Source organism: Rana temporaria, chromosome 2, assembly GCF_905171775.1.
Source record: "Rana temporaria chromosome 2, aRanTem1.1, whole genome shotgun sequence".
Lineage (NCBI taxonomy): Eukaryota > Metazoa > Chordata > Amphibia > Anura > Ranidae > Rana > Rana temporaria.
Window position 1 is genome coordinate 33,061,575 of NC_053490.1, and position 72,089 is coordinate 33,133,663.

General features: G+C 45.5%; 1 protein-coding gene across 1 annotated transcript; it reads right to left on the minus strand.

The window, feature by feature from the left end:
- Window positions 1–12,369: 12,369 nt before the first annotated feature.
- KLHL35 (kelch like family member 35) lies at window positions 12,370–55,120 on the minus strand. Its single transcript, XM_040340038.1, has 7 exons — window positions 54,908–55,120; window positions 29,799–30,689; window positions 23,255–23,439; window positions 22,949–23,067; window positions 19,960–20,148; window positions 17,186–17,374; window positions 12,370–12,948 (listed from the first exon to the last, which is right to left on the minus strand). Exons 1-7 carry the CDS (start codon window positions 54,943–54,945, stop codon window positions 12,760–12,762), a joined length of 1,800 nt encoding a protein of 599 aa, XP_040195972.1. The 5' UTR covers window positions 54,946–55,120; the 3' UTR covers window positions 12,370–12,759.
- Between the last annotated feature and the right edge of the window lie 16,969 nt (window positions 55,121–72,089).

Genomic DNA, 72,089 nt, shown 5'->3' on the forward strand with positions numbered 1-72,089 from the left:
CGGCCCCTCCCTGTAAGCGATCACTGGGACATGTGACAGGTCCCAGGCGGTCGCCTGTCCACTCAGGCAATGCTGCGCCATTCGCGCGTGCGCAGTGAGTGCCCGGCCGTGAAGCTGAAAGCCGGGTGCCCACAGTTGCAATGGAGGCGCCGGCGGTGAAGGGGGGACCGGAACAAAGCTCCCGGCGGCACGTCGCTGGACCGTGGAACAGGTAAGTGTATGTTTATTAAAAGCCAGCAGCTACACTTTTTGTAGCTGCTGACTTTTAATAAACATAAAAATAAGGCTGGAACTCCCCTTTAAGAATACTTAAAATATTGATTACTTGTGGCTCCTCGTTTAACAACCAATTTGTTTTTTAACGACCTGGTCGTTGGAATGGAACCTGGTCATTAAGTGAGGAGTACCTGTAGTAATATCTCCATTCTCCAAAATCAGATATTATTTTGGTTCCTGAACTTTTTGAAATGGACATATATTGATACTTGTAGCATAAGATTGCTTGTTATAGCTTCTTGTTTGTAATTTTATTATATTTTATTTTCTGTTTGCTTATATTACTTTGTAATTTCTTGGAAAATAAGAAAAATGACAATATATAAAAAAAAAAAATGTGAGCAAGTGTACCTAGGAAAATTGAAGAATGTATGCTGTTTTGAAGGCAAAGAGTGGTCACACCAAATAATGACTTGATTTGAATTTATTTTCTGCTCATTTACTTTCCATTTTGTTAATTCAATATTTTTTTTACTTTTAACACTTCTATTTCTGAGAGCATTCTTAATTTACAGCCTAAAACTATTATACAGAATTGTATATACTTTAGAAACCTAAATAAACCAAGATTCGGTGGGACCCTAAAGCCCTGTACACACGGGCCAGAATCTCGTCAGGAAAAAATCTCTTGCCGCCCGAGTGTACAGACACTCCTTTCAAAAGAACCGCGGTTCTTTTGGAAGGCAAGAACGCAGTGACGTCATCGCGTACGACGAGCATGCGCTTGTTACATTCGATGCCGTCGCCGCAGTCTTGCTGCACCCTACCTATGCCTAGGAAGCTACCACGCATGCGTCAAAGTCATTTCGAGCATGTGCGGGTTTCCACGGCGACAGGTAAGTATACACACGCTCGGGTTTCTCGTCGGGAAAACACTGCCGAGAATCACGACAAGAAAATAGAGAACATGTTCACTATTTTTCTCTTCGAGATTTTAGGCAGTTTTCTTGATGAGAAACCTCAAAGCCTCGTACACACGCTCCGTTTACTCTGCAAGAAAGCTCTGCCAGCAGTTTTCTTGCTGGTTCTTGCCGAGAAAACCGAGCGTGTGTACGAGGCTTCAGGTTCCTCCAGAAGTTGCTAGGGATTCCTTGAGCTGTGGCTGATTGACCTTCAATCTGATGATGCCTGGAGGGTTCCAGGTCCAAAGCCACTTGGTAGAACCAGCAGCATCATGACAATGAGATTTTTAGCTGTCTGTAAGGATCAAGAAAGGAAGGGTGTCCCCTAGAAAGTCGCACATCTATGGTGTGTATATGTATATATATATATATATATATATATATATATATATATATATATATATATATATATATATATATATATATATATATAAAACAGTGAAAATATTAAAAGAAAAATAGCACAAAATGTGAAGACCATTTTAAAACATTGTCAGGCAAATATTGCATTGACTATTTAACCACTTGCCGACATGCCGCCGTCGTTTTACGGCGGCAGATCGGCTCCCCTGCGCGAGAGCACGTAATATAACGTCGGCTCTCATGCAGGCCACTAGGGGCCGGGCACACGCGATCGCTCGTTACAGAGCGGGGACCGGGAGCTGTGTGTGTAAACACACAGCTCCCGGTCCTGTCAGGGAGAGAAATGCTGATCTTCTGTTCATACAATGTATGAACAGAAGATCAGTCATTTTCCCTAGTGAGGCCACCCCCCCTACAGTTAGAACACACCCAGGGAACATACTTAACCCCTTCCCCGCCCCCTAGTGTTAACCCCTTCACTGCCAGTGGCATTTTTATAGTAATCCAATGCATTTTTATAGCACCGATCGCTATAAAAATGCCAATGGTCCCAAAAATGTGTCAAAAGTGTCCGAAGTGTCCACCATAATGTCGCAGTACCAAAAAAAAAATCGCTGATCGCCGCCATTACTAGTAAAAAAAATATATTAATAAAAATGCCATAAAAATACCCCCTATTTTGTAAACGCTATAACTTTTGCGCAAACCAATCAATAAACGCTTATTGCGATTTTTTTTTACGAAAAATATGTAGAATACGTATCAGCCTAAACTGAGGGAAAAAAATGTTTTTTTATATATTTTTGGGGGATATTTATTATAGCTAAACTAAAAACCGCAGAGGTGATCAAATACCACCAACAGAAAGCTCTATTTGTGGGGAAAAAAGGACGCCAATTTTGTTTGGGAGCCACGTCGCACGACCGCGCGATTGTCAGTTAAAGCGACGCCGTGCCGAATCGCAAAAAGTGCTCTGGTCTTTGACCAGCAATATGGTCCGGGGGTTAAGTGGTTAAAATGAAAATCTTTCTGAAAATATGCAATAAATGCCCCTTTAATAAAGAAGTCATTTTTCAACTGTAATACATCACTGGCAGGTGGACTGTAATTTAATCATAAGTACGCTGGCTTCCATAGATAATAGACAGAATCTAATCGCATTATACATTAAGCTGGTTTCTGATCTTAAGTTCATTTATGTGATGAGTCATTGGAACCTGACAGTTTCCTGCTCCATTCTGGATAATGTCCGCCTTATGAATCTGATCTATCTATCTATCTATCTATCTATCTATCTATCTATCTATCTATCTATCTATCTATCTATCTATCTCTTTAAACCTAAGACAGGTTTAGAAGCACTCACGGGTCTTGCAGAGGAGGAAGATCAAAAACAGCAGTGTTTTTGTAGTCAAAGTTTTGATGAAGCTCGGTCCATCTTTCTCTTGCTATCTCTCTCTTTATGTAGCACCCTCCTAGTTAGTTGGTAGGCTGTCAGAAAAAAATGTAGTCTTTCTTTGAGCTCCTCTGTAATTAGTGGAGCAGTTGCTGATTGCTTTGGACTGATCAGGGCTGCACAGGCTGTGGGCTTGATTGCTTCTCCCTGCTTTCTGGAAAGTTCCAGAACACAGGAGTGGAGCAGGCCAACATGCAACCTGATTATTTATGGGATTCTTAGCCAATCCCTGGGGACACATGCTCAGTAGGTGGTTGCAGAGCACATAAATAGTCTGGGGCTGGAGCAATTTTTGTACAGTGGGAGAAGTACCGAGTCTGGAGGGCTGCCACCCTCTCAAGTTTAGCAGCACAACAAGAGCGCAGCAGGATCCCAACTAAGCTAAGGCTGGGGGCCTTATGCCGCATACACACGGTCGTTTTTTTGTGATAAAAAAAAAACTAATTTTTTCTCATGAAAAAAAACAACGTTTTTCAAACTTCATTTTAAAAAACGACGTTGCCTACACACCATAGTTTTTTCAAAATGCTCTAGCAAAGTGCGGTTACGTTCAGCATGTACGTCGGCACTCTGTTCCATTCAAGCTCGCTTCATAACTTGCTTCTGAGCATGCGTGGGTTTAAAAACGTTGTTTTAAACGTCGTTTTAGCTACACACAGTGATTTTTTGTGACACAAAAAACGACGTTTTCACTTGGGCTCTGTTCACACCTAGGCGTATATACGCCTGTAGTGCGACGCTGCAGCCGCCCCTGAGACGCTGGAGGGATGATTTCACATTGCCCTCTATGGAGATGGTTCACATCTCCACGCCGAACACCATACGCCTGCTGCCTGAAAACAAGTCCCGGACCTTTTTTTCAGGCGGCTTTCGGTGTTCGGCATAGGAGATGTGAACCATCTCCATAGAGGGGGTACAGCTGCATTCACAATCGCGGCGTTTTGTCGCCACAAATCGCGGTACAAAACGTTGCAATTTGTCGCCGCAATTCGCGGGACAAAGCGCCGCGATTTTGTACGCCAAGGTGTGAATGCAGCCTTAGGGTTCAGTCTGGAGAGTCCACTAAGTAACTGCCAGACTCTGCGGGAGGCATCCAAGTACCCAAGGACCTGTGAGTACAGACTTGAGGGTAGGATTGTTGCACAAAGGATGAGGCTTGCCTAGCCTGAATCATTACTGATGGTGTCCCAGTGCTAACCATTCCCAGAGCTATTGCTAAGGGACTTTTTGAGGAGTAGCTGTAGAAGAAAAGGCATCCTCTTATTGCTGTTCAACATTCCCACAGCTATTTGTGCCCCATTCAATATCTCTAGCAATAGTTTAATTACGGGAGATACCTTGGTGGGGGTCTAATATGACAAGGGAAATTTCCTCTAACACAATGTTTCTCAACTCCAGTCCTCAAGTACCCCCAACAGGTCATGTTTTTAGGATTTCCTTAGATGAAGTGGCTGTGGTAATTACTAAGGCAGTGAAACTGTCCAAATCACCTGTGCAAAATAATGGAAAGCCTAAAAACATGACCTTTTGGGGGTACTTGAGGACTGGAGTTGAGAAACATTGCTCTAACAAAAGAAAGTGGATTTACAAACTTGATTGCATGCAACCTATGGGGTCAAATGTAAAATTTAGCTCATTTTTAATTATGTTATTTATCATGTTAAAAAGGCCTGTTACTTTTATGTAGGGACTTCTAAGTTTATAGATTTTATTGCATAACATATATATTGTATATAGCGATACACAGAGCAGGACTTTAAAGGTGGCAACATTTTATTATAAAAATTATTATTTTATTTAATATCAGAATTTTAAAATTGACAATAAAATTACTCAAGGTATCATGTAATTCATACAACAGTGCAGCCACTTCTGCACTGTATTGTCCTGGAATGAAGGTGCCCGGGACAGACTTGCAAAATGCGGGACTGTCCCGGGCAATCCTGGATTCGTGGTCACCCTACTCGTCCCATGCAGAGGAAGTCTTGTATGATATGAATGGTAAAAATACAAGACTTCTCCTGAATGGCAGAGAAGTTCTCAGCCCATCGTAATCTAATTCCAGTAGAAGACGGCAAGTCATTTACACTCCTACCAGTAAGGGGTAGGGGACGGGGCACACTAGAAAGCTCAGTAGACTTGGAAGAAAATGCAGTATGGTAATGGAGGACTTCACAGTGAGGCCTTGTCCACATTTGCAATTTTTAGATGTGCTAGAAATGTGTTGCATCTTTGATACGGACTCCAGCCAAACACACATACGCAGAGTTCAATGGTAAAACACACACCACACCTACGGCATCCAGATGTGAACGAGGCCTAAAGATTACCAGCACTCCACATGTGAAAAAACTCTGCTAATGGACAAGCACTAGATATGCTCTTACATTGCCATCTAGTGGCTACTTTTAGGTAACAAAATCGCAAATATGCTTTAGATACCCTTTGTAGGCAACAATGCAAAATTTTGTTACAACAGAAGGTGTTTACACAGTGGCAGCATTTTATTTGAGGGGGGGCAAACCCCTCCAGGTCCTTACCTGCAAACAGAGCCTCCAGTGTGGGCTGTCACGTCTCCCCTGATACCCGGCAGCTTCCGTGCTTCCAAATCTTCAGCCTCCTGATTGGCCGCTGGAAACTGGAAGTGATGCAATGTTGAATTTTGAAGGCAAAAGTGGCAGGGTTTGGGGCGCAGTGCTCTGTGCCCCGAGGACAATGTCAAAGGAGCCAATTAGAGCCTCAGGTTCCACTCATGTGCTTATTACAAATGGACAGAGATAATAGACAGCTATTAGTCCGGCGAACCACACAGTGGAACTATTTATTTTTAATTAAATTATAATATGACTAACATTTTATAACTTCAAGATGTTAAAAATGTTTAGTCAAATTATCATTTAAATTCAAAATAAATCGTTCTATGATTTTTTGGGGGGCTTTTCTGAACTTTGGGGGAGCGGAGCCACTGCGCTCCTTATGGACCGCCCGCCACTGTGTTTACATGTCTCATTCCATAGCATATCCATAAAATAGAAGGGTTATTCACAATGTTTTGATAAGTGGGCAAAGCTTCTATACAGAGCAGATTTACTGTATGAATGTGGTTATATTACTAGTGCATATATTAGTACCCAATGCAAAATGGCATTGATGGCTGAGGTCCTATGAGAGCACCATTTAACCACTTCCAGTTCAGTCAATTCTGACATTTCTCCCATACATGTAAAATTCAGTTTGTTTGTTTTTTGCTAGGAAAATTACTTAGAACCCCCAAATATTATATATTTTTAAATGTTTTTGTAAATAAAGTTTTTATTGAATGCCTTAGTGAAATCTAGGTACATGACATCCACAGGCCTTCCTCTGTCCAATGAACAGCTAACCTCCTCATAGAATGTTTAAAGGTTGATCTGGCAAGAACGGGTCTTCATAAATCCATGTTGATTTCTACTACTGATACTATTTTCATCAGCAAATTCTTGGATGTGGTCCCTTATCATTCCTTCCAATATTTTACATACTAAAGATGTTAGGCTGACTGGTCTGTAGTTTCCAGATAAATATCTTGGCCCTTTTTTTCAAGATTGGTACCACATTTGCGTTTCATCAATCTGCTGGTACCCTTCCAGTCAGAAAGCTTTCCTTTAACCATTTCAGCCCCGGAAGGATTTGCCCTTTTAAAGACAAGGCCATTTTTTGTCATACGGCACTACGTTGCTTTAACTGAAAATTGTGCAGTCGTGAGACACTGTACCCAAACAAAATTGACATATTTTTTCACAAAATAGAGCTTTCTTTTGGTGGTATTTGACCACCTCTGCGGTTTTAATTTTTTGTGCTATCAACAAAAAAAGACAGACAATTTTGAAAAAAATTATGTTTTTGTACTGCTATAATACATATCCCCCCCCCCCCAAAAAAAATATATATAAAAAATAATAATGTATTCATCAGTTTAGGCTGATATATATTCTTCTACATATATTTGGCAAAAACAAATTGCAATAGACATATATTGAAAGGTTTGCGCAAAAGTTATCGCATCTACAAACTTTGGGATAGATTTACGGACCGTTTTTTGTTATTGTTTTTACTGGTAATGTCGGCGATCTGAAATTTTTTGTGGGACTGCGACATTGCAGCGGACAAATATGACCCCAAGTTACATTTTTTGGGGACCGCGGACACACCCCGGTGGCACGCGCGCTCGCTGTCTCCTGTGCAAAGACCGATGTGCAAAGACCGATTTTTAGGGCTTACACGGTATAGCAGCAGATCACGTTTTTTATTTTTATTTGCGCCGGTGACACTTGCAACAATTTTTAAAGACCGATGTACACCTATGGTGGTTTGCGCAGGAGAGCCAACCTGCCAAGTATAATGACTGGGGCTGGTCAGCAAGAGGTTAAAATTAGGAAAATGGTCTGTTTAAAGCATGGCTAAGTTCTTTCAGAACTCTCAGGTGTAAGTCATACGGCACTGGTGATTTATTCACATTACGTTTTTCTAGTCTTTTTTTTAACGCTGGTCTCTGTTAGGCAAGAGGGTACATTCAATATAACGTTATTAACTTTTTTTGTCTATCATACCCCTCCTTTTCCATAGAAAAAACTGTGGAGATGAATATATTTAATATAGTTGCCTTTTCCCTGTCACTTGTGACCAACTTCCCCTGATCATCTTTTATGGGGCCAATGCGTTCTGACCTCACCTTTTTACTATTAATCTTTTTTGTTTTTGTTTTACCCTTACTGGCTCCTAATTGCTATTCTGAGACAAAATGTTGTTGGTGGCAGCTTGGTCTCCATGCTGGGGGCACATGATCAATTGGTGAAGCTGCCTATTTGTGTTACAGCATCAAACAATGGCACCCTTGATAAACCCAGATGACACCCCACTTGTGAAAGGCTTGCGTATGGTTGTGTTTCGTATCATTTAGGATTATAAATTCCACAAATGTAGAATGACCAACTCTGCACCCACAAATTCAGGCAAATCAAAAATATGCAACTTTTTTGAAGAAAGATCTGATATTTACCAATCCCTGTCTACATGGATTAATCAATGAGAAAGAACACTTATTTCTATTTTTTATTTCCAATTTTGAGGTTACAATTGGCACAACAAAGTCCTCTGCACACCAGTTCTGTGGCTGCGCAAAGAAAAATGTGACATACAAATAGACAACACAAAGGTTTACACTCCATAGTCCAGCCATGGTAGTGTCGAAAAAGTAGAAAATATGGCACAATGATCCAAAAAGCACACAGTTAAGAAGTGTTCTACAAAAACATTAAAAAATAACACACATTATAATATAACATACAATTTAACAAAAGTTAAATTACAGACTGTAATGTTCTACGTGGCTATAAGGATGAACATGTTAGGGGGGCATTTATAAAAAAAACACTGCATATAATGAGAAAAAGAATCCTTGGAAAATACTGCAACTTATGGCATCGATGTATAAAAATATCAGAAGCATTCACAAATTCCAGTCATATTTTGTTTAGTATGTTGAATTCCTATGATCCTTAGCTTTATCTAGTGGCCATATTTGCCTGATTAACCACGTGCCGACTGCCTCACGTGCATATACGTCGGTAGAATGGAAAGGGCAGGCAAAGCAACGTACCTGTACGTTGCTTTGAATCTGCCGCTGCAAGCTCCGTGACCACGCGACCCGTGGACTCGATGTCCGCCAGGGTCCCATGATCGTGTCACGGAGCTGCAGAACGGGGAGATCCCTATGTAAACAAGGCATTTCCCTCTTCTGCCTAGTGACAGGATAGTGATCTACTGTTCCCTGTCATCGGGAGCAGTGATCACTGTCATGTCACTTGTAGCCCAGCCCCCACAGAGTTAGAATCACTCCTTAGGACACACTTAACCCCTTCATTGCTCCCTAGTGGTTAACCCCTACTCTGTCAGTGTCATTTACACAGTAAGCAGTACATTTTTATAGCACTGGTCGCTGTTTAAATGACAATGGTCCCAAAATAGTGTCAAAAGTTTCCGATTTGTCCGCCATAATGTCACAGTCACGATAAAAAAATCGCTGCTCGCCGCCATTACTAATAAAAAATAAAATTAATAATAAAAATGCCATAAAACTATCCCCTACTTTGTAGATGCCATAACGTTTGCACAAAAAACTCAATCAATATACACTTATTGCGTTTTATTTTACCAAAAATCTGTAGAAGAATACGTATCGGCCTGAACTGAGGAAAACATTTGTTTTTTTTTATATTTTTTGGGGATATTTATTATAGCAACTTTTTTTTCAAAATTGTCGCTCTTTTCTTGTTTATAGCGTAAAAAAATTAAAATCACAGAGCTGATCAAAAACCACTAAAAGAAAGCTCTGTTTGTGGGAAAAAGAGGACATCAATTGTGTTTGGGTGCAATGTCCCACGACCGCGCAATTGTCAGTTAAACGACGCAGTGCAGAATCGCAAAAAGTGTCCCGGTCATTGGGCAGCCGATTATTCCTGGGCGGAAGTGGTTAAGGTATAGGGAAAACAGGTATATTATGGCCACTAGATGAAGCTGGCATTCAAGCAAAATATGGCGAGAATTCATGAGGGCTTAGTAAATGCTTGTGACATTCATCAAAACATTTTTTTTTATACATAGACTCCAAAATCTACTTAGCATAACAGTCCTTTAACCACTTCAATACCGGGCTTTTATACACACCTCCATACCGGGCCTATTCTGGCACTTCTACAAATCATCATTCTTTTGCTAGAAAATTACCCCCAAACATTATATATGTTTTTTAGCAGACACCCTAGGGCAGTGATTGTGAACCTTGGCACCCCAGATGTTTTGGAACTACATTTCCCATGATGCTCATGCACTGTGCAGTGTAGTTGAGCATCACAGGAAATGTAGTTCCAAAACATCTGGGGTGCCAAGGTTCGCCATCACTGCCCTAGGGAATAAAATGGCGATCATTGCAACTTTTTATCTTGCACGGTATTTGCGCAATAATTTTTAAAACGCTTTTTTTGGGGGAAAAAAATGGTTTTCATGAATTAAAAAATAACAAAACAGTAAAGTTAGCCCATTTTTTTTGTAAAATATGAAAGATGATGTTACGCCGAGTAAATAGATACCTAACATGTCATGCTTTAAACTTGTGCACACTTGTGCAAACTTTGTTACTTTAAAATCTCCATAGGCGACGCTTTGAAATTTTTTACATGTTACCAGTTTAGAATTACAGAGGGGGTCTAGTGCTAGAATTGTTGCACACGTTCTAACGCACGCGGCGATACCTCACATGTGTGGTTTGAACAACGTTTACATACGTGGGTGGGACTTACGTGTGCACTCGCTTCTAAGAGCGAACTACCGGGGACAGGGGTGTTTTAATTTTTTTTTTTACATATTTATTTATTTTTTACACTTTTTTTTTTATTGATCGCTTTTATTCCTATTACAAGGAATGTAAACATCCCTTGTAATAGGAATGGTATGTGACAGGTCCTCTTTAAGGAGAGATGCGGGGTCAATAAGACCCCACATCTCTCCTCCAGGCTGAAAAGCATAAGATTGTGAAAATAAAATTCATAGATCTAATGCTTACAGCCGCAATTGCGGCTTTGTTTACTTACGGGTACCCGGGCGTGACATCATCACATCTCGCTCGGGCCTCCGACGGTCATAGAGATGACTGGTGACCATCTGGTCACCAGTCATCTCTGTGCTTCCTATCCGGTGCAGGGCGATCCTTTCTCTGGGCCCCCGATGGCACCGGATGGAGGCGGGAGGGGGGGGAGTGGAACCGCCGCTATGATCGTTCTTATGGTGCGCAGGATCGCCGCCGGAACACACTGATATCTGAATGATGCGCTGCCCTAGGCCTGACTAAACTCGTGCACCCCCTAATTTAAATATGACCCACCCCTTCCTGTCAAGGCCACACCCCTTGCGGTTTAAGGCACACCCTGAAATTTTCAAGTGGGGACACTAGTTCTGATGGCCTGGGGGGGGGGCAATGGATTCCCTTAATTTGCATAGATTTCCTCTCACTTCCTGTTTGGCTATGGGACAGGAAGTGAAGGGAAATCTCTGCAATGGGACAGGGATGGTAAAAAAATTTAAGCGACTCCCCCACAGTTGCAGAATGCCAACCGCCCACATACTGGAAGCAGTGCGGCCGATTTATGGGGGCGCTAAACTAATTTGCCTAACAGTGTAGCGCAAGCCGGCGGGGACACTGTCCGTACTGCCCCCCTGCAAAGTGCTGCCCTAGGCCTGGGCCTTGTTGGCCTAGGCCAGGATACAGCATTGGTGCCGGCGCCATACCTTCTCTTGCCTTGAATCATATTATTATTATTTTTTACAAGCATATATGTAATGCTGGCAATTTGCACACAAGTATGCATACTGTACATTCATAGCAACCCCTATCCCCCCAAGAAGCTTACTAGGGCCAATTTACAATGGAGCCAATGGACCTACATCATTCCCTTCTAGATGGCAATGTATCTATCATTATAGGGCTCTAGGGGGTCATTGAAATTAATGAAAACAACTGATTACCCACAAGCTACTTTAGGATCAGATTACATGCAGCTTGTTCATTCTGTGGCTGCTTCTCTTTTATAGGCATGTAAACAAAAAGCAATAAAAAAAGTGTAGAAAGCCACCATTGTTTCTTTCAGAGTTCTGATATACTCAATGGGCCAGATTCACAGCGGAGATACGACGGAGTATCTCAGATACTCTGTTGTATCTCTCAGAGTATCTATGCGACTGATTCATAGAATCAGTTACGCATAGATATCCCTAAGATCCGACAGGTGTAATTGTTTTACACTGTCGGATCTTAGGATGCAGTACCGCGGCCGCCGCTGGGGGGAGTTCGCGTCATAAACAAGCGTCGGGTATGCAAATTAGGAGTTACGGCGATTTACGGCGGATTTTCGCGTTCGCTACGTCGCCGCTAGTCTAGTTTCCCGTCGCAAAGTTAGTCGTCGTTTTTGGTGCCTTAACTTTACACAGCAAACGTATTGCTGTATAAAGTATGGCCGTCGTTCCCGCGTCTAAATTTAAAAATGAACGTCGTTTGCGTAAGCCGTCCGGGAATACGGAATTACGCTAAGCGCGTCGCCGTTCGAAAACATTACGTCACTGCGCACAAAGCACGACAGGAATTGCGAAACAGAGCATGCGTAGTAGGTCCGGCGTGGGAGCGGACCTAATTTAAATTACACAGGCTTACGCCGGAGGTCGCCGGCGTAGGTTTTCATTGCAAGTACTCTGTGAATCAGGCACTTGCGATGAAAACTTGTGGCGGTGTAACGTATCTACGATACGTTACGCCGCCGCACTTCTACGTGAATCTGGCCCAATATTCACTCAACTGGTGTTGAAATGACTCTCCTGGCCAGGTACAATAGTGGATTCAGCCTGTTGCCTCTTCATTGTCATAGTACAGTTACTCGATCCATTTCTTTGCCACTGGACTGCACAATTTTTCTGTTTTTAATAAATGCCCAACCTTACCATGCGATAGACAATACCACACATCACAAATAATTTCTATATAAAACAATAGTACGACAAAAAGGTGTACATGAAACACCTGTCTATAATCTGCACATGAGTACATACCAAAATAGATGCACCTATCGGCTTATGACACATTGACTATCAATGAAAATAAAATTTACAGTTTTCGTAAGTCCGTAAACCAGAGGTCACTGAGTTTTTGGCACGGGGTGAGGCTCTTAGAAAACACATTTATGCTTCTGGCCTGTGTAAGATGGTAACACAGCCATGATAGCTGGTACAGCGTTGTAGAGGGGGTTCCGCGTTCACTTGTCCCGATTTCGGGTCGTACACAAAAGCTTTTTCAGTTCCTTCTCCGTTTTCATCCCGTCCGCCCAGGATGTAAATGTCTCCACCGCAAACGGTCACTCCACAGCTCTCCTATAAATGAGAATTTTTATTTTATTTACAGAAATTTTAATCTGATAACACATCTGATTTTTGCTTACAAATGCTTTAAAATACCTTTTAGGGAAAATGCTGCTCCTTGATCTCCTACTTCAGTGCTCTGTGTTTGCAGAGCTCAGTAACAGCCACACCCCTCATTAAAAGTATTCTATTGAAGAGGAAGATAGGAGGGCGAGTCTGACCAGGTCTGTTAAGCCTGGTACACACTATGGCCCGGATTCACGTAGAGCGGCGTATCTTTGTGCGGCCGTAGCGCATCTCATATGCGCTACGCCGACGTAACATAGAGAGGCAAGACCAGTATTCACAAAGCACTTGCTCCGTAAGTTACGTTGGCGTAGCGTAAATTGGCCGGCGTAAGCCCGCCTAATTCAAAGTAGGTTGAAGGAGGGCGTGATACATGTAAATGAACCGTGACCCCATGCAAATGAATGGTCGAACGAACGGCGCATGCTCGCGCATGCTCAGAATCACGTTGCATATACTCCTTAAGATACGATGGCTCAATGCCTTTGACGTGAACATAACCTACGCCCAGCCCCATTCACGTACGACTTACGTAAACTACGTAAAATACGACGGCTGTTCCGACGTCCATACCCTAACATGACTTACACCTGCTATTTGATGGTTTATCTTTACGCTGGACGTACCCCTTACGTAAACGGCGAAAATTACTGCGACGGGCGTAAGTACGTTCGTGAATCAGCGTATCTAGGTCATTTACATATTCGACGCGTAAATCAATGGAAGCGCCCCTTGCGGCCAGCGTAAATATGCGCCCAAGATACGACGGCGTAGGAGACTTACGACGGCCTTATGAAGCCAAAATTCAGGCGTATCTTGTTTGCTGAATAAGGCGCATAGATACGACGCCGCATCCGTGGACTTACGCGGCTTATCATTAGATACGTCGGCGTAAGTCTTTCTGAATCCAGGCCTATATGTTTTTTTTAGTTCAACCTAGCGGGATGAACTGAAAAAAACTGACAGATCGCTGTACTAACACAAGCAATGTTAGTATACCGATCTTCCCCCGCTGTGGCATTGTGTTCTGACAGGGGGACCGCCATTAGCTGCAAGCGCTGATCGGCTGCTGGCTTTCAAGCATGTTCCTTCAACAGAAGTCAGGCCGAGAGGTCGGCTTCTGTTGGGCAGGCAGCTGTACACACGGGGCGAAAGTCCTCCGGTTTCTACTAACGGCTAATTTTGGTGGATATTCGATCTGTGTGTACAGGGCTTTACTGAGTACTGAAAACTGTGTACACTGGGTCTGCCTCTGGTACACAATGAACCATGCATTCATATTAACCTCTTACGGACCGCCCGCCATCATTATACGGCGGCACTTTGAAGAGGAATATCGTTGTTATGGTAGCAGCTAGCTGCCAAAACCCTGGTATCCTCTTCTTCAGCAGCGGTCCGTTTTTAGATAAAGTGTAAAGAACAGTGTAAAAATAAAAAGTAAAATAAATAATAAAAAAAAATATTTTTAAATGCGCCCCGTCCCGCTGAGCTCGGGTGCACAAGCGAAAGCATACGTGAGTAGCACCCGCAAATAAAAACAGTGTTCAAACCACACATGTGAGGTATCACCACGATCGTTAGAGCGAGAGCAATAATTCTAGAGAAATACCTCCTCTGTAACTCAAAACATGCAACCTGTAGAATTTTGTAAACGTTGCATATGGAGATTTTTAAGGGTAAAAGTTTGTCGCCATTCCACGAGCGGGCACAATTTTGCAGCATAACATGTTGGGTATCAATTTACTTGGCGTAACATCATCTTTCACAATAAAAAAAAAAATTGCTTGCAAGACCGCTGCGCAAATACAGTGTGACAAAAAGTATTGCGAGGACGGCCATTTTTTTCTCTAGAGTGTTCGAAAAAAAATATATATAATGTTTGGGGGTTCTAAGTAATTTTCTAGCAAAAAAATAATAATTTGAACTTGTAAACAACAAGTTTTAAAAAATAGGCCCGGTCTTAAAGTGGTTAAATCTAAAAAATATAATTAAAATATAAAAAAAAAACCTTCACAACTAATGTAAAAGAAAAGCCACTTACGCAAAAAAAAAAATTTTGAAATTTGACGCGGGAACGACGGCCATAGTTTAACATAGCTAGTCTAAATATAAGCCATGAAATAGCAGCCGTAACTATACACCGGGAAAAGCCGACTAGCGACGACGTAAGAGAATGCGACGACCGCGCGTAACTTTGTGGACCACCGTAAACAGCTAATTAGCATACCCGAACTCCACCCAGCGGGCCGCCGAAGTATTACACCTACAATCCGAAGGCGTATGAAGCAGTACGACTGTGGATCGAAGCCAGAAGCCGTCGTATCTTGGTTTGAGGATTCAAACTAAAGATACGACGCAGGAAATTTGAAAATATGCCGGCGTATCAGTAGATACTCCGGCATATTTCAGCTGTGAATCTGGCCCTGTGTTTTTATTGCTATGTCTGTCTACATCAGAGATATTTCTATTCAGTTCCTGTTTCAGTGATTACTGTTTCTGGTACAGGAAGTGAAGGGTAATCCCCCGAAAGGGGTCCACCATCAGCAATACAACCTAACTGTTTCAGTTTCAAATTATTCTGTTGCTTTTTTTTATTATTATTATTACTGTAGTACCCCCTACTTAGGTATGTGCTAGAGTTAGGATTTTTGTAAGAGCAGGTAAATTTAAGCAGACCTAGTTGGAAGCTGGATCTGTTTGTTTTGATCTATCTGGGCTGGCTCAGAGCAGCAGCTGTGACTCACAGACAGCATCACTCCACGGTTACCTCCATCTTGCATCTAGAGGATTCTAGAAGAGGAGGAGGGGAAGTGGGGAGGAACAGTCTGGGGTGTTTCCGGGAGCCCTGACCAATCCCCAACTAGGATTGACAGGGGACGGGCCTCCTTAAATACCCAGAGTCAGCCCAGCTGGGAAGGAGTTGTCAGGTGGAAGAACTGAGGATCAAGTACTAGACTGTCGGGGCCTTTGAGGGAGCTCCCCTGTCTGGGGGGCTGACCTCGGGACTGGGACTCAGGTGCAGGATGGATCTTTCATGGAAGATCTGAACAGGAAGCACAGAGAGGAGTCAGAGAGGACAGCGGGAGCTAGTACTGCTGGGCAAGTGTTCAGGAGGGAACCACCGGTTTGCAGTCAGGAGGGCTGGTGAGTGACATGGGCAGTCAGGAGGACTGGAGAGGCATGTCAAACAGGACTGAGAGGAAACAGTCAGAGCTGGGTGTGGAACCAGTCAGGATTGCATTGTCACGGGCAGTGAAGTCAGGCAGCTGCAGTCAGGAGGGCTGGCATGGCCTGAAGAGGACCGACTGGGAGCAGTAGTCCACTATAGGACAGCTACCACTAAAAAACTTCCTATTCCTATTTTTGCTACATTGAAGGGACCACGATCCCTGCCTGCAAAAGGCAATTGCTGACTCCTGACTGAGCTAAATTTGGGCCTAACCACATGATAACTGTGCCTGGAGTTCAGTGATGTGAAGGAGAGAGTAACAGTCTGCAAGCAAGTGATGGGCTGGAGGAGACTGGAGTAAGCCAAGTGTATATAGTTGTCCCAACTGATTGATATAAAATCAACCAATTGCTTGTTCTACTTGGCATCCCATTTGAGTCAGAGAAAAGATTGAGGACAGCTGCACTGGACTGCGAATGAATGGGAAGTACTCTGTGCTGAGTGGCATTCTATTCAATCACAAACTGAAGCATAGTAAACACAGTCTACCATGCGTCAGTTTACTATGCTTCATCCGTATCAATTACCCACTGTTTTAATTCAGAAAAGAAAGGGGCTAGTAAATGACATATTTATCGTCCCCTTCCCCTGCTTTCCACCCTGAAGCGCCCCCCCCCCCCCCCCCAGCCCCAGAAGAGAGTATGGAAGCTGGCAGTGGGGGGGAGAGGCACTGGGCAGGGAAATATGCGCCGCACAGGGCAGTGCCAGGATAAGGCCATCCAGTGCCCATGGCAAAGATAGTTACATAGTTGCCAAACTGCACCCCTCCTTTCCCTTAGGGTTGAGTCAGGGCTCCCACATATCTGCAATAAACCTTTGCGCCCAGGGAAGCCTCCCTTCCTGCCCACCCCTTGTCCTGGCCCTGGCTGGCACTCCCCTTGCGCATTCCTGTGTATGTATAAAATACTGATGCCTGAAATTATTAATTAAATAAATGACAGATGGTACACTCACCAGAGGGCCGGGCAGAGAGGCAGCTTCACTCCATTCATCTGTTTTTGGGTTGTATCTGAATATTGTGCTCAACAGACCCCCAACAACATAAATCATTCCATCCAACTCAACTGCACTGATACACCTCTGGGAGAAGGGCGAAGGAGATTTGTAAGTCCACTTGTCTTCTTCCGGATCATAGCACTGGACCTGGAAAGAAATAAAAGTTTAACTTGGTTAAAAAATAAGTTTTACATATACAAGACTCTGACAAAATTTTTTGTAAATTCCTACATGCTGTTGATCTGGAGATTAAGGGCCAGATCCACAAAGAAGTTACGCTGGCGTATCTATTGATACACCGCGTAACTTCTAGGATGCTCCGGCGTATCTTTTTTCTGTATTCAGAAAAAAAAAATCGCCAGAATTTTGCTAAGATACGACCAGCGTAAGTCGCCTACGCCGTCGTATCTTAACTGTATATTTATGCTGGCCGCTAGGGGCGTGTACGCTGATTTACGTCTAGAATATGTAAATCAGCTAGATACGCCAATTCACAAACGTACGCCCGGCCGTCGCAGTACAGATACGCCGTTTACGTTAGGCTTTTTCCGGCGTAAAGTTACCCCTTCTATATGAGGCGCAGCCAATGTTAAGTATGGACGTCGGGCCAGCGTCAAATGTTCCGTCGATTACGTTGTTTGCGTAAGTCGTTCGCGAATAGGGCTGTGCGTCATTTACGTTCACGTCGGAAGCATTGGCTTTTTGCGGGTTAATTTGGAGCATGCGTACTAGGATACGTCCACGGACGGCCCAATGCGCCGTTCGTAAAAAGCGTCATTTACGTGGGGTCACAATACATTAACATAAAACACGCCCACATGTTCCATATTTGAATTAGGCGGGCTTACGCCGGCCTATTTACGCTACGCCTCCGCAACTTTGCTTTGAGAATACTGCACTTGCCTGTCAAAGTAGCGGCGGCGTAGCATAACTACGATACGCTACGCCTGCTTAAAATTACGCCGTTCTACGTTGATCTGGCCCAATGACATCAGGTTAAGGAAGAGCAGCTTTAAAGGGGTTGTAAAGGTACATGTTATTTCACCCTAATGCATTCTATGTATTAAGGTGAAAAAACACCTGATGATTAGCGGCCTCCCAGCCCCCCCCCCCCCCCGTTTACTTACCTGACCCCTCGAAAGTCCCGCGTCGTAAACGCGCTGGCTCCTCGGCTAGGCTTCTTGGCTCTTCTCGGCTCATTCATTGGATGGTTGATAGCAGCACAGCCATTGGCACCAAAGTCAAAAGTCTCGGAGTCATCTTTGACTCGGAGATGTCGATGGATGCAGAAATATGATCAGTAGTCAGCGGAATGCACCATCTCCTCCGCCTGCTGCTTGGACTCGTCCCCTTCATCCCAGAAGAGGAAATAGCAGTGGTAGTTGGAACAATCATCAATTCCTGACTCGACTACGCAAACTCCCTCTTCAGGACTACCTAAATACCAGATTTTGCACCTACAAGTCGTCCAGAACACGGCAGCCAGACTGGTAACGGGAAAAAAAACTAAGAATCCATCACCCCTTCACTGAGGACCCTTCATTGGCTAACTGTAAAGGATCGGATCACTGTCAAGACCCTCTGTCTCACATATAAGTAAGTGCACACAAAGAAACGCTCCTCAATACTTGTGCGAGAAAATAAAACACTACATCCCCAATTGTATTCTCCGATCAACCTACCAAAACCTCCTCCACATCTCCAAGTCCCGCTACAAATCGAAGGGAGAACGTAGATTTGCAGTCCAAGGGCCACGGCTATGGTACGCTCTACCCACGGATATCCGCATGGAAGAAAACCATCAGGCCTTCAGAAAAAAACTTAAGACCCACCTCTTCTGAAGGATCAGGACGTCACTGGATGCAAAGCGCCTTGAGGCGATTTAGTTCGTATTTGTAGCGCTATACAAGTTATTCACTCACTCACTCACAATAAATGAAGGTTTGTCCTCGTGATCAATGTCTGGGACTAAAAGTGACATGAAATCCAAGGGCTAGATTCAGCATTGATTTACGCCGGCGTATCTATAGATACGCCGCGTAAATTCAAAGCTGCGCCGGCGTATCTTCTTTCTGTATTCAGAAAGCAAGATACGCCGACATTAGCCTAAGATCCGACTGGCGTAAGTCTCTTACGCCCGTCGTATCGTCCGATCGAGTTTCTGGCTGAATTCTGGCTGAAGTCGTGTGTACAGGGCCTAAGTCGTTCGTGAATAGGGCTGGATGTAATTTAGGTACACGTTGAAACCAATGACGTCCTTGCGGCGTACTTTGGAGCAATGCACACTGGGAAATTCCACGGACGTCGGGAAAAACGTCAATCACGTCAGGTCACCACCCATTTACATAAAACACGCCCCTCATACTCATTTGAATTAGGCGCGCTTACGCCGGCCCCATTTACGCTACGCCGCCGCAACTTACGGAGCAAGTGCTTTGTGAATGCACCGTGTAAGTTGCGGCGGCGTAGCGTAAATAACATACGCTACGCCCGCACAAACTTACGGAGGGCTACTTGAATCCAGCCCCAAAATTTTACAACTGTCCTCCGAACAAGAGCAGAGGGAAAATCTTCCAAAGGGAATACCTGTCACGTTGGAGAGGATTGACCCCATTGATACATATGAGCTTACTATCCAAGTCCATATACAAATGGTTTTATTTGGACATTGTCAACCAATTTGCTCACGCATGGAGCGATGAACCTGGTGGCCTTTGTACTAATCTCCGTACCTTGTTTGTGTTCCCATAATCCTCTACTGCTCCTCCAATGACATAGAGCTTGTTCATGCAGGTCACCACCGCTGCGGAGCTCACTGCTTCCAACATTGGAGTTCCTGGGATCCAGTTGTTAGTGAACATGCTGTAGCGTTCAACCGTAGACAACCTTTTTGCTCCATCGAAGCCACCAGTAGCGTAGATCTAGGAAATTAAAGTGGGATATAAACAATGTTTGCTTTTTATTACACTTAGAAAACAGATTTGTCCTTTTGGACAATCAACACATTTAGAAAGACATCCAGGATATAAAATCAATTGCTAAATATACATTTTTATCTCTTTAGAAGTGTTTCTATGTGCTGCTATGTGTCAAGTTTCCTGTTATCTAAATGACAGCTTTAAATAGTTCCTTTTTCTACACACTGAAAACTGGATCTGCATTTTAATCTCTAGCCACTTCAGCCCCGAGCGCCTGTTTTTCAGACTCAGTGTTTACAAGTTAAAAACATGTTTTTTTTGCTAGAAAATCACCTAGAACCCCCAACATTATATATATTTTTTCTAACACCCTTGAGAATAAAATGGTGGTTATTGCAATACTTTTTGTCACACCGTATTTGCGCAGCGGTCTTACAAGCGCACTTTTTTTTTTAATTAACTTTTTTATATTAAAAAATAAGACAACAGTAAAGTTAGCCCAATTTTTTTATATTGTGAAAGATAATGTTACGCCAAGTAAATTGATACCCAACATGTCACGCTTCAAAATTGTGCCCACTCGTGGAATGGTGTCAAACTTTTACCCTTAAAAATCTCTAAAGGGGACGTTTACAAAATTCTACAGGTTGCATGTTTTGAGTTACAGAGGAGGTCTAGGACTAGAATTATTGCTCTTACACTAACGATTGCGGCGATACCTCACATGTGTGGTTTGAACGCCGTTTTCATATGAGGGTGCTGCTCACGTATGCGTTTGCTTCTGCGGGCACGCTCGTCGGGACGGGGGGCTTTAACCACTTAAGCCCCGGACCAATATGCTGGCTAAAGACCCAAGGTGTTTTTACAGTTCGGGACTGCGTCGCTTTAACAGACAATTGCGCGGTCGTGCGACGTGGCTCCCAAACAAAATTGGCGTCTTTTTTTCCCCACAAATAGAGCTTTCTTTTGGTGGTATTTGATCACATCTGCGGTTTTTAGTTTTTGCGCTATAAACAAAAATAGAGCGACAATTTTGAAAAAAAATCAATATTTTTTACTTTTTGCTATAATAAATATCCCCCAAAAACATATATAATTAATTTTTTCCTCAGTTTAGGCCGATACGTATTCTTCTACCTATTTTTGGTAAAAAAAATCGCAATAATCGTTTATCGGTTGGTTTGCGCAAAATTTATAGCGTTTACAAAATAGGGGATAGTTTTATTGCATTTTTATTTGTTTTATTTTTTTACTACTAATGGCGGCGATCAGCGATTTTTTTCGTGACTGCGACATTATGGCGGACACTTCGGACAATTTTGACACATTTTTGGGACCATTGTAATTTTCACAGAAAAACTGCATTTAAATTGCATTCTTTATTGTGAAAATGACAGTTGCAGTTTGGGAGTTAACCACAGGGGGCGCTGTAGGAGTTAGGGTTCACTTTGTGAGTGTTTACAACTGTAGGGGGGTGTGGCTGTAGGTGTGACGTCATCAATCGTGTCTCCCCTATAAAGGGGATGACGCGATCGATACGCCGCCACAGTGAAGCACGGGGAAGCCGTGTTTATACATGGCTCTCCCCGTTCTTCAGCTCCGGGGACCAATCGCCCGCGGTCCCGGAGCTTCGGACCGGGCCACGGGAGCGCGCCACGACCCACAGCTGGGTACAAGTACAGGACGTATATATACGTGCTTGTGCCCAGCCGTGCCATTCTGCCGACGTATATGTGCAGGAGGCGGTCCGGAAGTGGTTAAAAAAAAATTTTTTTCTTATTTTTTTTTACTTGATTTTATTTATTTTAACACTGTTTTTTTTTGTTGTTTTTTTTTTAATTGGATCACTTTTATTTCTATTACAAGGAATGTAAACAGAAAAAAACATGACTGGGGTTTAAAACGACTAAAGACTAAAATGCAATAATAAAAAAAAATTACAAAAAAAATGTCCCTTTAAGAGCTATGGGCGGAAGTGATGTTTTGACGTCGCTTCTGCCCTGCTATGGTATGGAGACGGGTGGGGGCCATCTTCCCCTACCCAGCTAGGAAGAGGACCCGATCACCTCCGCCGCTACCAACCGCTCCGGTAAGCGGCGGAGGGCGTGGGAGAGTGGTGGGAGGGATACCCTCTCCCGCCGCCGATAATGGTGAACTTGCCGCAGAGACCACCATTATCATTAACCGGACCGCCGCCTGAAGAGATGGATACCTCTAAAAAATGGCAGTTTAAAAAATGTTTTTGTGTTATTTTGAGCCACGCTTGCCTTCTCTGACTAAATAAATAAAACATTAATTGCAGCCTCACTGCGCCACTAAATGCAGCAACTGTGCCATCACATGCAGCCCCTGTGCCCATCAAACGCCGCCACTGTGCCATCAATTGTCGCCACTGTGCCCATCAAACGCAGCCACTGTGCCAATCACACGCAGCCACTGTGCCCATCAAACGCAGCCACTGTGCCATCACATGCAGCCACTGTGCCAACACACGCAGCCACTGTGTCATCAATTGTTGCCACTGTGCCAATCACACGCAATCTCCTGCGCAATCTCCTGTACCACGTGGTTATGGTTCCCCGGCCGGCCAGACTGCAGGAGGAAGGAAGAGGAGCTCGGCCACGCTACAGGCTGCAGCATTTATAGGAAGCGGCCGTGCGGCAAGGGCCCGCCCTGCTGGGGCCCCAGGCCAGCTCGGGGCCCCAAGCAGTTGTTTGGTTTGCCTGTCTTGTTCCGACGGGCCTGTCCCCTCTGCATGGTGGAGTTCTTACTTTCTAAAAAAAAATTTTTTTAAATTACCTACCTCTCCATTCAGAATGGCCATTTTGTGCCTCCATCGGCCTTTTGCTAACGAAGCAATTCTGATCCATGCATTGAGCTGAGTGTTAAACATCCAAACGTCACTGCTGTTAATATGTCCACCTGAAGAAGAGGAACAATGATGGAGATCACATGATTTAGATTTTTTTTTCTTATTCTACACCTATAATGGGAAAGGATTACGGCCCCTGTTGGGGTATTATTGCTGTCTGTGTCCCTGCTGAGATCAGTGACAGATATGATGGGAAAATCAAAAATTTTCATCTGAAAAATTAGAATAAGCACTTACCTGAGATGTATATATTATTCTTTAACGTACAGGCAGCAAATTCAGACTTGGTATATCCTGGCATGCTGGCAAGAAGCTTCCACTGCCCGCTCCTTGGATAGTAACATTCAGTAAAAGGTAATTTTAAAAGTCCCTTTTTATCACAACCGCCAATAATGACGATGGCTTCCGACAAGTCTGCAAATCTGCAAGAACGAAACAGTAAACTTATATTGCTGCTTTATTATTTACACACTAGGGGTGAGCAAAATTTAGATTTTTAATTTCCCCCAGGATTTTGATGAAAATTAGAAAATTTCAGCAACATTTTATCATTTGGTAAAATGCACTAAAGTCACTGGGGAATAAGAAATTATTATGTTTTTTGGTGATTTTTAAGCGTAAAATGCGCTTTAAATGGCTTTTGCTGTTTACATAAGCTCCTCTTAAAGGGTTTGTAAATGAATTTTTTTTTATCTTAATAACTTCCTTTACCATAATGCAGTACTGTTTTCATGTCCTCATTGTTCGTTTTTGCTCTCAAGTTGCTGTAATTCTTCTCTGATCTCCACACATCCTGGTTGTCTGTTTCCTGATGACCACAGTACTGGGAGCTTTCTCTCTGTGGTCACTCATCAAGGAGGTGTGATTACTGTGTGTCTAAAACCCCACAGCACTAATCAGTTTAGTTTTCCAAACCATCACTGCCCTTTATTGACTCTGTGGCTCTGTACATCACAGAAGCAGGAAACAACATGCTAAAAGAAACTAGAAACTGCAGGTACATTATATGATTGATTTTTATATATTTTTAATCATTTTTAAAAAGGAATCAGTTAACTATTATGTCTCTATACCCTGTAAACAGTCATTTTAGCAAAACAAATTTTTTCCTTTACAACTCCTTTAACTACCATAGATCTGTTTGTGTGCTTTATTAGCCTCAATTGTCTTTATTTTTTAATTGCAAAAAAAAAAAAACATAGGTGGAAAAAAGTAGCAAGCAAATGCACAAAAAAGGAAATAAAAATACAACTTCCACCGTCACTTTCCCAAGAAAAACACCCTCTAAATAAAATGAATATATATATATAGATAAGAAGTGAAAAAATGCGCATACCAAAAAAAACCTCTAAAACAGCAGCAAACTCAAAATGTTATACAACATAAAAAACGGATGATAAAAGGTGGGAATTGCACTAAAAATTATATATAAGTGACCATATAAAATAAAAATAAAAGGAGTTGTACTAGAGACACCTCGTAAAGGTGACCAAAAGATCAATAAGTTAAGAGTCCCAATAAGTGTGCACATACAAAATTGGTAAAAACTGGTAAAAAAATTATTATTGTCTTTTATAGTAGTCCAAAAAAATAAGAAATTAATCCAATTCTGTGGTTAGTGTTGGAACAATATCCATGTGAAAACGTTCAGGCTAACCCTTACCAGAAGTATAGATCCCCAAGGATCAAAAAGAGCCATCCATGGTGTAGCCAACAGAAGATCCAACATGGAACGGTGCAGAAGCTCTTACTTCAGTGGACTCAGCCCAGTAGAAAAAAGAAAAAAGAAAAAAATAGTGCAAAAACGTATGGTGAACAAACACTCAGACTCACTCCCGGTGACTAATATTGACAGACACTGTGAAGTAAAGCTGGAGCACCACCACCATAAAGACACACTGACCCTTACCAGAACTAGGCAACCCTCAAGGGATCAATATTGCATGTCAGTGTGTTACGGTCAACAGCAGGGAGGCGTTTGTCAAACAAGTCCTTTCAATCCAGAGATCAGATAGCCAGGAACCATGAAAGATATACAGACTCACATAGTGAAGTACCGCCAAGATTTAATATAAATGAAAAAAGTAGAACACTTACAATTAAAACGTTTAAAAACAGCAAGGACAAGTTTAGCCGGCCGGCGAACAAACAAACAAACGAGGCACGTCCTCAATACGCGGTGACGTCAGCACGCCAACCTCCCAAGGGAGGTTGGCGTGCTGACGTCACCGCGTATTGAGGACGGCCGGCCGGCTAAACTTGTCCTTGCTGTTTTTAAACGTTTTAATTGTAAGTGTTCTACTTTTTTCATTTATATTAAATCTTGGCGGTACTTCACTATGTGAGTCTGTATATCTTTCATGGTTCCTGGCTATCTGATCTCTGGATTGAAAGGACTTGTTTGACAAACGCCTCCCTGCTGTTGACCGTAACACACTGACATGCAATATTGATCCCTTGAGGGTCGCCTAGTTCTGGTAAGGGTCAGTGTGTCTTTATGGTGGTGGTGCTCCAGCTTTACTTCACAGTGTCTGTCAATATTAGCAGGGGAGGGCTGGCAGCCTTAGGCCTGGGGGGCAAGTCCAGTCGAGTGGCCTATAGAGCGTGGCAAAAGTGATGTATTGCGGAAAACAGTCTAAGATTTTTCATGATTACAAGAGTCTGCACAGAGGCCCCCCTTGCATCAGAGTCTGCACAGAGGCCCCCCTTGCATCAGAGTCTGCACAGAGGCCCCCCTTGCATCAGAGTCTGCACAGAGGCCCCCCTTGCATCAGAGTCTGCACAGAGGCCCCCCTTGCATCAGAGTCTGCACAGAGGCCCCCCTTGCATCAGAGTCTGCACAGAGGCCCCCCTTGCATCAGGGTCTGCACAGAGGCCCCCCTTGCATCATGGTCCGCACAGAGGCCCCCCTTGCATCAGGGTCCGCACAGAGGCCCCCCTTGCATCAGGGTCTGCACAGAGGCCCCCCTTGCATCAGGGTCTGCACAGAGGCCCCCCTTGCATCAGGGTCTGCACAGAGGCCCCCCTTGCATCAGGGTTTGCACAGAGGCCCCCCTTGCATCAGGGTCTGCACAGAGGCCCCCCTTGCATCAGGGTCTGCACAGAGGCCCCCCTTGCATCAGGGTCTGCACAGAGGCCCCCTTGCATCAGAGTCTGCACAGAGGCCCCCCTTGCATCAGAGTCTGCACAGAGGCCCCCCTTGCATCAGAGTCTGCACTTCCTGTCCAGTGCCCACACATGCCCGGGGAGTGTGGGCAGGGCAGACTCAGAAGGAGGAGGAGCAGATGAGCTCTATCTCTCCTTGTGTCTGTGCAGAGAGAGAAGGGGATGTCAGCCCTGGTGTGCGCTGAGGCTGAGCTATGTGCGATCTACCTTGGAGCTGACACAGGCACAGCTGCACAGTGGGAGGTGAGCAGCGGTCGTGACCTGTGTTAACAGAGCTCCAGCAAGCATATTCCTGCTCTGCAAAAACAGCATTTGGGAGTGGCGGCCGGAGGCTGTGCATAGTGTCACCAGCCCGGGGGGAGATTTCCACCCTGCCCCCCCTGCCAGCCCTCCCCTGAATATTAGTCACCGGGAGTGAGTCTGAGTGTTTGTTCACCATACGTTTTTGCACTATTTTTTTCTTTTTTCTTTTTTCTACTGGGCTGAGTCCACTGAAGTAAGAGCTTCTGCACCGTTCCATGTTGGATCTTCTGTTGGCTACACCATGGATGGCTCTTTTTGATCCTTGGGGATCTATACTTCTGGTAAGGGTTAGCCTGAACGTTTTCACTTGGATATTGTTCCAACACTAACCACAGAATTGGATTCATTTCTTATTTTTTTGGACTACTATAAAAGACAATGATAATTTTTTTACCAGTTTTACTATATATATATATATATATATATATATATATATATATATATATATATATATATATATAGTTATTTATTTATTTTTTGTGCAGATTTTGCAATCTGAACAGTTGAAAGTTTATTCTTGGTAATTTCGCAGTGAAATCACTCATCCATACTGGACCGCAATGGTCAGAGTTACCAAAGGATAACTGTAGTTTTGTGCAATCTGTTCAGTAATGACGTTAGACATATGCCCCGGACACACGAGCGGTTTTCCCATCGAAAAAAAAAAAACGATGGTTTTCACGACGGAATTCCTCTCAAGCCTGCCTTGCATACACACGGTCACACAAAAGTCCAGTGAAATTTTGATTGCCAAGAACACTGTGACGTAAAAGACTACGATGAGCCGAAAAAATTAAGTTCTATGCTTTTGAGCATGCGTCTAATTGTTTCCGAGCATGTGTGTGTTTTTTCCCGTCGGAAAAGCATACAGACAAATGTTTTTCCTGCTAGGATTTTTTCCTGATGGGAAAAAAGAGATCATGCTCTCTTTTTTTTCCGGCAGTTTTCCTGTGGGAAAAAGTCCGGTGGAGCAGACACATGGTCGGGATTCCCGACGAAAAGCTCTCATCGCAGGTTCTCCAACGGGAAAACCGGTCGTGTGTACAGGGCATAAGAACAAGCTACTCCTTAAAACCACAGGAGCTCTGATTCTGAAGCATAGCGCTCCTCCAGCATGTGCAGTGGTATGTATATCCTTGTAACCAGCAGTGCTTTTAGGTAAAGTTAGTGCCAGCCACCAGCTTCATAATACAGAGCCCTGATACCATAGAGCAGTGGTTCTCAACCCTCTAGTGCCGTGGCCCGTTGATAAAAGTTGTGGGGACCCCTAACAGTAAAATTATTTTCGTAGCGTGGGTTGTCAGCACCCAAGGCAAGACAAGTAATTTTCACCCCTAACCCACGGTCATTTAGCGCTCCCTGAGTCCCTTCTACTTGTACAGTATAAAAACCCTTATGGCAGGGCTCAAAATTTCAAGTCCTGAGCTACTAGCCAGGCTTCAAGGCATACTCGCCACCAGTTGCCCCCTAGACACGCCCTCATAAGTCTCATGAATTGGCACTTAAATGTTAAATGCAGAATTAAGTTATAAAAATAAATAATAACAACAACTTTATCCGTGCCCAAAAATGCAGCCTGCCCATGTCTACCAATGCAGCATGTGTCCCCAGTGCAGCAAAATGTCCCCATTTTGCAGCCAGGAGTTCCCCCCACAATAGCAGCCAGGAGTTCCCCCCACAATAGCAGCCAGGAGTCCCCCCACAATAGCAGCCAGGAGTCCCCCCCACAATAGCAGCCAGGACTCCCCCCACAATAGCAGCCAGGACTCCCCCCACAATAGCAGCCAGGAGTTCACCCACAATAGCAGCCAGAGTTCCCTCACAATAGCAGCCAGAGTTCCCCCACAATAGCAGCCAGGAGTTCCCCCACAATAGCAGCCAGGAGTTCCCCCCACAATAGCAGCCAGGAGTTCCCCCACAATAGCAGCCAGGAGTCCCCCCACAATAGCAGCCAGGAGTTCCCCCCACAATAGCAGCCAGGAGTTCCCCCCACAATAGCAGCCAGGAGTTCCCCCCACAATAGCAGCCAGGAGTTCCCCCCACAATAGCAGCCAGGAGTTCCCCCCACAATAGCAGCCAGGAGTCCCCCCACAATAGCAGCCAGGAGTTCCCCCCACAATAGCAGCCTACCTGTACTGAGTAGGGTAGGAGAGGAGCCGGAGCCGCCGCATTGTTCAAACTGCGTGGAACATTACAGCTTTCAAATCAATAGCTCCCGCCGCCGGGAGCGTCATATACAACCCCTCCCCCTTGTCCGGGAAACTTTGATAGACAGATCACCCATCCAATCCTGTGATCTGTCTATGAAAAAAGTGCCCGGAAAAGGGGGAGGCACTGTATATGACACGTGCTGCGGGGAACACAGCTATTGAATTAAAAGCTGTAATGTTCCCTGCGCTATTAACAAACAGGCGGCGGCGACGCGACTTTCCTCTCCCTGTTCGCCCGCCCTTGCCACACTCGCCAGCCCTCAAAATTTACTTGCAAAATGCGAGCAGATGAGTGAAATTTTGAGGGCTGTCTTATGGTACATTTTAGGATGTACCACTCTTTCTCTTTGTTCTCCTTTATTTCCCTTTTATCTCTCTCTATCCTAATTTATCTCTCTATCCTAATTTTTCCCCGTCCCTCTCTCTAGCCTTCTTTCTTGTTTTTTTCGTTTATTCTCTCTTCCTTTTATCCTCCCTCTCTTTTCCTCTCCCTTCCATGTATTCTCTATTTTTATTCCTTCTCTTACTCCTTAATGGGGGGAGAGTGAATTCTAATCAGCCAACTTAGGAGCTCTTGGTCATGGCCATCTGCTGATCTGAGAACTGTAGTGGGGACTTTTAACAGCAACTATAATCACAGGTAGTTTTATTCACTGTGTCTCTGACTTTGTGGCGTCTGGTAGCAGTGACACCTATGCCAAAATCAGGAGATAGGGTCTCCTCCAGCCCCTCCCACTTTACATTCCTCACCAGTCAGCTGATCTCTAGTCTCTGGCCCCCAGCCATGCCGTGAACTGAGCGGGCGGCCGCAAGCTCCAGGAACAGCCCAGCTGGCTGGCCCCAGTCTCCAGGGACAGCCTTGGTGGACGGCTGTGAAAAGACTGGGAAAGCGGTGCGGGATTCAGGAACAGTCCAGGATTTGGTGTCCCCTGGAAAATTGGCATTTGACCCCCGAGGGGATCCGGACCCCCAGGTTGAGAACCACTGCCATAGAGTAGAGAGAGCCTTAAAAACATTTACATCAACAGAGCCTAGTTTGGGTTAAGGTAACCCGAAGACAAGTTGAAGAAAATGGCAAAAAGCAAAGTTCTATAGTTCTGTACCTTCTTGGCCTTGCTCTGAATGAGTTGACTGGATTCCCAAGGATGTGGAACATCCGAGCCTCGTGCAACAAAGGGAAGCACTCGGGACAGCCCTGGATGGTCTTTTCTGTTTCTACCTTCTCCATGAAATAAGCGGGGTCCAGCAATGGCAGTCTCACATGCTCCAGAAGATCCTTCAAAGCTTTAGTTCCAGTGGTTTTATTTTCTTTGACCCACCTCATGACAGCTTCGAAGACAATTTCCTCTTTGCTCACCACCAGGTCCTCGTTGGACAAGTACTCAATCAATTCATCTTTGGTTAGCTGCAGGAACTCCTCGTGACAGGAGACCTCCTCGAAACCTTCCAGCACCAGTTTTTTGCTTTTCTCCGAGAGAGAAGTGATTGAGAACAAGTCAGCAAACTTCATTATGCCAACACAGTTAGAAGGGTCCAGTTGGCTGTCCAAAAATTTTACACACTCATCTTTTAAACTAGAGATGTGGAGGAGATCTGAGGCCTGCAAGAGGTCTTCCACGTTGTCTTCTTGTATCGTTGGGTTCCCACCATACATGAAGTCCATCAAGACGCCCATAATTCTTGCTGATATTTTCTGAATGTTGATAACACTGAGATTGCTCTCCTTGAGGCTTCCTCCAAACATGGCTCTGAAATAAGAACTGTTGGCTGACAGGACGCCTCGATGGCAGGGAAATGTCTGGTCTTCTATTTGGAGAACCACATCTGTAAAAATTCCACATTGTCTGTAAATGTTTAGACTCTGTAGGATCTCCCTGGCATGGCATGTCCCGCCACAAGGCCATGTCTGTTGTCTCACCATTCTCAGCTCCTGGAAGGAGTTTTCAAGATTGATAGGTTCCAATTCTGGTACCTCTTTTGAAGTCTTTTCCATCCTGCATTAAACAAGACAATGATTAGAGATAAGCAAATAACATATTCGAAAATATTGTAAAAATGTAACTTAAAGGGGCTGTAAAGGTTTGTTTTTTATTTTCTAAATAGGTTCCTTTAGGCTAGTGCATTGTTGGTTCACTTACTTTTTCCTTCGATTTCCCTTCTAAATGTTTTTTTTCTTTGTCTGAATTTCCCACTTCCTGTTCCTCCTCGGTAAGCTTGCCCCCATCATCCGAGCCGTTCTGGCTGGGGGTTAGTCAGCGTGCTCGCCCCCTTCCTTGGAAACACATTCCTGCGGTGTTCACAGGGTCTCCCCGCAGGGATGTAGTCCCAAGGGAGGGGGCGAGCATGCTAATTAACCCCCAGCCACAATAGCTTGGATGATGGGGGCAAGCTTACCGAGGAGAAACAGGAAGTGATAAAATCAAACAAAGAAAAAAACATTTAGAAGGGAAATCGAAAAAAAAGGTAAGTGAACCAACAATGCACTAGCTTAACCACTTGCCGCCCGCCAATGACAGATTGACATCGGCAAAGTGGTTGTAGAATCCTGACTGGACGTCATATGACGTCCTCAGGATTCTGAGCCACTGCGCGCCCCCGGGGGCGCGCATCGCAGCGATCGTTGTTGCAGGGTGTCATTCTGACAACCCGCAACACCGATCAAGGTAAAGAGTCTCTCACGGAGACTCTTTACCACGTGATCAGCCGTGTCCAATCACGGCTGATCATGATGTAAATAGGAAAAGCCGGTGATCGACTTTTCCTCACTCGCGTCTGTCAGAAGCGAGTAGAGGAGAGCCGATCGGCTGCTCCTGTGAGAGGGGGGGGGGGGTTTGTGCTGATCGAGCATCAGCACAGCCCCCCCGAGGATGCCCACTGGACCACCAGGGATGCCCACTGGACCACAAGGGATGGCCATATAGACCACCAGTGTAAAAAAAAAAAAAAAGGATGCCACCCTAGACCACCAGGGATGAGGAGGACACACAAAATGGATGCCAATCAGTGCTGCAATGGATGCCAATCAGTGCCCACAATGGGCATCACTGATTGGCAAGCATTGTTTGGCACTGGTTGGCATCCATTAGTACAACACATACAATAGTGCCCATCTATGCCCATCCGTGCCACCTATCAGTGCCCATCCATGCTGCCTATCAGTGCCCATCCATGCCACCTATCAGTGCCCATCCGTGCCGCCTATCCGTGCCCATCCGTGCCGCCTATTCGTGCCCGTCCGTGCCGCCTATCCGTGCCCGTCCGTGCCGCCTATCCGTGCCCATCTGTGCCACCTATCCGTGCCGCCTATCCAAGCCCATCCATGCCGCCTATCCGTGCCGCCTATCAGTGCCCATCCGTGACGCCCATCAGTGCCACATATTAGTGCCCATTAATGCCACCACATCAGCGCCACCTCATCAGTGCCCATCAGTGTCGCCTTATCAATGCCCGTCAGTGCAGTACCATCAGTGCCCATCAGTGAAGGAGAAAACGTGTAGCATCACCGCGCAATTGTCATTCAAAGTGCAAGAGCACTGAAAGCTAAAAATTGGTCTGGGCGGGAAGGTGTATACGTGCCCTGTATGGAAGTGGTTAAAGAGGAAGAACCCCCCCCCCCCCAAAAAAAAACGGGATAAAAAACCTGCAAGAGAAAGACATAATGAGCTAGTATACATAGAATACTAGCTCATTATGTGGCACTTACCTGAGATCAAAGCCCCCAAAGTCCTCCTCGTTCCCCTCCGCCGCCATGTCCCCTCGCATCTTCGCTGTTATTGGCCGGAGCGGCGATGACGTCACTCACGTCACTCACGTGCATGCGCGCGGGATCGGCAGGTCCCCGCGTATGTGCGGAAATACGGCATTAACACCAATAATGCCATTCACAAAAACGGCACGCTCAGTGAGCCTGCGCCGTTGTCCACAGCGCGCATGCACTGTAGACATCGGTGCCTGTCATTATTGTAAATATCTCCTAAACCGTGCAGGTGAAGGAGATATTTCTTGCGCCTACAGGTAAGCCTTAATCTAGGCTTACCTGTAGGTGCAAGTTGTGTGGTTGGGTTTACAATCACTTTGAAGGAACCTATTTAGAAAATAAAAAACAAACCTTTACAACCCCTTTAATCCAGTGGGCAGGCTCAAATGTACTGCCTATAAATCCAAAAAGAAAGGAAGAGGCAGAGGGAAAATTGTGAACTTCAGAAAGTCTGGCTGTCCAAAATGGGCACAAATAATTACCCAAAATTCGAAAGAAAAAGCCTAATCTTTTTGGTTTGACTTTTTGCCTTTTGCTTTACAAGCCCTTCCTAAAAGGATAATTTTGCACCATCATTTTTTTGTAGCTCATGACTGTCCCCACCCACCGTTAGAACCGCGGGGATTTGTTATTTCATGTGCAGCACCATCTGCTGAGGCGATCAGAACCTTGGCTCAGCGAAGATGGAAAAATTGTACGTTTGGGAGCCAACTCACATCTGTACACCGGCTCTACAAATTGTATTCACCACATGACATGAAAATATTTACTTACAGATAAGCAGCCACTTAGACGGCTGGCTAATTTTAGGCTCTGGCAACCTACCCACAATCCCCTATAAAGTCCATGGGCTGGCAAATTGCAGTGGGCATGTATCAGCAGCAATGAGGATGGCACAGACTGCAGAAGGGGGAATGCTTGATGACCATTTTTAATTTTCCTCCTCTATTAATGAGCAATACCACCATCGACATAGAGGATCTCCATAAAGGACTCTGGGTTCTGCCTACTTGTAAAATGCACAATAAAGAGTAATAGCCAGATTCAGGTAGAGTTACGCCGGCGTATCAGTAGATACGCCGTCGTAACTCTGAATCTGCGCCGTCGTGTATTTAAAGCGGGAGTTCACCCGAAAATTTTTTTTTAACCTTAGATTGATGCTCATTTTGTCAAGGGGAATCGGGTAGTTTTTTTTTTTAAATCGAAGCTGTACTTACCGTTTTAGAGAGCGATCTTCTCCGCCGCTTCCGGGTATGGTCTTCGGGACTGGGCGTTCCTATTTGATTGACAGGCTTCTGTCAGGCTTCCGACGGTCGCATACATCGCGTCGCGAGTAGCCAAAAGAAGCCGAACGTCGGTGCGGCTCTATACGGTGCCTGCGCACCGACGTTCGGCTACTTTCGGAAAATCGTGACGCGATGGATGCGACCGTCGGAATCCTGTCAGAAGCCTGTCAATCAAATAGGAACGCCCAGTCCCGTAACCCATACCCGGAAGCGGCAGAGAAGATCGCTCTCTAAAACGGTAAGTACTGCTTCGATTTTAAAAAAACTACCCGATTCCCCTTGACAAAATGAGCATCAATCTAATGTTAAAAATTAAGTTTTCGGGTGAACCTCCACTTTAAGTGTATTCTCAAATTGAGATACACTTAAATCTAGCTAAGATACGACCGCCGGCACCGGCGTATCTTAGCTGTCTATTTACGCTGGCCACTAGGGGCGTGTACGCTGATTTAAGCAAGAATGCATAATTCAACGAGATACGCCTATTCACGAACTTACGCTTGCCTGTCGCAGTAAAGATACGCCGTTTACGTAAGGCGTTTTCAGGCCTAAAGATATTCCACCAAAAAGATGGCGCAGCCAATGTTAAGTATGGACGTCGGAACCGCGTCAAATTTTTAAATTTTTACGTTGTTTGCGTAAGTCGTCCGTGAATGGGGCTGGGCGTAATTTACGTTCACGTCGAAACCAATAAGTCTTTGCGGCGTAATTTGGAGTATGCGCACTGGGATACGTCCACGGCCGTTCGTTCAAAACTTCATTTACGTGGGGTCATGCTTTATTTACATAAAACACACCCACCTCTTCACAATTTGAATTAGGCGCGCTTACGCTGGCACATTTACGCTACACCGCCGTAACTTAGGACGCAAGTGCTTTGTGAATACAGCACTTGCCTCTCTAACTTACGGCGGCGTAGCGTATATATGAGATACGCTACGCCTGCCTAACGTTAGGCACTTCTTCCTGAATCCAGCTACAAAAGTGGTCATTAACCTCCCTGGCGGTATGATTATTTCAGATTTTAGGTGCTGAAAGCGGTACCATTATTTTGCAAGGAAATTTGGAGTTTATAAGATTACAGTATACTGTATGTAATGTGTTTGTTTACTTTTTTGAATTTGGCGGCGTTCTCCGCCCCCGTGCGTCGTAACGTCGCAGGGAACGAAGATCGGCGGCACACATTGACACTGTGTGAATCGAGCGAGGACCCGCTCGCTCACACAGCGCGGCGGCATCGCAGGATCCAGGAACAAGGTAAGTAACTTTGTCTCTGGCTGCAGTGAGGCGAGCCCGAGTCTGGCTCGGGGATACCGCTCTTGGTACAAAAATCTTACCCCGAGCTGCCAGGAGGGTTAATGACTCTTTTTTAATCTTTTCATTTTTTATCAGCCAGTGTATTTATTATATTCAGCTGGTGATGCTGTTTGTTCTGATGAGAAAAGCTGCAATGTCAGTCTCCCTTTAAAACAATGATTTCCAAACTGGGGTCTGTGGGCCGCATGCAGCCCTTTGCTAGTCATTATGTGGACCTTGGGGCCCTATTCTTCCCACTGATACAAGGCACTATTCCTCCCACTGACACCAACAGTAGGGAATAATAGCTGCCACTGATACCAATGATGGGGCACTATCCCCCACTGATACCTATGATTGGGCACTATTCCTTCAACTAATACCAATGGCAGGGCACTCTACCTCCCACTGATATCAATTATGGGGCACTATACCTCTCACTGATTGCATTGATGGAGTGATTTTACTTTCACTGGTAACAAATGACAGGGCACTATTCCTCCTATTGATACCAATGAGGGGGCATGATTTCTCCTATTAATACCAATGACAGGTCACAATACCTCCCACTGATATAAATTATGGGGCACTATACCTCCCACTGATACCATTGATGGAGTGATTTTACTTTCACTGGTACCAATGACAGGACACTATTCCTCCTATTGATACCAATTATGGGGCATGATTCCTCCTATCAATACAAATGACAGGTCACAATACCTCCCACTGATACCAATTGTGGGGCACTATTCCTCCTATTGATACCAATGATGGGGCTCAATTCCCCCCACTGATACCAATGATGGGACACTATTACTTCTACTGATATCAATGATAGGGCACTATATCTCCCACTGATACCAATGATGGGGCACTATACCTCCCACTGATACCAATGGTGGGGCACTATCTCCTTATTGATACCAATGATGGGACACTATTACTTCTACTGATATCAATGACAGGGCACTATATCTCCCACTGATACCAATGACAGGGCACTATATCTGTATCTTAATTCACTCCCTGGTCTGGATCTCTCGCCTCGATTACTGCAACTCCCTTCTCATTGGCTTACCGCTGCATACTCTATCCCCCCCCTTCAGTCCATCATGAATGCTGCTGCCAGACTCATCCACCTTACCAAACCGCTCTGTGTCTGCTGCTCCTCTTTGTCAATCCCTCCACTGCCCAACAAATTAAATTCAAAATACCAACTATGACAAAACATATATACATATACAAAGCCATCCACAACTCTGCCCCCAGCTACATCACTGACCTAGTCTCTAAATACCAACCTAATCGTTCTCTTCGTTCTTCTCAAGACCTCCTGCTCTCTAGTTCTCTCATCACCTCCTCCCATGCTCGTCTACAGGACTTTTCCAGAGCCTCTCCAAGCCTATGGAACTCCTTACCCCAAACTATCCGTCTATCGCCGTATCTACTAGCTTTTAGAGGATCCCTGAAAACCCTCCTCTTCAAAGAAGCCTATCCTACCCACATCTAACAACTGTATTTTAATTGTGTCCATCTGATCACCCCCCACAATCTACTACCCATTGTTCCACTTGACCCTCCCTTCTAGATTGTAAGCTCTAACGAGCAGGGCCCTCAGATCCTTCCTGTATTGAATTGTATTGTAACTATACTGTCTTCCCTGATGTTGTAAAGCGCTGCGCAAACTGTTGGCGCAATATAAATCCTGTATAATAATAATAATAATATCTCCCATTGATTTCAACAACGGGACACCATTCCTCCTACTGATTCCAATTATGAGACACTATTTCTTTCACTGATACCAATGACAGGGCAAAGCAGGAACAAATATTGTCTCTGGACAGCCGCACTCTGAACAGATTGTAGCCTTTTATTAAAAGAAGGACTGCAAACAAGTCACAGCAAAATAAAATAAAACCTGACTGCTGACGCGTTTCGCACTGAAACTAGGGCACTATACCTCCTGCTGATACCATTAATGGAGTACTACAACTGATACCTACCATGGGGCACCAAACCTCTCACGGATACCAATGATGGGACACTATTCCTCTTCCTATGGGGTCATTTTTTTACTACAACTGACTACGAAACCCTGAGGCATTGTTACTCCCTCTGATGCCAGGACATTTTCTCTCCCCACTGTCCACAATCCAGGCCCCCTGAAGTCTGAAGGATAGTAAACTGACCCTTTGTGCAGATGCAGTATTCAGCTTCAGAAGTCTTTAACCCTTGGGGAGTCGGGACTATCTCACCAAAACTCTAATTTCTATTGCAGGGGTACCTAAACTTTGACTTATATCCTGATGCAGACTTCTAGGGAAATCAGTGAGCCAATCACACAGCAAGAAACTAAATTTCATAGGGCATTCTGTACACGGCAATGTGTGTCAGCACAGCAAATAGTTTTCACCAGGGGGAGTGTGTGACAAGGTGACAACACAGGAGCACAACTGGTAGACAGCTGAGGAGCTTTGTCACCTTTTTCATATTTTTTTTTCCATCTCGGTGATACTGACCTCCTGAAACTTTTTTCAGCCACCTTAGGCCTCAGGCCTCGTACACACGACCGAGGAACTCGGCGGACGAAACACATCGTTTTCCTCGTCGAGTTCTTGTTAGGCCTGTAGAGGAACTCGACAAGCCAATTTTCTCTATTCCCGTCGAGGAAATAGAGAACTTGCTCTCTTTTTGGCTCGTCGAGTTCCTCGACAGTTTCCTCGCTAAAAAATGTACACACGACCGGTTTCCTCGGCAAAAAAAAACTCCCACAAGTTTCTTGATGGGTTCTGCCGAGGAAACCGGTCATGTGTACGAGGCCTGATACACACGACCGTTTTCCTCGACAGAATCCATCAAGAAACTTGGTGGCAGAGCTTTTTTGCCAAGGAAAACGTATGTGTGTATGTTTTTCATCGAGAAAACTGCTGTGGAACTCAACGAGAACAAGTTCTCTTTTTCCTCGTAGAGAGTCTCAATTTCCTTGTTGTGTTTCTCGTCGGGCTGGTTTGCGACGAGAAACACGATCGTGTGTATGCTTAGAAACCCGCGCATGCTCAGAATAAAGTATGAGACGGGAGCGCACCTTCGGTAAAAGTAGCGTTTGTAATGGAGATAGAACATTCGTCACGCTGGAACAGACTGAAAATCGCGAATCGTCTCTTACCAAACTTTTACTTAACATGCGGTAACATGAGATTAGTAAAAGGGAGGCGCCAGTGGAATCAAACTTCCCCTTTATAGTGCCGCCGTACGTGTTGTACGTCACCGCGTTTGAGAACGACAAGATTTTGTCTTGACTGTGTGTACGCAAAGAAAGCTTGTCAAGTTTCTCGACAAGCCTGACAAGGAACTCGTTTCATTTACGACGAGTTCCTCGGTCGTGTGTACGAGGCCTTACAGACCGGCTTCCTGAGGCCTCGTACACACGACCGATGAAACATTGTTTTCCTCGACGAGTTCCTTGTTAGGCTTGTGAAGAAACTTGACAAGCTTTCTTTGCGTACACACTGTCAAGACCAAATCTCCTCGTTCTCAAACGCGGTGACGTTCAACACGTACGACGGCAGGGGAAGTTTGATTCCACTGGCACAACCCTTGGGGCTGCTTTTGCTAATCTCATGTTACTGCGTGTTAAGTAAAAGTTTGGTGAGAGACGATTTGCACTTTTCAGACTATTACAGCGTGACAAATGTGCTATCTCCGTTACAAACACTACTTTTACCGAAGGTGCGCTCCCGTCTCATGCTCTATTCTGAGCATGCGCGGGTTTCTAAGCATACACACGAACGCGTTTCTCGTCGAAAACCAGCCCAACGAGGAAATTGAGACTCCCGTCGAGGAAAAAGAGAACTTGTTCTCTTTTTTTCTCGCTGAGTTCCTCAATAGTTTTCTCGATGAAAAACATACACACGATCGTTTTCCTCGGCAAAAAAGCTCTGCCACCAAGTTTCTTGATGGATTCTGTCGAGGAAAACGGTCGTGTGTACGAGGCCTCAGAGTGACTATGGTGGGCCATGTAAGGTATGTTGTCAGGGACACTTATTGTCACCACCAGGGGTGTGTCAGTTGTCACCCTATACCATGAAGTACCTGGACCTTCATGGTGGGATCACCAGGTATTCGTTTATTGAAAGCTGCAGATTTATCATGCTACTGGTTGTATGGGACTTTAGGTTTACATATAATATAATTCACAGAATCACCAGGTTTTTGCTTCTTATTTTATATATTTTTGCACAATGAATTCATGTCCCTGTTGCTCATATTTTATTTTTACTGCCTACAAAAAATGAGATAAGTTGTCAGTCATTGGCAGACAGACAGGAAATGAATTTCCAGGTGTTTTCCTATTACATGATATTCCCGAGTTTCCTGCTCCTCTGTGAAATAGATTTGGACCTCACCGTTCATTATTTATTTATTTTGTCCATTTTACTGTAACATGTGGGCCCTATTTATTTAAGTCTAGGGGGGGATCCGGCAAGACTGCTTGCATTTGGATCTGCCGCACATTTAGTGACTGGCGGATGTGTAGCCGGTAAATGTCAACCAATATTAAACTGAGCGAGAAATCTCCCCAACAGGGACAAAGCAATGAAAAGCAATGTCTACAAGGTTCCAATCTTTCCTCACTATATCTTAACCACTTGCCGCCCGCCATATAGCAGAATGACGGCGGCAAAGTGGTTGTCAAATCCTGACCGGACGTCATATGACGTGATCAGGATATCACAGCCGACGCACGCCCGCGATGGTGCGCAGTGCCGCAATCGGAGGTGCTGTGACACAGTCTGACACACAGCAACTCCCATCGTGGTATGAAGCCTCTGACAGAGGCTTCTTACCACGTGATCAGCTGTGACCAATCACAGCTAATCATCACATGAACCAGGAAGTGTGGTTAAACGTCTTTCCTCGGTTTACGCTGACAGGGAGAGCCGATCAGCGGCTCTCCCAGTCAGAAGAGGGGGTCTGTGCTGATAATCAGCACATTGATTAGCCCCCATCAAAAGGTGTCAATCAGTGCCCAACACCTGCCAGCCTGTCCCCTAATAATTGCCTATCAGTGCCCACAACAGTACCGATCAGTGCCCACAACAGTGCCAATCAGTGCCCAAAAAAGTGCCAATTAGTGCCCGATCAGTAATGCCTGTCAGAGCCCCATCAAAGTGCCAATCATTGCCACTCAGTAATGCCTGTCATAGCTCCTCCTCAATACTGCCTATCCAGTGCCACCTATCAGTGCCGTCAGTGTCACCTATCAGTGCCCATTTTTTTTCAATTGTCAGTCTCAGGCTCTATTTGTGGAAGGAAAATGATAACAATTTTGTTTGGGTACAGTGTAGCATTACCGCACAATTGTCATTCAAAGTGCGACAGCGCTGAAAACTGAATATTGTCCTTGGCAGGAAGGGGGGAAAGTGCCCGTTATGGAAGTGGTTAAACCAAAAAAAAATGGTTTAAAGTTTTACTTGTTTTTAATGTCTTTAAAGCATTAAAAAATAATCCCTGGCGATCCTTCTATGTGCTTGGTGATCCTGCCATGTGACACTTCCTGTTCCAAACTTGCTTTCCTATGTTGTCACCCAGTCATATGGGCCCCTGTTGGAAACTATAAAAGTTTCAGGAGTTCCTGATTTCCAATTTGGCCCTCACCGCAGCTGGCCCTTTGAGAAAGCGTAGCACGATTCTCATACTGTATGTAACTGGCGGTTTCCAATTAAAAAATTGGCTTGGGTGAGGACACCATGGGATCCCTGGACAGGTAAGTGCCATTGTTTACATTCCTTGTAATAGGAATAAAAGTGATCAAAAAAAAAAAAAAAGTGTAAAAAAATTAAGTAAAAAAAAAAAAAAAAATTAAAACGCTGTCCCCGGCAGCTCACGCTCAGAAGCGAACGCACGCGTAAGTCCCGCCCACATAGCTAAACGCTGTTCAAACCACATATGTGAGGTATCGCCGCGTCCGTTAGAGCGTTTGCAATAATTCTAGCACTAGACCTCCTCTGTAACTCTAAACTGGTAATCTGTAAAAAAATTCAAAGCGTCGCCTATGGAGATTTTTAAGTACCCAAAGTTTTCCGTCATTCCATGAGGGTGCGCAATTTTAAAGCGTGATATGTTAGGTATCTATTTACTCGGCGTAACATCATCTTTCATATTTTACAAAAAAATTGGGCTAACTTTACTGTTTTGTTATTTTTTAATTCATGAAACATTATTGCGCAAATACCGTGCAAGATGCAATGACCGTCATTTTATTCCTTAGGGTGTCTGCTAAAAACACATATTTAATGTTTGGGGGTTCTGAGTAATTTTCTAGCAAAAGAATGATGATTTGTACATGTAGGAGAGAAGCAGGGCTGGACTGGGACAAAAATTTGGCCCTGGACTTTATCCAGACTGGCCCACTTTGACAGGTCTCTCCCAGGTCAACTCCCCCCCCCCCCCCGGCCACCCAAGCCCCCTCTCCCCCTTCACTAGCCACTAGCTATTCTACTTTATTAGAGTAGAATGGCTGGTACTGGTACTCTTATAGGCAGTACCAGTGGGGAAGCTAGACATTGTTTCACCCGGGGCAAAGAATCAGTTCAGTGCCCCCCCCCCCCCCCTTATGGGACAAGATTAGGCAGAATTTAGAAACTCCCAGGCCATAGCTGTTGAGTCAGCTGTCTGTCCCCTCCCCCATGCTCCTCTATTTTCCCCCCTGCTCCTCTGGTCCTTCCCCTGCTTCTCTGTTCCCCCCAGGTGAGTGCTGCGGGAAGGGAGAGACAGAGGAGCGGAGAGGGGAGGCGGTCCGCTGTCACTGAAGCCGGCCCACTGAGCCATCGGCCCACCGGGAAACTCCCTGTAGTCCCAATGGCCAGTCCATCCCTGAAGAGAAGTGGCAGAATAGGCCCGGTATGGAGGTGGTATAAAAGCCCAGTATTGAAGTGGTTAAATGTGGTGAAGCTCTGCTGTTTTCCAATCCAATCATGTGCAAGCAAAAATGCTTTTTTTTATAATCCTTGTACCTCAGGGTATGACCAATTTGCTTGGAATCTAGGAGCCAGCTAAAAAAGTTAGGAGCCAGAAAACGCCCCCCGTCCCGACGAGCTTGCGCGCAGAAGCGCATATGTAAACGGTGTTCAAACCACACATGTGAGGTATCGCCGCGATCGTTAGAGCGAGAGCAATAATTCTAGCCCTAGACCTCCTCTGTAACTCAAAACATGCAACCTGTAGATTTTTTTAAACGTCGCCTATGAAGATTTTAAAGGGTAAAAGTTTGTCGGCATTCCACGAGCGGACGCAATTTTGAAGCGTGACTGGGTATCAATTTACTTGGCGTAACATTATCTTTCATAATATAAAAAAAAATGGGGATAACTTTACTGTTGTCTTATTTTTTAATTAAAGCAGAGTTCCGGCCACAATTTCACTTTTTGAATATAAATACCCCTGTAATACACAAGCTTAATGTATTTTAGTAAAGTTAGTCTGTAAACTAAGGTCCGTTTTGTTAGGTTGTTACAGCATTTAGACACTTTATAAAATAGAAATTGACTGGGGCCATCTTAAGTGTGGGCATCATGAAGCCAGACTGTATGACTTCCTGGATTTCAGCCTTGCAGATCTTGCACATGCTCAGTGCTGCACAAGCAGTTTCAGATCAGGTTTCAGCACCTGTACTGTCCAAGTTACATGATTCTTTGAGACTGGGGAGTGCACAGACTCCTGGAAAGTTACACCCACTATATTCCCAGGAGTCTGTGCAGTGTAGGTTAGGAAGCATTAAGCACCTAGGTGCAGGAAGAGGGAAGATTAACTATTCTGCCTAGCAACAACACTTTGAAGGCATCTAAAAAAAAAAAAAAAATCGTAAAGGACTAATGACATTTTTTTAAAACTACTGATGTAATGTTATATTTATGGGTGGAACTCCACTTTAAAAAAAGTGTAATTTTTTCCCAAAAAAGTGCGCTTGTAAGACCGCTGCGCAAATACGGCGTGACAGAAAGTATTGCAACGATCGCCATTTTATTCTCTAGGGTGTTAGGATAAAAAATATATATAATGTTTGGGGGTTCTAATTAGAGGGAAGAAGATGGCAGTGAAAAATAGTGAAAAATTACATTAGAATTGCTGTTTAACTTTAATGCTTAACTTGTAATACCAACAACCACCACCAGATGGCGCCAGCCCACCTTCCAAGTCACCAGGACACCATTTCTAGTCGCCATGGCGACCTGGCGCCCGGGATTTGTCGAGCCCTGTGTACCTGATTGGATATTTTTCAGCTTCACCGTATTCACTCTGGGGAAATTTGGATTGTTTTACAAAGTGTAGTTGCCCTCTGCAAGTGCATTTGCTCCACAGATTAGTGAATGAGGAAAAGCTTTACTTTGCAAAGAACACCCAATCACGTGCAAGGAAAACGAGAAAAACAGCATTTTTACTTGCGCATGATTGGATGCTCATTTACTAAGCTCTGGAGCAACTGCACTTGCAGAGTCTATTTGCCTTTAGTAAATCCACCCCCAATTATTGCAAGAAATAGAGATGAGGAATTGCTCTACGAACGTTCAGCCACAAATCTGTATGGCGGCTCTGCTGATGTGCCTGTTATCAGCAAGCTGCTTATCTCAGCGAATATTTGTGTTTTCACATGTCATTGTTTTTTATCTCAGACACATGTCACCATTCCTGTGTGACGCCGGCCTCACACACGTGGCATGTATCGCAGACAGATGTGGTTAGACGTGTTCCTGTGACCGGAGAGAAGACGAGTCCTCTGAGGTTACAAGACGAGCCAACTCGCTGTCTGTCTTGAAAAAAAAGGGAAATGACTTTAGGTGAAATAGCGGATATTTTCCGTGTCTGTAGAGTTCACACAGAGGGGGATTTCTACAGATCTTCACACATGAGACATTTCACAAACCGCGTCTTTCCAAATGAACAGCCCGCCGTACAAAGTACAAGATTCAGGCCTTTGCACACCATCGCAGGCTAAAGAATATGTGACCCCTCACCTTCTAAAACAGTCTATTCAGTTAAAAATAAAAATAAAAGGCAAAGCATTTATACATATACACACAATATCTATCAAAAGTAAGTACACCCCTCACATTTTTATAAATATTTTATTCTTTTTCATGTGACAACACTGAAGAAATTACACTTTGCTACAATGTAAAGTAGTGAGTGTACAGCTTGTAAATTTGCTGTCCTCTCAAAATAACTCAACACACAGCCATTAACCCCCCTGGCGGTATTCCCGAGTCTGGCTCGGGGTGAGATTTTTATACCAAAAGCTGTATCCCCGAGTCAGACTCAGGCTCGCTACGCTGCAGCCAGAGACAAAGGGCCAGATACCAAAATCGGTATCCCCGAGTCAGACTCAGGCCCCGTACACACGGCCGAGGAACTCGACGTGCCAAACACATCGAGTTCCTCGGCCAGCTCAGCCCTGAAGCCGCCGAGGAGCTCGGCGGGCCGAGTTCTCCCATAGAACAACGAGGAAATAGAGAACATGTTCTCCATTTCCTTGTCGAGCTCCTCGTCGGCTTCCTCGGCCGAAAGTGTACACACGGCCGGGTTTCTCGGCAGAATTCAGCCAGAAACTCGGTCGGAAGCTGAATTCTGCCGAGAAAACTGGTTGTGTGTACGGGGCCTCAGGCTCGCCACGCTGCAGCCAGAGACAAAGGGCCAGATTCACGTAGAATCGCGGATACGTTACACTGCCGCAAGTTTTCATCGCAAGTGCCTGATTCACAAAGCACTTGCATGAAAACTTACGCCGGCGTAAGCCCGCGTAATTCAAAGGGGCGTGTGCCATTTAAATTAGGAGCGCTCCCGCGCCGGACCTACTGCGCATGCTCCGTTTTGAAATTCCCGCCGTGCTTTGCGCGAAGTGACGTCATTTTTTCGAACGGCGACGTGCGTAGCGTACTTTCGTATTCCCGGACGTCTTACGCAAGAACAAAAATTGTTTACATTTTGACGCGGGAACGACGGCCATACTTTATACAGCACATAGGTGTGCTGTGTAAAGTTAGGGCAGCTAAAACGACGACTAACTTTGCGACGGGAAACTAGACTAGCAGCGACGTAGCGAACGCGGAAAACTGTCGTGGATGGCCGTAACTACTAATTTGCATACCCGACGCTGGTTTACGACGCAAACTCCCCCCAGCGGCGGCCGCGGTATTGCATCCTAAGATCCGACAGTTTAAAACAATTACACCTGTCGGATCTTAGGGCTAACTATGCGTAACTGATTCTATGAATCAGTCGCATAGTTAGGAAGACCCTAAAACAGAGATACGATGGCGTATCAGGAGATACGCCGTCGTATCTCTTTTGTGAATCTGGGCCCAAGTTACTTACCTTGTCCCTGGATCCAGCGATGCCGCCGCGCTGTGTGAGCGAGCGGGACCTCGCTCGATTCACACAGTGTCCTCCTGTGCCGCCGATCTCCATTCCCTGCGACGTTACGACGCACGGGGGCGGAGAACGGCGCCAAATTCAAAAAAGTAAACAAACACATTACATACAGTATACTGTAATCTTATAGATTACAGTACTGTATGTAAAAAATACACCCCCCCCTTGTCCCTAGTGGTCTGTCCAGTGCCCTACATGTTCTTTTATATAATAAAAACTGTTCTTTCTGCCTGAAAACTGTAGATTGTCCAAAAGTGTCCCTTTATGTCAAAAATGTTTTTAGAGCAGCTAGAAAACAGCGATAATAAATTATAATCACTTGCAGAATTGTGCGATAGCGATTTGTGGGGAAATTCGTCATAAAAAAATGTAAGTGAGTTATTCCTAAGAATTACAGGCCTACAGTATAAAATGCAAAATTTCCTTGCAAATAATGGTACCGCTTTCAGCACCTTTTTTCTGAAATAATCATACCGCCAGGGAGGTTAATGTCTAAACCGCTAGTTACACTAAGTGAAAATGTCCAAATTGGGGGCCAAAGTGTGTGGCCACCATTATTTTCCAGCCTTGCCCCTCTTGGGCATGGAGTTCACCAGAGCCTCACAGGCTGCCACTGGAGTCCTCTTCCACTCCTCCATGACGACATTACGGAGCTGGTGGATGTTAGAGACCTTGCGCTCCTCCACCTTCCCTTTGAGGATACCCCACAGATGCTCAATAGGTTTTAGGTCTGGAGACATGCTTGGCCAGTCCATCACCTTTACCCTCAGCTTCTTTAGCAAGGCAGTGGTTGTCTTGGAGGTTTGTTTGGGGTCATTATCGTGTTGGAATACTGCCCTGCAGCCCAGTCTCCGAAGGGAGGGAATCAAGCTCTGCTGCAGTATGTCACATTACATGTTGGCATTCATGATTCCCCCTCAATGATCTGTAGCTCCCCAGTGCCGGCAGCACTCATGCAGCCCCAGACCATGACACTCCCACCACCATGCTTGACTGTAGGCAAGACACACTTGTCTTTGTACTCCTCACTTGGTTGCCGCCACACACGCTTGACACCATCTGAACCAAATAAGTTTATCTTGGTCTCATCAGACCACAGGACATGGTTCCAGAAATCCATGTCCATACCTCCCAACTGTCCCTGATTTGGAGCGATGTCCCTCTGTCCCTCATTCTCCTCATTTGTCCCTCATTTTGGTCTGATCCATACAGATGTATATAAAATGAACTTTTTATCTATCAAAAAGTGTTTTCCAGTGCTAAACATTTCATCTGATTTCTAAATTGCTGCATTTTTAAATTCCAAGAGCCAATATAAAGGAATAGTAGTGGTAAAAAAGCACTTGTGGGTTTAACCAATCGTATTTTTTTGTACAATTCTCCTTTAAGTCTGTTTACGGACTTGTAATGCATCCCTATGGGATTGTGTCCGTTAGCGGATGGAGCATCCGTTAACGTCCGCAACCATCTGCGTCCGTCAGGATCCGCTTTTGCGGACGGAAGAAAACCCTATTTTTCTTCCGTCCGGCGGAACGGATTGGATGCAGACGGACAGACGGTCCGTCTGCATCCGATTCCCCATAGGGGAGAGCAGAGGAGAGACAGGGCGGTCTCTGCACTGTGTGCGGGGACCGCCCTGTCCGCCGACAGCTCAGCGGGGATCCCCGCTGAGCCGATGGACACACACGGAGCGGACACAAAAACGGTCCACTCCATGTGAAAGAGGCCTTAAGGGTGTACTCATTTTTGTTGCCAGCGGTTTAGACATTAATGGCTGTGTGTTGAGTTATTTTGAGGGGACAGCAAATGTACACTGTTATACAAGCTGTACACTCACTACTTTACATTGTAGCAAAGTGTCATTTCTTCAGTGTTGTCACATCAAAAGATAGAAGAAAATATTTACAAAAATGTGAGGGGTGTACTCACTTTTGTGAGATACTGTATATATATGTATGTATGTAAATATATCATTATAGATACCTTTTTATTTCCCTTTTTATAAGGGATGACATAATCTATGTTCTCAGCTGTATAAGGAGCTCAGCGTTGAGAGAGAAAAACAGCAGGGCATCTTCCCAGTGAAAGTTGCACGACCGCGCAAATGTCAGTTAAAGTGACGCAGTGCCGTATCGCAAAAAAAATGGCATAGTCAGGAAGGGGGCAAGTCCTTCCGGGGCTGAAATGGTTAAAGCGGATGTCCGCTGGAAAAAAAAATATTAAAAGCCAGCAGCTACAAATACTGCAGCTGCTCACTTTTAATATTAGGACACCGGAGGGGGGGGAGTGTTCTGATCAGCGGGAGTTCCACTTTAGGGTGGAGTTCCGCTTTAAATTGTCTAGACCAGTGGTTCTCAACCTTCTAGGGCCGTGACCCCTTGATAAAATTTCACAAGTTGTGGGGACCCCTAACAGTAAAATTATTTTCGTAGCGTGGGTTGTCAGCACCCAAGGCAAGACAAGTAATTTACGCCCCTAACCCACAGACATTTAGTGCTCCCCGAGTCCTTGTAATGGCAACTATAATCGCACGTAGTGTCACTTAATGTCTCCGACTTCACTGTGTCTCCAGCTCTGTGGTGTCTCGCAGTGACACCTATGCTGAAATCAGGAGATGGGGTCTCCTCCAGCCCCTCCCACTTCACATTCCTCACCAGTCAGCTGACCTCTAGTCTTTGCCCCCAGCCATGCCATAAAATGAATGGGTGCCTGCGAAGAGGCTAAGTGGGCAGCTGCGGGCTCCAGGAACAGCCCAGATGGGTGGCCACATGCTCCAGGGATAGCCCTGTTGGGGGGGCTCCAAAAATGCTGGGAGAGTGATACAGGCTTCAGGAACAGCCCAGGATTTGGAGACCCCCTGGTAAATCATCATCAACCACTGGTCTAGAGGCATAAAGCTGGCTATTATTGATCCATGGCTGTGATCTACGACTGCAGTTACCAAAGTAATACCAGGGACATGTAGACCCTGTTCTTTGCCACAACATAAATCAACATCGCCACGTCAGAATGGCGCACTCCACTCTTCTCATACAGGGGTTGATTTACTAACGGCAAATAGACTGCACACTTTGCAAAGTGCAAATACACTCTGCAAGTGCAGTTGTTCCAGAGCTTATTGAATGAAGTAAAGCTTTACTTTGCAAAGAATATCCAACCACATGCAAGGAAAATAAAATCAAAAACATAATTTTGATTGCACATGATTGGATGATGGAAGGCAACAGAGCTTCCCCTCATTTACTAAGCTCTGGAGCAACTGCTTTTAGTAGTTCAACCCCTTACTGTCCACCATAGCTGTTCAATAGTAATGTGGACTTTACTAAGGGAGAAATGTCCACATTGGCACAGCGAACCATCATCACTGACACTACTCAACGCAAAATAACACGGAAAAAATACTCAAAAACGAAAGATGAAATGGGCATAAAATTGGTCAAGTTTGGTGATTTGGTAATGTCTGACCAATTATAGTGTATGAGAACCACAGGCTGTAATCGGGAAGCCTATCAGAGCCAACTGCTGTTATTCAGATGGCCGGCGCTCACCAGGGGGCCGGCCATCTGAATAGTGGGCAGCGGCGACAATACATAATGCAATGCATGAATTTATGTATTGTTTCAGTGGCGGTGCAGGAGTGAGGGGGGGCGGCGCTCCTGCGCCCACTATCGACGCACCGCCACTGGTTGATCCTCTCAGAAAGCGTATGAGCTGGTGACCTCTTGTGGTGTCTGCTCTGCCGACTGGTATCAGTTTGCAATGTTCCCAGCTATCCTTGTGAACTACAAAGCACCTCTACCCAATTGTAAAGCGGACCTTCAGTAATTTTTTCATCGTTCCATCCATTAAATCTTCTGCCCTTGTCATTTTACCTTTGGATAGTAAAACATTTTATTTCTGCCAGTAAATAACTTATATGGCCCACTTCCTGTTTCTTGTCTGGTAAAAAGCCTAGGCTTATGACATCATGCACAACTCTCTCTCTCTCTCTCTCTCTCTCTCACTCTTGTGAGAGTTTGCCAGGAAGGGAGGGCAGATGAGTCATAAGAGGGCCAATGAGAGCCGCAGGGCTGGAGGTGTGCCTCTGTGTGTAAATCCAGGAAGTGAACAGGCAGCAGCTTCAGCTGCCCACAGTTAAAATGGCTGCAGCCAGACTCAGTGGAGGGGGATTTCTGCAGAATATTTGGCAAGTACAGAATCACAGTATATATAAAATAATATGCAAAGTTGTTGGAGGGAAGCTTCAGAATGTCAAAGATGTTTTTATTACAAATTATGTGAGCAGACTGGAGAGGACTGGAGAGGAGGAGGGGGTGTTCTTTGGTCCTGTCCTGTCTCATCCATTAAGTACAGTGAGTGAGTGTTGTCAGCATAGGACAGGAAGTGTGTTACTGGCAGGATCTCCAGATGGAAATAAAGATCTTCAGATGAAAATAAGGGGAGAAAAACAAAAACAAATGCAGCCACCACAAGGACTTTTTACTTATTTATTTATTTTGTGTGTCTGTGTTTTGAAACACTGCGATGTTCAGTCAAAACAATTGTGCATGTTTATGCAAAAGAGCTATCAGAGGACAGATCTTCTGACCACCATGTTATTTCTATGGAAAGCCTTAAAGATACCCACAAATATGAAAGAGCAGACCCTACCAACTAAACCAGGGGTCGGCAACCCGCGGCTCCGGAGCCGCATGCGGCTCTTTTAAACCTTTGCCGCGGCTCCGGGGCACCTTTTGCGGCCAGCGGAGGACTTTACACAGCGATCCCGGAGTTAACAGTTTGCTTCGGGCGCACTGTGATAAATGTCCCGCCCTCCTCCTCCTAGAAGACTAGCTCGTGTGATAGAGCCAGTGTGCTGTCTGTCACACAAGCTGGTCTAGAGGAGGAGGGCGGGACATTTATCAGCGCGCCAGCGTGGGGGAGCATCGTGACAGCCGGACCGTGACACAGCACAGAACAGTAAGGCTGTGAGGGGCTTACAATGAGGGGGCTGGCTTACGATGGTGACAGGAACTAATTATTTGTTAATGATGATGATGGGGGGTGGGGGGGGGGGGGGGCAGGCTTGCGATGGTGACAGGAGCTAATTATTTTTTGATGATGGTGGGAGGGGGGGGGGGGCTGGCTTGCGATGGTGAGGGGAGCTGATGATTTTTTAATGATGAATCATCATTAAGAAATCATCAGCTCCCCTCACCATCGCAGGCCAGCCCCCCCCCCCCTCCCACCATTATCATCATCATTAAGAAATCATCAGCTCCCGTCACCATCGCAAGCCAGCCCCCCCACCATCATCATTGCTGATGATGATGGTGGGGGGGCGGGGGCTGGCCTGCGATGGTGAGGGGAGCAGATGATTTTTTTATGATGATGGTGGGGGCTGGCATGATTTTTTAATGATGATGATGATGGTGGCGGCTGGCTTGCGATGGTGAGGGGAGCTGATGATTTTTTAATGATGATGATAATGGTGGAGGGGGGGGGGGGAGCTGGCTTGCGATGGAGAGGGGGCTGATGATTTTGTAATGATGATGGTGGGGGGGGGCTGATGATGATGAGGGGGGATGATGATTTTGTAATGATGATGATGATGATGGTGGGGGGGGGGGGGGCTGATGGTGATGTAATTAATGATGGTGATGGTGGGGCTAATGATTTTGTAATGATGATGGTGGAGGGGGGGGGGGGGCTGATGATGGTGAGGGGGGCTGATGATTTTGTAATGATGATGATGATGATTGCATTTGCTGGGCATGTAGAGGTGGAATCTTATCCGATATTGGGCATGTAGAGGTGGAATCTTATCCGATATTGGGCATGTAGCGGTGGAATCTTATCCGATATTGGGCATGTGGAGGTGGAATCTTATCCGATATTGGGCATGTGGAGGTGGAATCTTATCCGATATTGGGCATGTGGAGGTGGAATCTTATCCGATATTGGGCATGTGGAGGTGGAATCTTATCCAATATTGGGCATGTGGAGGTGGAATCTTGACAATATCAGATAAGATTCCACCTCCACATGCCCAGCAAATGCAATACTGTACAATATCAATTAGCAGTGTTATATTTGTTTTAAATGTCGCAATGGTTTTGCGGCTCCCAGGTTTTTTTTTCCATTCGGAAACCGGTCCAAGTGGCTCTTTATGTCTTAAAGGTTGCAGACCCCTGAACTAAACCAAGTGTTCATATATATAGACGTGCTGCAAAGACAGATTGCATCTCTCTGCAAATGCAACTGGTTTCTTATCTACTCTCAGACCTCGTACACACGACCGAGAATCTCGTCGTAAAAGAAACGTTGTTTTCCTCGACGAGAATCTTGTCAGGCTTTCTTTGCATACACACTGTCAAGAAAAAATCTCGTCGTTCTCAAACGCGGTGACGTACAACACTTACGACGGCACTATAAAGGGGAAGTTTGATTCCACTGGCGCCACCCTTGGGGCTGCTTTTGCTAATCTTGTGTTACTGCGTGTAAAGTAAAGGTTTGGTGAGAGACGATTCGTGCTTTTCAGTCTGTTACAGCGTGACGAATGTGCTATCTCCATTACAAACGCTACTTTTACCGAAGATGCGCTCATACTTTATTCTGAGCATGCTCGGGTTTCTAAGCATACACACGAATGTGTTTCTCGTCGAAAACCAGCCTGACGAGAAACACGATGAGGAAATTGAGACTCCTGGCGAGAAAAAAGAGAGCATGTTCTCGTTTTTTCTCGTCGAGATCCAGGACAGTTTTCTCAACGAAAAACATACACACGACCGTTTTCCTCAGCAAAAATGCTCTGCCAGCACTTTTCTTGATGGATTTTGCAGAGGAAAACGGTTGTGTGTACGAGGCCTCAGACATGAAGTGACAAAAAGAAAGACTGTAGAATATGTGAATATATTATCATGAAGTGAATAATTATATAATGCAATAATAAAAGTAATGGACAAAGAAAGAGAGAGAGAGAGAAAGAGAGAGAGAGAGAGAGAAAGAAGAGTTGAGAGAAAGAAGAGATGAGAAAAAGAAGAGAGAGAGAGAAAGAAGAGAGAGAGAAAAGAGAGAGAGAGAAAGAAAGAAAGAAAGAAAGAAAGAAAGAAAGAAAGAAAGACTGTAGAATATGTGAATATATTTTAATGAAGTGAATAATTATATAATGTAATAATAAAAGCAATGGACAAAGTAAGAGAGAAAGAAGAGTTGAGAGAAAGAGAGAATGAAGAAATGAGAGAAAGAAGAGAGAGAGAGAAAGAAAGAAAGAAAGAAAGAAAGAAAGAAAGAAAGAAAGAAAGAGAAAGAAAGACTGTAGAATGTTTGAATATATTATCATAAAGTGAATAATATTATAATGTAATAATAAAAGCAAGGAATGAGAGAAAGAAGAGAGAGAGAGAGAGAGAGAGAGAGAGAGAGAGAAAGAAAGAATGAAAGAAAGAATGAAAGAAAGAAAGAAAGAAAGAAAGAAAGAAAGAAAGAAAGACTGTAGAATGTGTCAATATATTATCATAAAGTGAATAATATTATAATGTAAAAATAAAAGCAAGGAAGGAAGAAAGAGAGAAAGAAGAGATATGTGAAAGAGAGAATGAAGGAATGAAAAAAAGAAGAGGTGAGAGAAAGAGAGAGAGAAGGAGAAAAAAAGAAAGACTGTAGAATACGTGAATATCTTATCATGAAGTAAATAATAATTGAATGTAATAATAAAAGCAAAGAAACGAAGAAAGAGAGAAAGAAGGGTTGAGAGAAAGAGAGAATAAAGAAATTAGAGAAAGAAGAGATGAGAGAAAGAAGAGAGAGAGAAAGAAAGAAAGAAAGAAAGAAAGAAAGAAAGAAAGAAAGAAAGAAAGAAAGAAAGAAAGAAAGAAAGAAAGAAAGAAAGAAAGAAAGAAAGTGTTAATATATTAGCATAAACTGAATCATATTATAATGTAATAATAATAGTAAGGTAAGAAGAAAAAGAAAAAGAAGAGATATGAGAAAGAGAGAATGAAGAAATGAGAAAAAGAAGAGAAAGAGAAAGAAAGAAAGAAAGAAAGAAAGAAAGAAAGAAAGAAAGAAAGAAAGAAAGAAAGAAAGAAAGAAAGAAAAAAAAGAAAAAAAGACTGTAGAATGTGTGAATATATTATCATAAAGTGAATAATATTATAATGTAATAATAAAAGCAAGGTAAGAAGAAAGAGAAAGAAGACATATGAGAAAGAGAGAATGAAGAAATGAGAATAAGAGATGAGAGAAAGAGGACATGAGAGAAAGAAGAGACGAGAAAGAGAAAGCAAGACTGTAAAATACGTGAATATATTATCATGAAGTTAATAATATAATAAAATAATAAAAGCAAGGAACGGAGAAAGAAAGAAGAGATATGAGAAAGAGAGAATGAGGAAATAGAGATAAAGAAGAGATGAGAGAAAGAAAAGATGAGAGAAAGAGAAAGAAAGAAAGAAAGAAAGACTGTAGAATATGTGAATATGTTATCATGAAGTGAATAATATTATAATGTAAAAATAAAAGCAAGGAATAAAGAAAGAAAGAAAGAAGAGATGAGAGAAAAAGAATGAAGAAACGAGATAAAGAAGAGATGAGAGATAAAGAAAGAATGAATGAATGGAGTTGATTTACTAAAACTGGAGAGTGCAAAATCTGGTGCAGCTCTGCATAGAAACCAATCAGATTCCAGTTTTTTTTGTCAAAGCTTAATTGAACAAGCTGAAGTTAGAAGCTGATTGGTTACCATACACAGCTGTACCAAATTTTGCCATCTTCAGTTTAAGTAAACCAACCCATTGGGGTTATTTATCCCTTATTATCACAATGAAACAAAATAAAAATCTTTCATGTAAAATGACAAGATATAAAAGTAGAAAGAGAAAAAAAAGGAACAAAGGAACACAAAAGAGTAAGAAGGGGAAAGAAAAAAAAAAAAGGAAGGAAAAGTGTACTGTAAAATGTCAATATATAGGTAAATAATATCATTATTGTAATAATACAAGATATAAAAAATATATCTGAACTACTATAACTAACTATCATAATACGATAGATAGATAGATAGATAGATAGATAGATAGATAGATAGATAGATAGATAGATACGATAGATAGATAGATAGATAGATAGATAGATAGATAGATAGATAGATAGATAGATAGATAGATAGATAGATAGGTAGGATACAAATATATACAGTATAGATAAAACAAGAAACAAGGAAAATGAAAAATAGGTCATATATTATCAATATAAAAATAAATAATAACATAATATAAATATGTAATAATGTATGACATAAAATAAGTAAATCTAAATACAATAGATAGATAAAAAGATAGATAGATAGACAGATAGTTAGACCCCCAATCCTGACACAAAGCCCAGGAATAATAGGCTGTATGCCCCCCAGTGTGATGCACAAAGACAGACACAATGAGTCGGGGACATGTCCCATTACCTCGGTTGGGAGGGTCGGGCTGGTTCGCCGTCTCTCATGCTGTCGCGGTGAAGTCAGGTGAGTACCATGCACCTGTATTTGTAGTGGATGTGGAGGGCGGTCCAGGAGGGTGACTCTCACTGACGCTTCCAGAGAAGGCGACTATCAATTCTTCCTGCTGAGGATGATGTATTCTGTCTCAGCTGTGTACAGTGTATGTTATGTGTGCGGGGGAGGAGGAGGAGGAGTTCGCTCCCAGTCCTACACAAAGAAGGGGGGGTTCCCCTCCCCGGGGCTCAGGCTGCTTTACATACACGTGATTGTGGGGGAACCCTGACTCTGTCCGCACAGATAAATCCAGCTCAGTGTACACTGTGGAAGTTGTTTAATGGAGAGTGCAAAATCTGGTGCAGCTCTGCATAGAAGCCAATCAGCTTCCGGGTTTTATTGTCAAAGCTTAAAGTGATTGTAAAGTCTCAGGCCCAGATTCACAGCGGAGATACGCCGTCGTATCTCTCAGAGTATCTATGCGACTGATTCATAGAATCAGTTACGCATAGATAGCCAGAAGATCCGACAGGTGTAATTGTTTTACACTGTCGGATCTTAGGATGCAGTACCGCGGCCGCCGCTGGGGGGAGTTTGCGTCGTAAACCAGCGTCGGGTATGCAAATTAGGAGTTACGGCGATCCACAAAGGTTTTTCGCTTTCGCTACGTCGCCACTAGTCAATTTTTTCCGTCGCAAAGTTAGTCGTCGTTTTGGGTGCCTTAACTTTAGACAGCAAACGTATTGCTGTCTAAAGTATGGCCAAATTAAAAATTTGACGTCGTTTGCATAACACGTCCGGGAATACGGAAGTACGCTACGCACGTCGCCGATCGCAAAAATGACGTCAGTTCGCGCAAAGCACGGCGGGAGCGCGCCTAATTTAAATTGTACCCGCCCATTCGATTTGGACTGCCTTGCGCCGGACGTAGTTACGATACACCGCCGCATGTTTCCAGGTAAGTGCTTTGTGGATCGGGCACTAAAACTGAAAACTTGCGGCAGTGTAACGTAAAGGGCTTACGTTACACGGGCGCAATTGTACCTGAATCTGGCCCTCAGTTTTTATTTTATTTTTAATAACAAACATGTTATACTTACATAGTTACATAGTAGGTGAGGTTGAAAAAAGTCCATCAAGTCCAACCTATGTGTGTGATTATATGTCAGTATTACATTGTATATCCCTGTATGTTTTGGTCATTCAGGTGCTTATCTAATAGTTTTTTGATATTATCGATGCCCCCCGCTGATACCACCACCTGTGGAAGGAAATTCCACATCCTTGCCACCAGTGGCAGCTGGTGCTCAAAATTTTTGGGGGTGCAAACAAACTGAAAAAAAAAAACCATCAAACACAGCCACTGTGCCCTTCAAACGCAGCCACTGTGCCCATAAATTGCCACCAGTGTGCCATCAAACGCAGCTACTGTAATCATCAATTGCTGCCAGTGTTGCCAGTGTCCCCCATAAATAGCCGCCAGTGTGTGCCCATCAATTACTGCCAGTGTGCTGCCAGTTTGCCCAATCAAATTCTGCCAGTGTGCCCCCCCCCCCCCATTGCCCGTCACTTACCTGTCTCGGGTCACGGCACTGTCCTCCGTGTCCTGGATGTCTTCTCCTGTCCTCTTCCGTCTTTTGCTATGACACATTGACGCTGTGGCACTGTGATTGGATGCCTGATAGGTGTCCAATCACAGCGCCTGTCACTTCAGCCAATCAGGTGGCAGGTAACCAGACCCGGTACACCTGATTGGCTGAGAGGCGGGTCAGAGTTGGGGAAGCAATGTATTCGCTTCCTTAACACAGCACTGTGTAAACAGCGAAAAAACAGCAGTGCACGTGCTGTTTACCATTTTGGAAACCTATTAGAGCCCACAGGCTCTAATCGGGAAGCCCATTAGAGCCTCTGGCTCTAATCAGGCACTTCCAAAACACACCCGCCGCAATGAATGAATCTATCTATTGGTAATAGAGCGGTGCAGGAGAGAGGGGGCGGCGCTCCTGCGCCCTCTCTGGACACACCGCCACTGCTTGCCACTCTTACAGTAAAGAACTCTCTACGTAGTTTAAGGTTAAACCTCTTTTCTTCTAATTTTAATGAGTGGCCACGTGTCTTGTTAACCACTTAAGGACCGGACGAATATGCTGCTAAATGACCCAAGGGGTTTTTACAATTCGGCACTGCGTCGCTTTAATAGACAAAATTTGCGTCCTTTTCTTCCCACAAATAGAGCTTTCTTTTGGTGGTATTTGATCGCCTCTGTGATTTTTATTTTTTGGGCTATATACAAAAATAGAGCGACATTTTTGAAAAAAAAACAATATTTTTTACTTTTTGTTATAAGAAAAATCAAAAAAACAAAATTTTAGTGAAACATTTAGGCCAAAATGTATTCAGCCACATGTCTTTAGTAAAAAAAAATCGCAATTAAAAAAAAAATAGCTACCTAGCGGGAACAGCAACACTAATACAGCGATCAGAAAAATGATCGCTTAGTGACACTGGCAATAGGGAGTGAAAGGGTTAACTAGGGCGGTGATCAAGGGGTTAAAACTTTATTAGGGGGGATACGGGGGCTACCCTGAACCTAACACTAACTGCCTGTCACACTGCCGGTCACACTGACACTAAATGCAGTGATGAGTACATATATGATCACTGCATTCAGTGACACTGTGACAGGAGGGGGGGGGGGTGATCGCAAGGGGTTAATGTGCCTATGTGTAGTGTGTGTCAGTGTAGTGTAGTGTTGTGCAGACTCACTGTGTGATGTCTTCTCTCCTCAGCGGTGGTTAAAAATACCGCCGAGAGGAGAGATCACATCACTTCCCTCATCCTGTGTTTACACAGGCAGAGGAAGTGACACACGGGGGAGCGCACGGATTGGCTGAGAGCGATCCTGGAGGGGGCGCACAAAAACAAACAGCCGCCCCCTCATCCCGGATCGCTCGGACAGCCACGGGGACGCCGCAGGTACCGGGGGGGGGTCCCGATCGGACCCCCGACCCATGTCTAGGCAGGGACATACAGGTACGCCAATGTGCCTGTACGTGCCATTCTGCCAACGTAAATGTACATGCGGCGGTCCTTAACCACTAGCCGACCAGCCGCCGTCATTCTACGGCGGCAGGTCGGCTCTCCTGGGCGAGACCACGTCATTCTACGTCGGCTCTTTGAGCCGCCACTAGGGGCGCGAGCGCGCCGCCGGAGGCGCGCGCCCCCCCCCGCTCGCCCCCGACTCCCGTGCGTGTGCCTGGCGGGCGCGATCGCCGCCGGGCACACGCGATCGCTCGTTACAGAGCGGGGACCGGGAGCTGTGTGTGTAAACACACAGCTCCCGGCCCTGTCAGGGGGGGAAATGCTGATCTTCTGTTCATACAATGTATGAACCGAGGATCAGTGTTTCCCCTAGTGAGGCCACCCCCCCCCCCCACAGTAAGAACACACCCAGGGACATACTTAACCCCTTCCCCGCCCCCTAGTGTTAACCCCTTCACTGCCAGTGGCATTTTTATAGTAATCCAATGCATTTTTATAGCACTGATCGCTATAAAAATGCGAATGGTCCCAAAAATGTGTCAAAAGTGTCCGAAGTGTCCGCCATAACGTCGCAGTACCGAAAAAAATCGCTGATCGCCGCCATTACTAGTAAAAAAAATATATTAATAAAAATTACATAAAAATACCCCCTATTTTGTAAACGCTATAACTTTTGCGCAAACCAATCAATAAACGCTTATTGCGGGTTTTTTTACGAAAAATAGGTAGAAGAATACGTATCGGTCTAAACTGAGGAAAAAAAATGTTTTTGTATTTATTTTTGGGGGATATTTATTATGGCAAAAAGTAAAAAATATTATTTTTTTTCAAAATTTTCGCTCTATTTTTGTTTATAGCGCAAAAAATAAAAACCGCAGAGGTGATCAAATACCACCAAAAGAAAGCTCTATTTGTGGGGAAAAAAAGGACGCCAATTTTGTTTGGGAGCCACGTCGCACGACCGCGCAATTGTCTGTTAAAGCGACGCAGTCCCGAATCGCAAAAAGTACTCTGGTCTTTGGGCAGCAATATGGTCCGGGGGTTAAGTGGTTAAGTGGTTAAACTCTCTTCCGCAAAAAAATGTTTTATCCCTATTGTGGGGTCACCAGTACAGTATTTGTAAATTGAAATCATATCCCCTCTCAAGCGTTTCTTCTCCAGAGAGAATAAGTTCAGTGCTCACAACCTTTCCTCATAACTAATATCCTCCAGACACTTTATTAGCTTTGTTGCCCTTCTTTGTACTCTCTCCATTTCTAGTACATCCTTCCTGAGGACTGGTGCCCAGAACTGGACAGAATACTCCAGGTGCGGTCGGACCAGAGTTTTGCAGAGCGGGAGAATTATCGTTTTATCTCTGGAGTTAATCCCCTTTTTAATGCATGCTGATATTCTGTTTGCTTTGTTGGCAGCAGCTTGCCATTGCATGCCATTGCTGAGCCTGTCATCTACTAGGACCCCCAGGTAATTTTACATCCTAGATTCCCCCAGAGGTTCACCGCCTAGTGAGTAGATTGCATTAATATTTTTGCAACCCAAATGCATTTTTTTTTAAATTTCTACGGTAAACCTCATTTGCCATGTAGTTGTCACCCCATTCATTTGTTCAGATCTTCCTTCAAGGTTTCCACATCCTGCGGAGAAGTTATTGCCCTGCTTAGCTTAGTATTGTCCACAAATACAGAGATTGAGCTGTTTATCCCATTCTCTAGATCAGGGGTCAGAAACACTGCTAATTGTCCTGCCCGTCAGTGCCCATGATTAATTCACGGGCAACCGGCCCGCGGACATGTTCACCGCTGTGCTCATCATTGGACAGCGGCGAGCGGCTGGTATCACAGGATTTGATGGGGACGGAAACTGCTGAAGTTAACTTTTTATATTAAACAGCAGGTAATTGATTGCCGGGCGATCCTAGCAACCAATCACCAGCCTGTTGATGTAAAAAGTTACCTTCAGCAATTCCCGCCCCCATCCAGCCCTATGATACCAGCCGTTCGGTGGTGCGCTCTACACCTGTGTAAGGTAGGAGAGTTCTACCTACACTGTGTGTTTTTGTTTTCATAGAGGACACTATGGGGCAGAGGACAAAGGTCACTATGTTGGACGAGGACCGAGGACTCTATGGGGGCAGAGAACACTATGGGGGCAGAGGACCGAGAACACTATGGGAACAGAGGGCACTGTGGGGCAGAGGACACTATGGGGGCAAAGGACAGAGGACACTATGGGACAAAGGACAGAGGACACTATGGGGGCAGAGGACACTAGAGTGGGGGGGGGGGTGCAGGGACAGAGGACTGGGAGTGATGTGAAGGGGGACAGAAGACACTGAAATAGGGGAACCCTATTAGGGACCCCTTCACCCCTGGGGAAAGGGACCCCTTCTCACTTGGGGACAGGGACTCCATCTCCCCTAGGGACAGGGACCCCATCTCCAGCCCATGCTGGCTAACAACTTGCAGAAGATCACAGGTCACTTTTCAGGGTGAAGCACCCCAACAACTTATGACTAGCCAACTAACTCATCACTAGCCAACGTGGCTTAGGTGGGCACTCCCTGTATCTGCTGGCAGCATTCAGTCCAGCACAATCCTAGCAGTACAGCCTCCTAGAATGTTCTCCACTAGCAACAACTTGAATGTGAGTGTGAAGTGGCTTGCAGCATAGCGTCCTTGACATCACACAACACACATTTGTAATCCACAAGGTAAAGGATATAAATTCACTAGTAGTACCTGGGATCTGGCAGTGTTACATCTTCTCTGTTGGCATTTACGGTGACAACATAGGGCCAGATTCTCAGAAGAGTTACAACGGTGTATCTCAGGAAACACCGTCGTATCTCTGTTTCTGAGCCCGGGTATCTATGCGAGTGATTCCTAGAATGATTTTCGCATAGATACGGCCAAGATCCGACAGGTGTAAGGCACTTACACCGTCGGATCTTAGATGTAATGCGACGCCGGCCGCTAGGTGGCGTTTACGTTCAGGTCTCATTTGACTATGCAAATGAGCCTGATACGCCGATTCCCGAACGAATTTGCGTCGCCTAGCCGTCGCTTACGTCGTTTCCGTAAGCGTAAGGTGACCCCTGCTATATGAGGGGTAACCTTACGCCAGTCCGTCGTATGCCATGTTAAGTATGGCGTCGGTTACGTCGTTTTCCTAAATCGTTCTTGAATACGACTTTACGTCAATGACGCTCACGTCGGCGTCATTGACGTTTTCCGTCGTGAGCTGGAGCATGCGCACTGGGCTATTTTTCAGCCCGGCGCATGCGCAGTTCAATCGGCACGGGGGCGCGTTTAATTTGAATAGAATCCGCCCCCATTGAATTACTGGGCCATACGCTGGGCCATTTACACTACGACGCTGCAAATTACGGAGCAAGTGCTTGGGGAATACGGCACTTGCTCCTGTAATTGTGGCGGCGTAGTGTAAATAGCTTACGCGACGCCGCCGCAGGAGATACGAGAATCTGGCCCATAGTGTCTAGTGTCCTTCTTGTCTGACCTACGGAGGATTGCGCTGTCTAGATAAATTTTACAGCCGTAGCCCCAGGTGTGTCGCACGGAGGTATATCTTCCAGCCACCTTGGGTGACAGTTTCAAAAAATCTGTCTGGAGAGCAGGCCCGGACTGGCCATAGGGCATACCGGGCATATGCCCGGTGGGCCGCGGCGGCCCGCGGGCCGGTAGCGGCCCGCGAATGGCCTGTGGCGGCCCGCGGGCCGATCGCGGCCCGCGAACGGCCCTCGGCGGCCCGCATGTCACATCTACCCAGAGGTGTACCAAGGCCCTTGGGGCGGACTGGGCTGGGTTGCAAGAATGCATTTGTCCCCTGGGCTGCTCTAATGTCCTGCAAAAAGGCCACTGAGCTGGCCGAGTGCGCCACCTGACACAAGTTGTGGATTGTCCACTTGCCATGTCACCTGGCCACGTCACCTGCCACGTCACCTGGCCACATCACCTGCCACGTCACCTGCCAACATCACCTGCCACAAGTTGTGGATTGTCCACAGGCCACGTCACCTGCCACGTCAACTGGCCACGTCACCTGCCACAAGTTGTGGATTGTCCACTTGCCACGTCACCTGACCACGACACCTGCCACAAGTTGTGGATTGTCCAATTGCCACGTCACCTGCCACAAGTGGATTATGCACTTGCCAAATCACCTGGCCACGTCACCTGCCACAAATGGGTGGATTGTCCACTTGCCATGTCACCTGGCCACGTCACCTGCCACGTCACCTGGCCATATCACCTGCCACGTCACCTGGCCACGTCACCTGCCACAAGTTGTGGATTGTCCACTGGCCACGTCACCTGCCACGTCATCTGGCCACATCACCTGCCACATCACCTGGCCACGTCACCTGCCACAAGTTGTGGATTGTCCACTGGCCACGTCAACTGCCACGTCAACTGGCCACGTCAATTGCCACAAGTTGTGGATTGTCCACTGGCCACGTGACCTGGCCACATCACCTGGCCACGTCACCTACCACAAGTTGTGGATTGTCCACTTGCCACTTCATCTGCCATGTCACCTGGCCACGCCACCTGCCACAAGTTGTGGATTGTCCACTGGCCACGTCACCTGCCACAAGTTGTGGATTGTCCACTTGCCATGTCACCTGGCCACGTCACCTGCCACGTCACCTGGCCACGTCACCTGCCACATCACCTGGCCACGTCACCTGCCACAAGTTGTGGATTGTCCACTGGCCACATCACCTGCCACATCAACTGGCCATGTCACCTGCCTCAAGTTGTGGATTGTCCACTTGCCACGTCATCTGCCATGTCACCTGGCCACGCCACCTGCCACAAGTTGTGGATTGTCCACTGGCCACGTCACCTGGCCACGTCACCCTTCCACAAGTTGTGGATTGTCCACTTGCCATGTCACCTGGCCATGTCACCTGCCACATCACCTGGCCACGTCACCTGCCACAAGTTGTGGATTGTCCACTGGCCACGTCACCTGCCACATCAACTGGCCATGTCACCTGCCACAAGTTGTGGATTGTCCACTTGCCACGTCACCTGACCATGACACCTGCCACAAGTTGTGGATTGTCCACTTGTCACGTCACCTGCCACAAGTGGATTATCCACTTGCCAAATCACCTGGCCACGTCACCTGCCACAAGTTGTGGATTGTCCACTTGCCACATCACCTGGCCATGTCACCTGCCACGTCACCTGGCCACATCACTGGCCACAAGTTGTGGATTGTCCACTGGCCACGTCACCTGCCACGTCAACTGGCCACGTCACCTGCCACGTCAACTGGCCATGTCACCTGCCACAAGTTGTGAATTGTCCACTTGCCACACCACCTGACCACGACACCTACCACAAGTTGTGGATTGTCCACTTGCCACGTTACCTGGCCACGTCACCTGCCACAAGTTGTGGATTATCCACTTGCCAAATCACCTGGCCATGTCACCTGCTGCAAGTTGTGGATTGTCCACTTGCCACGTTACCTGCCACAAGATGCGGATTGTCCAATTGCCACGTCACCTGGCCACGTCACCTGCCACATAACCTGTTCACATCACCTGGCATGTCACCTGCCACAAGTTGTGGATTGTCCACTTGCCACATCACCAGGCCATTTCACCTGGCCACAACACCTGCCACGTCACCTGGTCATGTCACCTGCCACAAGTTGTGGATTGTCCACTTGCCACGTCACCAGGCCATGTCACCTGGCCACATAACCTGCGACGTCACCTGGCCATGTCACCTGCCACAAGTTGTGGATTGTCCACTTGCCACATGACCTGGCCACGTCACCTGCCACGTTACCTGGCCATGTCACCTGCCACAAGTTGTGGATTGTCCAATGGCCACGTGACCTGGCCACGTCATCTGCCACATCACCTGGCCACGTCACCTACCACAAGTTGTGGATTGTACACTTGCCACGCCACTTGGCCATGTTACATGTCACAAGTTGTGGATTGTCCACTTGCCACGTGACAAGTTGTGGATTGTCCACTTGCCACGTCACCTGGCCATGTCACCTGCCACAAGTTGTGGATTGTCCACTTGCCACGTCACCTGGCCATGTCACCTGCCACAAGTTGTGGATTGTCCACAATGCAATGCAAGCAATTACATTTTTTAATGTTTTTTTTATGTTTTTTCATAATTTGCCATCATTTTTGAGATTTCTAATGTAAAAAAATAGGTCACCTTTAAAAACGCCTATAAACGAAATCGTGGCAAAACGCCGGTACCGCGTTTTGCCGCGTTTAGCAGCGATTTGCGTCTGAAACGCGAAAACTTTTGCGTCTCAACCCAAAATTTTGCTTCTGAAAAAACGAGCCTAAACCGAACTGCTTTAAAACGCAAAAAAAAACGAATGTGTGCATGGACACATAGGATAACATTAAATGTGTTCAGGGGCAGTTGAAAAAAATGTCCAAATGCCTCTGAACTCGAGTTTACCAGCGTCTCGTGTGCATGGGGCCTTAGATATGCCCAGCCCCTCCCTCCTCCACACAAAGCTCTATCAGAGGCTGGGTGGAGCTGCTCTTTCTTTCCCCGCCCACACTCCTGGCAGCCCTGTGTTGTCTGTGAAGAAGATTTGTGGGCGGGAAAGTTAAAACAAAGCAGTCAGCTCGGCATCCACAGCCTTAGAAAAAAAAACAAGTGAGCCCCTCCTGGGACTGTCCATTATGTCCCATCCAAGTAAGTGACAACAAGTAAGCTTCTCCTCCCTCCCTTCCTGCTCTCTCTCCCCCTCTCTGCATATTAAGTGTTATATTACAGCAGCCTGTGACAGTTTCTTGCCCTCCTAGATGTTATGATGTGGGTTCACACTGGAAAGCTGCAGTTTAGCTGCAGTGCTGGTGTTCTGGCATGTTACCCTCCAGTCCCATAGACTTCTATTAGGTTGTACATTTTTTCTGCATGTCCTGAAAGTGCACAAAAAGTCCCGCATGCCGCATCTGTGGTGCAATTCCAAAAAATGCAGCAAAAACGCACAATTTCTAATTAGAAGTCTGAGGGACTGGGGCTATGGAAAACCGCCACAGTGGCGGCCTGTCCATTAAGGGCACACGGGCACTGCCCCCTCCATTATGCCACCCCCATATGTAAAATGGATAGATTCATGCCTGACCAGCCACTAAGATGGGGTAAGTGTCGGTCAGACAGCGAGTGGGTGGAGGGTGTGTCACAGTGGCTGCATTTGATGGGACAAAGTGGCTGCATTTGATGGGACAAAGTGGCTGCATTTGATGGGACAAAGTGACTGCATTTGATGGGACAAAGTGACTGCATTTGATGAGACAAAGTGGCTGCATTTGATGGGGCACAGTGGCTGCATTTAATGGGGCACAGTGGCTGCATTTGATGGGGCACAGTGGCTGCATTTGATGGGGCACAGTGGCTGCATTTAATGGGGCACAGTGGCTGCATTTAATGGGGCACAGTGGCTGCATATAATGGGGCACAGTGCCTGCATATAATGGGGCACAGTGGCTGCATATAATGGGGCACAGTGGCTGCATATAATGGGGCACAGTGGCTGCATTTGATGGGGCACAGTGGCTGCATATAATGGGGCACAGTGGCTGCATTTGATGTTTTTGTTCAGTTTGATTGCTTCCCCCCCAAAAAATGTTGAGCACCAGTGTGAGCCAAAAGGCTTGCACTCACAGATACTCCACTGAAAAGTTATCAATTCTCATGTCACTTGCTCAGTCTAAAATGCCCGGGCCTATTTTTTGTCCCAGTCCGGGCCTGCTGGAGAGGGATACGGAGGAAACTGCACACAACTTCATCCACCCATTGGCTTTCTTTCTCCAAGACTTCCTCTTCCAGGTGAGCGGGTATGTAGGGGTATAGGTACCCGTATTCCTCTGCCACCTACTTTATTATGAACTTATACCTTGGACAGCAGAGGCAGGGTCTTAGGGGCTCTATATCTGGGTAGGACCCTAGCGTCTGGAGTGCGCTAAACCGAGCACCAGGGCCGGACTTACCATTGGGCTTGACTGGGCTCAAGCCCAGGGGCCCCGCCCAATAGGGGGCCCCCTTTAAAAAAAAAACATTTTTTTTTTTTTTTTTTAGGGGTCCGGAGGTCCCCCTTTTTTTTATTTATTTTTATATAAAAAAAATTATATATTTTTTTATTTTTATATATTTTTTTATTTATATATATATATATATATATATATATATATATATATATATATATATATATATATATTATTATTATTATTAAAGGGCCCAGGGGTCTCCAGGGCCCCCGGATGGCAACCCACCTTTTTTTTATTTATTTTTTATAAAAAAAATGTTTTTTTATATATTTTTTATTTTTATATATATATATATTGTGATACATTTGCCTATATGTCTCAGTGTACTGCTCCCTGCTAGCCATGGGTAGAGGTAGAAAGGAATTTCATGTGTGATTCATTCCTCTGACAGGTTATTGACGTGCTAATGTCCCCTCACTATTCTAAACGTTAATTGATCTATTGTGTTGTGTAAAGATCTGTGTTTACCCTTAAAAGATGTGTATTGTATCATCAGGCTAAATGATTAGAGAAGTAGTATGTTAATTATTCTGATTGCTTCAGTGTAGTAATTAACTCCAGTGATGTCTTTATCTAAAGAAACGTGTCTGCAGGGTCGGCTCCGACTTGTCTCCTATAATCTGTATGGGAAACCCCACTGTGTGAGGGGGGCGTTCCTAACAGGCTGTAACCACATATAAGCTGAGTTTTTGTGTCAATAAAGTGTCTTGGTTCCAGCATCCAGTCTTGACTCATGTGTGGGGAATCCTGTGATGTTCTTGTATGGAGAGGAGGGAATGCTTGACGGGAATATCATACCGATACCGTCACAAATTGGTTGGCAGCAGCGGGATCTTCCCTTCTACTCTCCTTCACACCCGGATTCCAAGCAGACACTGGAAGAACTACTGGAAGGATTGCTAGCAACAAAACCAAGCGGGTCATCATAGCGGAATCAATGGAGATAGACCAGGAGGACGGGATTGCAGCAACGCCAGCAGTACAAGAGATGGATACACCAGTGATTCAGGAGGAGGAATCGCCAGCCAACAAGCTAATGAGAGAGAAGCTAGCGTGGTTCGGCCCGAACCCAACGCCGGATGTGGTGCTGAAAGTGATGGACCTGTTAGCGGAGGAGGCTAAACAAATAAGGGACGCAGAACTACAGAAGGCTAAACAAATAAGAGACGCAGAGATACAGGAGGATAAACAAATAAGAGACGCAGAGCTACAGAAGGCTAAACAAATAAGAGACGCAGAACTACAGGAGGCTAAAGAAATAAGGGACGCAGAACTACAGAAGGATAAACAAATAAGGGACGCAGAACTACAGTTAAAACTGGCAGCAGTCCAACAAGCAGCCGCACCTTCTCCGAACAGTGAGTACAGCACAGCAGACGCAAGGAAGATTCCGTTTAGCGCTTTTAAAGCTTTTGATGAAAAGGACTGTGACATTGATAACTACCTGGCGGATTTTGAGCGACAATGTAACCTGCACCGAATAGCTAGAAGAGAGTGGGTTGCAATATTGTCAGGCAAACTGTCAGGCAAAGCTTCTGATGCTTTCCGGACCGTGCCAGATCAGGATATCCATAGCTACGCCAGGGTTAAAGAAGTGCTCCTGGCTCGTTATGCAGTAACCCCAGAGTCCCACCGACAGAAGTTCAGGGACTCACGCAAAACCACGAAAGACTCTTATGCGGAGTGGGCATGCCAGCTGTCCCTGTCGGCCTCTAACTGGGTTAACAGCAGCCAGGCCACCACCGCAGAGGACATTTTGCAACTAATGCTCCTGGAGCAATTTTACAATCACATCCAGACGGATGTCAAAGATTGGGTGAGAGATCGCAGGCCCATGACTCTACCAGAGGCCGCGAAGTTGGCGGATGAATTTGCGGATACTCGCAAGACGAACCAGATCACACCACAGGAACAACCTCCACCACAAACGGTGCCCTCCCACCCACCAGCCGCTAGATACCAACCTCCTAACAGACCGGTGACATCTAGCCCTCGCTATCCCCGCCAGGAGGACAACGAACAACGCTGCTTCCGGTGCAAACAGTTGGGTCACTTCAAGCAGAATTGCCCCATGAATGACAACACCAGGTCAAATTGGTCTCAACCTGGGTACCGCCCACCAGCAGCAGCCCATTGTGTAGACTCGGCTTGGGATCCCCAGGAGCGGGGTCGGGAAGAACCATTGGGCACCCCTTACGAAGCCCTCATGGTACAATCTGCTATTACGGACAACAGGGAACACCATTGTCAGCTGGTCATGGGCTCCAGCCCTGAGCCGGAGGGGCCCTGGAGGGAGCTGGGCAGAAAGAGGCACCGCCGGCCACCCTTCAAGAAGAAGAGGTCCTGGAAGCCGTATAACAAGCTGACCTGGGAGGAGAAGAAGCACCAGGAGGAGAGGGAGTCGCAGCGGGCGTCCCAGATGGGGGCCGAGATGTTCGCCAAGGGCCCACCGGTGGCCCCTTACACCACCACCCAGTTCCTGATGATGAAGGACCACGTGGAGAGCCTGCAGGACATGAGCAAGCAGGAGCTGATCCGTGAGTACATGGAGCTGGAGGAGTGCATAAGCCGCATGGAGGAGGAGAACAACCACCTGAGGTCACAGCGGGCTGACCCCCCCCTGGCTCCATGAACTGGAGATGGAGCTGGAGAAGCTCCAAGAGGAGAACCGGCGGCTGCGGAGGGAGCAGGGGGTGGCTGACCTTATGGGGCTCTGAGTCCCCTCTCCCCCCCCCCCCCGGACTCTGAGCACCAGTGCTACAACAAATATAACTTTTCCTTTTTATGAATCTCCTGTGATTGTCACTTCAGAGCCATAACCTGCCCCCTCCCATAGCGGGACACCTAGACGGCGGCGCACAGACCCATTCGCTGTCTTCACACTGACTTCTGGTGACTTTGCAGATCGCACAAAGACTTGGGGACTGACCGGCGTGTGATCTGACGACCCGGTGACATACCTGAGTCTGAAGCAGTTGTCAAGGGAGGTCAGTCATGCCAAACGGAGTTAACCTCGGACTAAAAGCTCTGAACCCGTCAACCCTACTGGACCAGGAATGGTCCAACCGGATTTGCCGGAGCAGGGAGCAAAAGGGGGGCCATTGTGATACATTTGCCTATATGTCTCAGTGTACTGCTCCCTGCTAGCCATGGGTAGAGGTAGAAAGGAATTTCATGTGTGATTCATTCCTCTGACAGGTTATTGACGTGCTAATGTCCCCTCACTATTCTAAACGTTAATTGATCTATTGTGTTGTGTAAAGATCTGTGTTTACCCTTAAAAGATGTGTATTGTATCATCAGGCTAAATGATTAGAGAAGTAGTATGTTAATTATTCTGATTGCTTCAGTGTAGTAATTAACTCCAGTGATGTCTTTATCTAAAGAAACGTGTCTGCAGGGTCGGCTCCGACTTGTCTCCTATAATCTGTATGGGAAACCCCACTGTATGAGGGGGGCGTTCCTAACAGGCTGTAACCACATATAAGCTGAGTTTTTGTGTCAATAAAGTGTCTTGGTTCCAGCATCCAGTCTTGACTCATGTGTGGGGAATCCTGTGATGTTCTTGTATGGAGAGGAGGGAATGCTTGACGGGAATATCATACCGATACCGTCACATATATATATATATATATATATATATATATATATATATATATATATATATATATATATATATATATTTTTTGTATTATTATTATTATTATTAAAGGACCCAGGGGTCTCCAGGGCCCCCAGATGGCAACCCACCTTTTTTATTTTTTATAAAAAAATACATTTTTTTTATATATATATGTGGCAACCCCCCCTTTTTATAAATGTTTATTTTTTTATTTGTGTTTATTTTTTAATTTTTTTTATTAAAAGGCCCAGAGGTTCCCAGTCCCAGGGGCCCAGAGGTCCCCAGGGCCCCAGATGGCAACCTCCCTTTTTTTATGTATTTTTTTATAAATGTTTATTTTTTTTATTAAAGGGCCCAGAGGTTTATTTTTTCTTTTTATTAAAAGGCCCAGAGGTCCCCAGGGCCCCCGGATGGCTACCCCCCACCCAGGGCCCCCCCCCCCCGCTTCTCAATTTCAGGCGGCAGCACCCCCCCCTAGGTTCTCTGCTTCAGGGGGCCCATGCCTTAACTGTGTAAGGGGCCCCAAAATTCCTGATGGCGGCCCTGCGCATACCTCCCAACACGCATGGAATCTGTGGGACTTTCCCGCACAGACAGCTTCTTCCTGCAGTCCCGCAAAAGGGTTAATTTTTCCGCACTGCAAGAGGAGGCAGCACGGAAGCAGAAGGAACTGGAGCGGTGTGTGGAGGACTGTGGCTGCTGAAGGGAAGAAAGCAGACAGCCGGGCTAATGACAGTCTGTGGCCCCGGGCGAGAGGCACTCCCCCCCTCAACAACTGCAAAATCCCCCCCCGCTCAACAACTTTAATGCGCACCCCCCCGCGCTCAACAACTTTAATGCGCCCCTCCCCCCCGCTCAACAACTTCGATCCCCCCCCAATTCTCAGCTCCAGGGGGCCCCTTCAACACTCAAGCCCAGGGGCCCCCACCACCCTAAGTCCTGCCCTGCCGAGCACCCAGCAACCATATCCGGCTTATAATCGGGCTTAACTACAGGCATTGGCGTAATAGGGCGAACTTTGGGAACCCATTGAGCCCAACGATCCTCCTCAAAGGATCTAGTGGTTCTTATCAGCGGACCACAATCAGACTGAGGCCTCGTACACACGACCGGTTTCCTCGGCGGAATCCATCAAGAAACTTGGTGGAAGAGCTTTTTTGCCGAGAAAATGGTTGTGTGTATGTTTTTCATCAAGGAAACTGTTGAGGAACTCGACGAGCAAAAAAGAGAGCAAGTTCTCTTTTTCCTTGACGGGAGTCTGAATTTGCTCGTCGTGTTCCTCATCGGGCTGTTTTTCGACGAGAAACTCAAGCGTGTGTATGCTAAGAAACCCGCGCTTGCTCAGAATAAAGTATGAGACGGGAGTAAAAGTAGCATTTGTAATGGAGATAACACATTTTTCAAGCTGTAACAGACTGAAAAATGCAAATCGTCTCTTAACAAACTTTTACTTAACACGCAAACACATGAGATTAGCAAAACCAGCCCCAAGAGTTGTGCCAGTGGAATCAAACTTCCCCTGCCGTTGTATGTGTTGTATGTCACCGCATTTGAGAACGAGGAGATTTTGTCTTGACAGTGTGTACGAAAAGCAAGCTTGTCGAGTTTCTCGACAAGCCTAACAAGGAACTCGTCAAGGAAAACGATGTGTCTTTTCCGACGAGTTCCTTGGTAGTGTGTACGAGGCCTAACGCAGCAGCACTTCCTTATCCTCCTCTGCACAGCGGGAACTCCTCCCCCTGCCAACCAGGGCCAGATTAACATAGGGGCTATTGAAACTGCAGTGTCTTTTGTTGCCAAAATTAATATAAGACCCGGGCTTATTTTCGGGGAAACACTGTAGTGGCCATCATTGGACCCATTATTCCCGCAATCAGATGTAGCACCTTCCTAGTGTAGTGTAGGCTAGCAGGCAAATTTAGTTGTCTCCACTGTAATCATAGGAGCAGGGGTTGATTATTTAGGGCTGCTTGGTGTCTCACAGGCTGCTGCTCTGATTGCTTACCCTTATCTTCTAAAGCAGGGGTGTCAAACTCAGTTTCATCGTGGGCCGCATCAGCATTATGATTGTCCTCAAAAGGGTCAGTTGTATCTGTAAGATTAGATGTCCAGCACATCCCCTCCCCTTTACATTAGATATCAAGAGCCACCCCACCATCAGAAGTTGAGTCCCCTACTCTCCCATACATCACAGTGCACCCCCTTTCCTTATGCTGTTGCTGGGAAGAAAATTGATGCATTGCTTGAAAGCAGAAAGTAGGGGTCTGGAGGAGGACCAGAGGAGGGCTGGAGCTCTCCTGCAGCTGCAGGAGAGGTGTGAGGGCCACATGAAATGGCCTGGAGGGCTGGATTCGGCCGTGGGCCTTGTGTTTGACACCTGTGTTCTAGAGGATTCTAGAAGCATAGTAGGTAGAAGGACAGAG

Bases quoted from the DNA above. Each gene is read 5' to 3' on its own strand.
- KLHL35 (XM_040340038.1), bottom strand. From the start codon at position 54,945: ATGAGAGACGGCGAACCAGCCCGACCCTCCCAACCGAG. The intron at 23,068-23,254 runs GTAAGTGCTTAT...CCTCTTCTTCAG, and splicing joins GAATAATATATACATCTCAG to GTGGACATATTAACAGCAGT. The intron at 12,949-17,185 runs GTGAGTGTACCA...TCTCATTTATAG, and splicing joins CCTCTCTGCCCGGCCCTCTG to GAGAGCTGTGGAGTGACCGT.